The 72,089-nt window shown below is 42.9% G+C and overlaps 1 protein-coding gene across 1 annotated transcript; it reads left to right on the forward strand.

The window, feature by feature from the left end:
• The first annotated feature begins 21,779 nt into the window (after nucleotides 1-21,779).
• Nucleotides 21,780-40,433, forward strand: HAS2 (hyaluronan synthase 2). Its single transcript, XM_075743409.1, has 4 exons — nucleotides 21,780-22,369; nucleotides 31,958-32,584; nucleotides 37,082-37,183; nucleotides 39,327-40,433. The coding sequence occupies exons 2-4, from the start codon at nucleotides 31,958-31,960 to the stop codon at nucleotides 40,254-40,256; spliced, it is 1,659 nt and encodes a 552-aa protein (XP_075599524.1). The 5' UTR covers nucleotides 21,780-22,369; the 3' UTR covers nucleotides 40,257-40,433.
• Nucleotides 40,434-72,089: the final 31,656 nt, after the last annotated feature.

The raw sequence follows: 72,089 nt of genomic DNA on the forward strand, positions 1-72,089 counted from the left end.
ATGTATGGATAATCTAACATTTACTCATTTTAATCAATTACTTCTGACATGCCAGTAACGTAAATAAGGGCTGTTCCTTTCCTTAAAAACAACTATTTTCTCCTTCCCAGATGTGATACTGATGCTGCTATTATGAACAATTAACATGGGAGATTTTAAACAATAAAGATTTATAAAAATGAGGCAGCGAATGGGAAACCAAAAAAACCTTTACAGTACATGTGATTTGATGCCTGAGGAGTGAAAATATATTTATAGTGCTTGAGAATTATCAAGGGAAAATAGTCTGGCTTGTTAACACCTGATCTGAGGGATTCACATTGGACTGATAAAACAAAAAGGGGGGTCTTGTTAGAGCACTGGAAGTTGATGGAGTGTTTTGTTACTGATAGTCTCATTCTCAGCAAAACTAACAGTGTTTGTACAGTCTAATTATAGGGGAAACTGGATACAAAATGTTATCCTGTCTTTAAAAGGGGGACTCAGGATGAGTTAGTGGAAGTTTTAACAGGCTGGGTAGGAAAATGTTGATTAGAGGCACTCACATGACTTGGAAGGTTTGAACTCCTACATTTAGGAAAAGAGAAACTTTAAAAATAATTTAACAAAAGGTGTGTGGCTCCCTGGAGCTGCTATTGCTCCCTTTTCTTTAGCTAGGTTAATGATTGGCCTTGATGATCTTAAAGACCTTTTCCAACCTAAACGATTCTGTGATTGTATGGAAATACTTAGAGAAACGTTGGGCAAGCATGGGCAGAGGAAGCCGCGTGAGCAGACCTAGAGAGCAAGCTAAAGCATTGCCAGCTTTGGTGTCCCAGCCAGACCTTGGAGGATCCACACTGCTGGTTACCCCACCCCCAGGTGCCTTGCTGAGATCCCAGGCACCATTCGGGACATCAGATGTGGAAAGCTCAGCGATGACACTGGTCACTCCCATAGCGAATGCCCAGCTAAAGCCCAGCACCCGCAGAAACGCATACGTTTGGTGATACCTCAGCCATCTGGGTAGTTCAAGGAGACAAGCTTTAGGTGATATTTCACTGAAAGGGAGGGAAAACCACCACAGAGCTGGACCAGTCTCATGAGCACTCATGCAGCAGCATCCAACCAGAGTGAAAGCTTTCAATGTCCCTCAGTCATCCCGCAGCAGTGGTAGTAACATTATTGTTGACTGACAACAGGAACTGTAATCGCTGCGTCAATGTAACACATTTTAGATGAGGTCAGGATATTATGGTGATAAAATCATTTGAGGCTGTGAAAGCATTTTCATATATCTGTGTATATATGTTGATTTCAAAGTCCATTTAAGTCAGTGGAGAGTTTCCTATTCATCACCATTAGCTTTAGCTTGAACCCTCTGAGAATGACATTTAAGGGAGCTGACAACTGGGCAGGGACTCTGGAGACCAGTTTACGCAACTGTTTTTTCCATTTGCCTCTTGATGACCTAAGTCACCTCTCCCTATGACTCAGTTTCCCCATCTGCAAAGGGGGTAGTAAGCCTGACCTTCCTTGGAGAATTATTTCTTTCTGAGGATGAAAATCTATAGACAAAAAAGGTGAGATGAGCTGGGTATTATTTTTCACCTAGAAATGAGGCAAGAAGTTAAAAATACATGAAATAAGATAAGAAACTTAATCCATTTGATTAAATGTTTTTGCTTCTGGTGGGGAAGCTGAGCTCTCAGAATAATTTGTTTGTTATTAGCAGAGAAATTTCTCATCAGCAGCTGCAGAGATTAGTAATCTGCGGTTACCCAGAACTAAAATCTATACTGTCTGCATTCAGAGTGTGTCATTATAAAACTCCTGTTAACTACTCGGTTAGTGCAATAGTGGTAGCTAAAGCCGATTCCCAGCCTCAGACCCTGCCCTCAGTAAACATAAAATGCAAAACTCTCCTTGCCGCTCCTTCAGGAAGCAGCTTGAGACTGGGCTCAGCTAGAAATCAAGCTGGAAAAAGAAGTCTGGGCCCTAATCTAATCAATGGAAACTCTCCTCACCTCTACAAAGCCAGGGTTTAGCCCTGTATCCAAAAATAAATATCAAGGATTTTCCAGTCCGTATCTGTGACTTTTAAGAATGAGCCCCAATGGGTTTCCTCCAAGAAGCAGCAGCCAGCAACGCACTCGTCAGCAACGTTTAAGAGCGTCTCCTTCACCAGAACGTGGTGTGAAATGTGCTTACCAATGCTTGCACCTATCACGCTTGGTAATTATGTCACAGAGCTTCTGACCTCAGAAGTGTATTTAAGAACATTTTTTAGCTATGGCCAAGTTAAGGGTTGCCTGTCTGGAGGGTGTTTTGGAAGATAGCACAGCCGCATACTTTGAATAAGTGAATCAAGTGAATCTCACGTGTTCAATAAAATTTTCATTGGCTTCTACAGCTACTGGGACAGTGCAGGGGAGGATATGAGTTCCAGTCACATAGCTGGAAATATAGAGGAAGACGCAGGATTAAATAATATCTCAGCTCCCCACGATCCAGTAACAGGAGTTCTTTGGCACATGAATCTTCCATTAACCACATTTTTGGAATCAGGCTGATGGTCAGGGAGGGCTTTGTGTTTGCGTGATAGATTTACGATAGGATTTCATTGGCCTTCTGCTCTGTGTTTATCTGGCTCTCATTTCCAGTTAAGCATTCAAAGCAATACCCTTGGGTTCTGACTGCATGAGAACCAAAACTGCTGAACCGAAATGGCTAAAATTTGCACATCTTGCCTAGGAGTCCCTGAATTCTTGGAGATAAGTAAGGAAGTCTTGTCATTAAGCTAGTCTGGACGCTCAGGCTGGCCAAAGCATCAAAGTGAGTCTCCTTGTGCTGCCACCAAATGCTGGAATTTGGGGGGATTTTTCTGTCACGAACAGAAACGCAAAAATATAGCAGTTTGTGTAAATCAGGGCAGACTCTAAAATACCCACGGCCTTCTGTTACTTGCATGGGTAAGGTTCAATGAAGGACACATATCTCACTGCAGTTCAGTGAGCAGAAAATGGAAATGGAAATTAAAAGCATCAGAAGGAAAGTGATAGTAGGGTTCAGGGAGTGTGAGGGGAAGGGTGGGCATCGGAGGTGCAAGTCACCGAGGCTGACCTCAGACCATGAAAGGAAAGATCGTCATGGATGACAGCAAGGAAAGCAGATGGTGATGTGGCGTAACATTGGCTTCCCAATAGTTCATTGACTAATAAGATGACCAATACCACAATGATGCTTTTCACCACAAAAATCTACAAGTGTCTAAAGACTTAAAAGACAGTAAACTCATTTTGCGGATGACAAATATTGATGAATGACTCAATTAAGAGCCCCATAACCCACCACTCAGATTTAGAGCTGCTTGCCTCAAACTACACAATGAATTGCTGTGGTATAATGTGAAACTTCCTCCTTATTTTAATCAGGAGATATTTTCTTCTCCATTTACAGTAGGAATAATAATGGTTTTGTCTTTATGGCAGTGTCAATCACAAATGAAGGAGTACAAAGGAAACATACCCAATGTATGTGAGCAAAAATAATAGTAAAATTTAGCCATTTTGTAAGTATTTATTCTTGAAAGAAATAAAAAAATATGAAAAGATGATGGTTTGATGGGTTTGGTTGGGATTTGTTTGTTTAGGGTTTTTTTTTTATAATACTGTACACTGTTTTTTCTCTTCAAGAAGAAAAGCAATGCTTGTAAAAAAAAAATAGTTTTCTCTGCCTTCTAGCCACAGATGTAAGCCACATTAAAGATTACAAAATTACCTAATGTTGATGCAATTCCCAATCATAGTTGTGTTGGTCATTTTAAGGAACCAGAACCACAACTTTGATTTGGAGTCACTGAATCAGCCAAATCCAAACACAAATTCAGCCTTGGTTGCTTTATGCTGGAAGTGTGGCTCAGGAAGCCACCTCAATAACCTTGCCTATTCATTCATTTGGGTTTTGTGAATGGAGACCAGAAACCTGAGGTATTGATTATAAAGAGTTGGTTTGGTTTTTTATTCTGAACAGAATACTGTTTTTTCTACTACGGATATTTATGTGATTTTATATAGCCTGATGTCATTCAGATTAGGTCAGGGCATCCTGAATTTATCTATAAGCTGACAAAATAAAATTACAGAGAAATTCAAGACCACACTTAGCTATCTTTCCATTTGTATTTTGTACAGATAAGTATCACCTAAGAGAAGGACAACCAGCTTCTACAGAATTTCAGTGTCTAAAATTTTACTAGAAATGGAAGCTGTGATTCTAACAGCCTGACTTACAGAAAATTGTGAAATTGTATGTTATTGTTCAGTTATTTATTTCCCTGTTGTCAGGTATTTTATTTTTTATTGATAACAACTGCAATTGAACCCATATCTGTTTATCAAAAGATGACCTCTTTCTTTCAAGTTGTCTGCTCATGAAAGTTTCACCCCATTTTGCAAGTTATAGTAAATTTCACACAGAAAGTCAAGTTCTATCTGTTTGCAGGAGAAAAAGATCTATTCTGCTATATGAAGGGGCTTATCTAAACAATACAAATATTACCCCCCAACCAGACTGCTGCAAAATGAGTTCTCCTTCACAGCATCTCCTTGTGTATTTGAATACTTCACGCATGATGATCACACAGTCTTGACAGAGGGAGGCATCTTTCAGCTGATCTTCTCTTCCCTTCCTATTGCTCTGACTCAAAACCAGCCAGTGTTCAGCCTGGCCGTTTTCACGTGGGAGACAAGAAACAAATCAGTCTTCGAACTATTGATCTACAGGTCTCAGCTCTCCCGTTACCATTCCTGAACGTCAGAGATGTTATATAACAATTATGCAGCATTTTAGCTATACTGGTCACTCTTAACGAAGCAGATTTTGACTACTGTCCTAACTAGAACAGGCTTTTTCTCACTTAGCTTAGCTGCATAAGAACTAGAGACTTTCTATAAATGCTCACCCAAGGTTCCTCATGAAACACTCATCCAAACAACCTTAGGAAAGGATGAACAGTAATCAGTAATGTCTATATTTCTCTGTTGAATAGTGAGGGAGAGTTTAAGTGATCATCTTAGACTCAACACCTAATACTTAGATATACATAGTTAGAAGAGATGAACTCAAGCATGAGAAGTGTATGACAAAACTACTTAGTAGCTTTTGAAATCAATTATTCAAGTAGCATGAAAAAGCTTCTCCTGGATATAGATTACAATAGCTATCACTCTTCTGTAAATCTACATCTACAAATGTTAGAACTAAACATCTAAGCCAAGATGTTAAAAATAGTTGTGCCAGGTGTATATTTAGACATCTAAAGAAGAGGTAAGAAATTTTTTTAAGTGTGTATATTGAGCAGAGTCATAAGGGCTAGAGGGGAGCTACTAGCATTCAGTGCTTTTGAAATGAAGCTATGTGTTGAAAGCTTTAAACTGATGGAGAAATCTATTTTATGCCGTTACTATTGTTATTATTGATTTTGGCCTAAAGGTTTTTTATCCTCACATATGTCCACAAAAGAAGATCAAATCTTGTTGCCTTGTTTTGTATTAGAATCAAAGGAGAAGATTCAGGTACCCTGAAATCTTGCCTCAGGTGGGAAATAGAGTCAAGCACCTCAGCCCAGGCATTCATGCTTACATTTGGACAGGCAATTCTTCAGCACCATTACACTGCCAAGGAGCCAAAATTCATTGAGCAACACACTTGCACATACTCAGAAACACTCCAGCCTGCAATGACCATACCTTAATTTTGCCTCTGTTTATCTGCATACTCTAAACTGTGCAAGAATCTGCAGGAGCACCTTGTACAAGCTAGTACGCTCTGAACAGCCCTAATAAATGCTAACAGCAAGGGGGGTTGTTAGCTGGAGGGCAGTTGGTGGAAGTGGGAATCGGCCCTATCTCATCCATGCCCTTGAGTAACACTAGAGCTTTCGCTTGAAAATCTCAGAAACCATAATAGATGATTTTCTCCTTCCAACCGATGATGTAGAACAGCCCTCACAAGGAAGATCACAAGACAGGTTAAATGTGTATGCACATGGGCATATATCTGTGGGTGAGAGGTTGCATTTATCGTCTGTGTGGAACTGGACTGAGAGGTGTTTTTCTGGGCTTCCTCATAGGAAACTGGGCAAGAAAAGGATGAAGAAACGTATTCAGTGCTCTTCACCTGCTAAGTGTTTAAAAACAGTAAATCTATCCAGGTAGATGGTAGATGCCTGTCCCAGGAAGTATCACTTAATATCAAAACTGCTTCTTAATGCATGAATCTGGAAATATCTTGAAACATGGAGGCTCCTGGAGAGTGTTTTGATCTTATCGTGTAGGTAGAGATATAAAAAATTGTCTATAGATACAGAGAGCAATACTTTTCTGTTCTTGATACTACCAAAGGCTTGGATCTCTTAAATGATAGCCAGTGACAGAAACCAGGCTAACTTGGACGATAAAACCCTGCACTACAAGAAAAACGCCAAAACAACAAGCACCACATTCTTAGGACCAAAAAATAAAAATAAAATATAAAAGGGTAGATGGGAAGAGATATTTGCCACCTCTTAAGAATATTTTTAAATCAAAGGGGGACACTGTGACTAGATTAAGGTCTCAGAATGACAACTCGGTTTTCTCTTTGAACTCAGAGCAGCTCCCAGGATGAAGTGGTGTTCAAAGACAATTCCTTTGCATGAATAATATGGGGGAGAGTTTAATTACCACCTCCTCCTCTCATTCTTCATCTGCTCTAGCCAGAAAGCTCAGGTTTCAGCAGTTTTGTTTCTCACTGAGACTGTGGCAGACTGGGGGAAGGGAGAGAAGGAAGGAAATACTACAAGGCTGGGAAAAAAGGGCAGCAGCCACTGAGCTGGAGCAAAAAGTACAGAAAATAAAAGAAAAGGGCACTGTCTCCTTCTTATATAAATCAGTTTAAAAAAAAGAAAAAGGAAAGGAAAGGAAAGGAAAGGAAAGGAAAGGAAAGGAAAGGAAAGGAAAGGAAAGGAAAGGAAAGGAAAGGAAAGGAAAGGAAAGGAAAGGAAAGGAAAGGAAAGGAAAGGAAAGGAAAGGAAAGGAAAGGAAAGGAAAGGAAAGGAAAGGAAAGGAAAGGAAAGGAAAGGAAAGGAAAGGAAAGGAAAGGAAAGGAAAGGAAAGGAAAGGAAAGGAAAGGAAAGGAAAGGAAAAGGAAAGGAAAGGAAAAGGAAAGGAAAAGGAAAGGAAAAGGAAAGGAAAAGGAAAGGAAAGGAAGACCTGTCCCACTGATATCATAAACCTCTGAAAGGACAGTGTCACAAAATGCATCTTTTGTGCAAAACAGTCCTATGGCTCAAAACTCATCTCAGTCAGAGGTTTTACACCATAGCTATATGACAGCTATGGTATATACTGATAAGAGCTGCTTCAAACCTGGTTTCACTCTGGCTAAGTCAGCTTAAGCAGAGCTACAACAGATCCAGATCAAGAGTGAGTAAATCCTAATGTTCTCTTGTGTGAATAAAGATCAAATTCATGTTGCCTTTATATTTATGTTGTCACTTATCCCCTTTTTAATGGATATGATATTATGCATTGCTAATGTTATTGGCCAGTAACGCTGAACAAAGAGAGAAGCGTGAGTCTGTTTTTACCAGATTTTGGATCTTTTCAAATACAATTGACTTGAGCTCATGTAATATTCACAGCTTAGAGCAGAGGTAAGAAATGTTCTTAGTGAATATTATTAATAGCTTAACATCAGCTGTGTTACCGCTTGTCTCTGCAGACCTCTAAATATATCTGCAATAAGAGTGCCCTCTCTGGACAAAAAAGTAAGCTCTCCACATGCGCTGGAGAGGCAGGCATCTGGTTGTATTTCCTCACACCGACCAGCTCAAAGCTCCCTCTGTAACAGTGGCACATCGCCTCGTGCCACTCTCTTCCCAGCTCATTTACCAGCTGAGGATCTTTGAAATGCGGTGTTCCCTGCCGTAGGAACCACACGCCCTTCCTGACGTGAACTTTCCCTTGCCAGGACTCTGCCGTGGGTCAGTTGGAACCAATTACTGTGTTGTGCAAAGCTTACGTTAGGCAACAGCAGCTGCGCGATGAAGCAGATTCCACCCAAGTTGCTGTTTCCAGTGGCTTCTGACTAACCTCCCCTCTCTGTGTCAGGCATCGACGGGACACACCACTGGGAGGGAATGGTTTCATTTGCTCTCCTCCAGCATCTGTCTTAGGTGGAGGTGAAAGGGAGCAGAGCTGGCAGTTAGAGTGCTCTTGGTCAGGTCCACCCAATCCAAGGGCACCCAAGGACACCTGAGACCAGGAGAAAAGTATCGTTGAATGCCTGATGGCTGAATTACCAAGTAGAAGCAGCCTAAAGTGTCAAGGGCACTCTCAGGACTTCGTTCTGAGCTCAGATTTCCACATCCCATCTGCTCCTGTGCTAAACAGCAATGGATCCTCCCAGAAAAGCCCTCAGGCAGCTTTGCCTGCTGAGCAGAGGCCATCTGAAGACTCAGCACAGGGACACTGAAGCTTTTGGCCAGGCACAAAGTGCCGGAACCCATCCACACTGTGGGCTAGTGCTCCCCCAAACCTCCAGACTTACCTGGAGAACCACACAGGCCAAGCCAGAAGCAGCCCCACAAGTGCTCAATGGGCAAGAAACATGGGATGAAAGAGAACTGACACTTAAGCCTGGTATCAGGGCTATTTCTACCCTGTAGAGGCAGCCTGTGAGCCCCTTCTGTGGTTTGTACAATAAGGCAAGTCTAAGGAGCTGCTTGGGTGATTATCTGCCCTGCAGGAGGGTGAGGAGGAAATGGGAAATATTCAGTGGAGCTGCTGGTAGAGGAAGACAGAAAGTAAAAAATACAGATGTAAAATCCCTCTTTTATTTCACTTCAATCAAAGATTCCTCTCTGTTTCCGAGAAAGAACCGGAGATGAGCCAGTATAACACATCACCACGAACTAGGTCCACACCTTGGGGGATTTGGTTGTGGATTTGCATTTACCGAAACATTGCCCAGTCGCTGAGGGGTTTGATCAGCCACCCAGAAGATGATGAAACAAATGACACTGGAGGAGATGGAGATTCCCAGTGGCAGGCACAAGATAAGGATTCAGGGCTCTTTGCTGCCCTGCCCTCCCTGCTGCGGCCAGCTCGAGCAGCCCACACAACTGCTGAACTGCTTTGGGGAAGACTGACTCCTGGAAGAGAAAAGAAGATAAAGAAAGAGACATGGACAGATCATCCAAGATTAATGATGGAAAAAAATTGAAAGGACTTGTTAAGAGGAAATTTTCGCTATGCCAGAATCATTATTAATCCCCTGCAACTCCCTATGACTAAGAGCTGTTAAACTTCGTTGGCATTTAAAAATGTAGATATTCCATTGCACAGGCAAAAACCAGCTAAGATATTGAAATATGCAAAAGGGATTAACTGCAGTGGGCATTTTTCATTCATGCTTTAGAGTATTATTTCAAAAGTGTTTATTACCTTGTCTCTTTAACGTCTGGCAAGTAGTTTTTACCTCCTCTATTTTTAACTTTTTTTTTTTCTTTATCTGTCAGTGTTTTTTAACTGTCATGCCAGTTTCTATGAAATTAACCAGAGACATAGACAAGTTTCAAAAATATGAAGGTATTCCAAGCACTGGGTAAATAAATGCCAAAAAAAAAGGCCAAAATAAATTCCTTCATTGAGATAAACATGAACACAACCTTTAGTAGACATCACAGAAGCAAAGCTTGACTGGAAACAAGCCTTGAAGGTTGCAGCATCACTTTTTTAGTACAAACTGATACTTACAGAATTTTAATTTTAACCTTTTTGCAATCTTTTCTCTTCAGGGTTCCCTTCACAGGTAAATCTAATGTAGCATCTTTGTCCCTCATTGCTTTGCACAGCACGCCATTATTTGAGCAACATGAAACTTTGAGTTATCTGTGCAAAGCAAGAATGGCATTCAGGTTTCCAATTTGCTGATCTGTAAATGGAGACCATGGGGACAAGGATCAAAATCTTTGGCCTAACAGGGATGATATGACAGCAGGCACTACCAGGCTGCTTATACACCACATATACTCCAAACTCAGGTATTCCCAGCAGCTCTCAGCTGAAAGATCACCACGCTTTTGAGTGCAGAGCTGGCACTGTGGCTGTATGGCGTTGCCAAAGCACCAGCATGTGGCAAACCCTTTGCAATGTTGGGCTGGTGATGGGCAAAAAGCTGAAGTCCCAGGAGAGGTGAAAGGCTGAAAAGCCCCTCTGAGGCCACAGACACCCATGCATGAGTTACCATCACTCCAAGCCTCCTCAGCTCTTGTGTGCACCTGCAAACTCCCTTTGAACATGTAAAAGTGAGGGGTTCCTATTGCTTTACCACCTCCTAAAAAACAGTATGAAGAACTTTTGGCTGTTTTCCTCTTCTCAGATTATGTATTTTACCAGGTGACACTTTTAACCCCAACTTAACGCCAATTTTTTAAACTCCAGTATCTGCAAATTAATGGCATTAAAATGAATGCAAACTGGAGTACTAAACCAACCAACCAAAAACAACCACCACCAAAAACCCCACAGGAAATCACTTCTGCAGTAACTCCGTTAAAGCAAGCATCCTAATTTAGTCAATGCTATGATGAACTAGCCAAAGAATATGATTTTCTTCACTGAGTACCAAAATTGGATTCAGTCCCAAGATACAGTGGAGATGCAATCTTATCTTCTCATTGCTGGTCCACTGTACTCAGCCTCTTCCTCAGCAGGTGACACAGCCTACGTCATCATAAGAGGCAATACATTGCAGACTATACCACCTCCTATAGGGAACATGCGATACTATCTCCTGAACCTTCAAGCTTACATTAAGCTTACAATGTTTGCTGAAATACGGTTAAGAGGCACAAATCCACCTCTTGGAAAGCAAATGCTGCCAGTTCATTGAAACACATGGCCCTTTACTTCCTCCGTGAGAGGGGATCTAGAGCAGCTAAGCAAACTCAGAGGCAGGATACAATATAAAAGGCAGCTTTTAGAAAAAGTATTTAAGGTTTTGTTTTTCCATTGCTCCATTCTAGAAATAACAATCAAATCTCAGGAATGAGTGAGGTGGCACCCCGTCGTTATGGTCTGTGACTGTTGGTGCACAGATGCTATGGAGATATCCTTAGCTGGGGCCTGGACCTGAGCTCGAGCGGGGAAAGCCCCTCAGGATCGGCTCTGTGCTTCCCAAGGAAGCAGTAAAAATGTTATAGGTGTCTGCAACAACTGGCATTTGCCTGCTTTTACAGATCATCTTTTTACATTCACAGTGATGCCCACATTTCTTGAATGCAGGAAACAAGTAACATCCTTCTTTTTTTCCATTGTTGCAAGGACTTGTAACTAAGGGATAGAGATTAATTCCTTCTGTCCTGGGTACCAGGAGAGAGAAAGCCTCGGTACATGGCTGAGTTGGGGACACCAGAGGGTGACCTAGAGAAAAGCCACCGGCTGTTGTTTCAGAGTACTGGGAGGAGGTAGGCTTCAGATTCGAAGGACCCTGCAGATGAGTCTGGAAGGGAATGTGGGAAAAGAAATGTCTGTTTGTTGCCACTTCCCTTGGACCAGGATGCAAAGGGAATCTGCAAAGGTTTCTCTTGAGAACAGAGATTTATGAGAAGCTCTCCCCTAATCTAGTTCTGCTTTTCCCATGATGTCTCTGCCTCCACTCGGGATGGGTTTCCTTCCAGCAAGGAGTACAACTCACACAGATGAAGAAAACCCCCGATCTTCAAAGGGCTGCAGCACATTGCCATAATGCCATCATAGCATGGCTTAGCCCCATCTATATAGGCAAGATCAAACAGTATCCTGTGGAGTCAGGATGCTATTGCATTACAACATGATTCTTCCCTATGACAGATTTGGCCAAAAGCCAGCCAGAAAAATGGGTCTGGTCAGAGTGAATGGACTTGAAGTCAGAGACAGCAGTTAGAGATTTATGGTGCTGTAGATTCTTGAATCTCCAATGTACTCACATCAGAAATCAAATCAAGACGCTGTCCCGTAGTATTTCAGGCTTACCCAGCCATCTGCAAACCAAGGCTATGAACTTTGTGCCTTGTATGTCATCACTGTAGCTAAATGTCTCACATTTTTCTTTCAAAAATATGTTCATTGATTAAATTAATCATTAAGAATAATTAACATCAGTTAATATTAATATGCAGAAAATGAGTGTGGGAGGAATCCTTTGGGAATATCCCTATGTGAGCATATCAATAAATCATGCTATGCTGGCACTTCTAATGTAACTGCCCATTCAATGATAGCTTGATAGAAAGTGGCATAGACCTTTTTGGTGGCACTTTGCTGCCAAGACGTTTTAATAAAAGGGAATTAGCAGGAGGCAGCAACTTGAAGTACCAAGCAATGCTACAAAATCTGTCCTTCTTCATACATCTGTACCCTTGATTTTGACCTGAAAAATCTTGACCTGCTCAAGTCCCAGCAATCATGTGCCTAATATATTACAAAGTCTGTGACTGTCCCAGGAAATGAAATTAATTAGAGTCTGTCCACTGGTCCTGAAAAGCAATGTTATGGTTTGTGTTCTCACGACCGGGCTGGAGCCTGCAGCTGGTTCTGCCTGATCTGGTACAATAGTCAGAGCCTGACATGCTGTCAGATGAGTGTATTCAAAAGAAGAAAAAAAAAAAAAAAGAAAATAAATTCTTTCTTGAGCTCAGAAAGCTGAGACCTCTGCAGGTGACATTAAGTGTCATGGGAGGACAGTCCTCTCCCCAGTAACTACTTGTTAAGTGTCGTGTCCATCAGGACCCTGAGTTCCAGCTGGATGGCAGATGGAGGGTGGCACTTTTTACCACTGGTCACAAAACATGAGTGTTTGCAGAAACTACTGCTTAAATAACAGTAGCAGAGCATTGTGCTAAATTCTCTGTTTGCCTGCACAGACTATTGTGTGAGATGCAGAGGGTTACTCCAAAAGGTTAATAAAATCAATAGTGTAAGGTATGTTTAACCTCTAGAAACATGCACAGGTGTGTTGGGTTTGTGTGGCAAGGTTTTGGTAGCGGGTGGGGGCTATAGGGGTGGCCTCTGTAAGGAGCTTCCAGAAGCTTCCCCTGTGTCTGATAGAGACAATGCCAGCCAGCTCCAAGACGGACCCGCCGCTGGCCAAGGCCAAGCCAATCAGCACCTCTGTGATAACATATTTAAGAAAGAGAAAAACAGTTAGAGAGCGCTTTTGCAGCCAGAGAGAGGAGTGAGAAGATGTAAGAACATCTGCAGACACCAAGGTCAGTGCAGAAGGAGGGGCAGGAGGTGCTCCAGGCACCGGAGCAGAGATCCCCCTGCAGCCCGTGGAGAAGACCATGGTGAAGCAGGCTGTCCCCCTGCAGCCCATGGAGGGAGGATGAGGGGGTGTAGAGATTCCACCTGCAGCCCGTGGAGGATCCCACGCCGGAGCAGGTGGAGACACCTGAAGGAGGCTGTGACCCTGTGGGAAGCCCATGCTGGAGCAAGCCCCTGGCCAGACCAGTAGACCCGTGGAGAGGGGAGCCCATGCCAGAGCAGGTTTTCTGGCAGGACTTGTGACCCCGTGGGGGACCCACGCTGGAGCAGTTTGCTCCTGAAGGTCTGCACCCCGTGGAAAAGACCACGCTGGAGCAGTTTGTGAAGGACTGTAGCCCGTGGGAGAGACTCCATGTTGGAGCAGGGGAACGTTGAGAGGAGTCCTCCCCCGAGGATGAAGAAGCAGCAGAAACAACGTGTGCTGCACTGACCGCAACCCCCATTCCCCACCCCCCCCGCCCCGTGCTGCTGAGGGGGGAGGAGGTTGAAGCTGGGAGTGAAGTTGAGCCCAGGAAGATGGGAGGGGTGAGGGGAGGTGTTTTAAGAGTTGATGTTATTTTCTCATTGCTCTACTCGGTTTTGTTTAGTAATAAATTAGATTAATCTCCTTTCTAAGTTCGGTCTGTTTTGCTCATGACGATAATTAGTGAGTGATCTCTCCCTGTCCCTATCTCGACCCAAGCCTTTTGTTATACTTCTCCTCCCCATCATGCTGGGGAAGGGGTGAGCGAGCAGCCGCGTGGTACCCTGCTGCTGGCTGGGCCTAAACCACGACAACAGGCCAGGAGCACAGAAAATATTTTAATATCAGGATCACTGTTGTTGCCTCCAGCCACAGTGGGGAAAAGCCACTTACTAAAACACCGAAAGATGTGGTGGGGGGATGTGCCTTTAGCCACGATGCTCTTTTAAGAGTCAAATATAACAGCTCTGAATTACCTTCTGTAGGAAGCTGCTGTCGTCACTGACTATGGAAAGATCTTGGAAAAAACATCCAGCCCTCGCACGTGCTCTCCTCCTGCCTTACCGCGCTGTTCCCGCGCTGTTTCGGGGGATCGGAGATACAGTGACCGCCTGTAGCCTGTGGTGGGGACAGCGGGGTGGCGAGGCTCACAGCTCTCCTTGACAGATGAACATGGAAGTTCATGCTTCTTCTCAAGCCACTGTTTCCACCCCTGTATCTGCCCAGAGTTTTTCCTCTTCCTGTGGCCGGCAATGGAAAGACTTTCCCTCACCGTAGGCCAGACAGCCAATATCACTTCAGACCACAGCAAGCACCGGCAGGAAAAGCTGAACTCTGCATTGGGACACGCTAGCACTGCCAAATCTGTCAGTTCACTGGTAGCTCTGATACGTCACCTACTCTCATGGCTGTGGTCAGGGAAAAGACCCCCTCATTGTCAAGGCTTCGGTCTGACGACAGGCAGCAAAGAGCAGTGTCTTTGAAATCTGCCCTCATAACCAGAACTGAAAACAACATTTTCAGTAAAAGATTAGGAGAGCAAGTTGAATCAGCAGGGTCTGCAGCCTGCCATCACTCACAGGTTTGCTTTGTTATCAGCATGTACCTTCAAACGCGTGTTTGCAAAAGGTCTGTGGCATGGTCGCCCCGTTCAAATTGTGGAGGACAGCAAGAAAATTATTTGGCTTGTGTTTGCCTCTGATGAGGTCTTGCCTTTGTGTGCAAGCTGCTGGTGATCATTAGTACTCTCTGATATTTGTTATTTGTAAGCAACCCAGCTCTGTTCAGGTTCAGTTCCTGCTCCTCAATGCAACACTACTAGACATTTTCACACACTCTGGATGCATTGTGTAACATGGGGCAAAAATCTTCAGCAACTAAATGACCACTTGACCATCCAATAACCCAAACAGCTTGGCTGTCGTACACAGCAACCCAGCTTCCTACCCAGACCGCATGCCAAGAAAATCCATGAAGGACAGAGCTCCACAAAGCAGGACCTGCACCCTTCCCACAGCCTAACAGCACATCCCAGGTGAGAAAAAATATGGGCAAATCCAGGCTCCTGGGGCAGCAATTGATTGTAAGTGTTGTCATGCAAGATGTTGCTGCTCGGCAGCCAGCTGGGGGGTGCACAGCACCCCACAAGTGGTAGGTTCACTCTTGATTTTAGCTGCTTTTGATGGAAAATGAGTCACTAACTCAAACCTACTGCTCTGATGTAGGACTTCCAGAGAGAGGAACAAGAGATACATGTGCCCTTTGATTTCTGGCAAATTTTCATACAACCCAGGCAGAAAATGGACCTCCAAGTTGTATGGGTGCACCTGCATCCTTTAGGGTCTCCTGGGGCAGCTGTACTCAGAGCTGGTGATGGTAGGGAGGGGCTGTCAATTTAACAGTATTCACCTTCCTACCACTGATCTGCAACATGAATTATGTTCTTGGGAAGTGAGTAAAAGACCATGTAGTTATTTAGGTAGAATGGCAAGTTTGGGTGAACTCGTTGGTAAGTACCAGCAACAGACAAATGATCATCCTAGAAATGAATGAAAGGGGTGTCCTGAGCCCCCGCCTAAATCTCATATGCTCTAGGAAAGTCTCACTCAATTTTTATTTCAGTCAATAAAAGTTTTGTTTCATTGAAACTCAATGAAAATTTAAATTTCATGTCAATGATTTTTTAATTATTAATTTTATATATAAGCCCCTTTGAGGGTCCAGATCCCCGTGTCTTCATTCCCATGTGGCAGCTGAGGATGACTGCACTGTCTCATTTGGCAACATGATTGGGAGGACAACGCCAAACACCAAGCTGACAGAGGCCAGGGCAATGCTGCAGGCAGGCTCTGGCCAGTTGCACCACCTCAGTGTCCTGCCTAGGCAGCGGGGTGATTAATAAAGGCAAGTACCTCCGACCAGTTGTGGAGGCTTCTAAAAACCTCTGTGCTGATGGATGTTAAACCCACTATTCTGTCCAGTTTCTACATCTGAAGGCAGCTGGGAATGTACAGGAGTATTTCCCCATCCTGTGAGCAATCCTTTCACAGAATCACAGAGCGGTAGGCTTGGAAGGGACCTCTGGAGACCATCTAGTCCAACCCCCCCTGCTAAAGCAGGATCACCTACAGCAGGTTGCACAGGATCGTGTCCAGGTGGGTTTTGAATATCTCCAGAGAAGGAGACTCCACAACCTCTCTGGGCAGACTGTTCCAGTGCTCGGTCACCCTCAAAGTGAAGACGTTTTTCCTCATATTCAGGTGGAACTTCCTGTGTTTCAGTTTGTGTCCGTTGCCCCTTGTCCTGTTGTCGGGCACCACTGAAAAGAGTCTGGCCCCATCCTCTTGACATCCACCCTTTAGATGTCGGTAAGTATTGATGAGATCCCCTCTCAGTCTTCTCCAGGCTAAACAGCCCCAGCTCTCTCAGCCTTTCCTCATACAAGAGATGCTCCAGTCTCCTCATCATCCTTGTAGCCCTCCGCTGGACTCTCTCGAGTAGTTCCCTGTCTTTCTTGAACTGGGGAGCCCAGAACTGGACACAGGAGTCCAGATGTGGCCTCATCAGGGCAGAGTAGAGGGGGAGGTTAACCTCCCTCGACCTGCTGGCCACACTCTTCTTAATGCACTGCAGGAACTTTGGAGGTGAGAGCCCCGACATCCTCCCAGATGGAAAAGTGGTACTCCTCAGGGATGGTTGGGCTCTCCAGACTGGTCAGGATCAGCTCTGCCAGGAGTTTGGCAGCACTGAAATAGCATGAATGAACACATGCCAACCTAGAGCTGCCTGGCTCTGGTCAGTTTAGTTCACTAGCACGGTCATTGTTTGTAGATATATCTTCCAATTGCATGTGCTCTTTGTTTTATGTGGTGTTATCTATAGATCCTGCACAGAATATAATGCTGCTATTTAAAAATAACATTGAGTCATTCTAAACTGGGCTCTCACTATTGTCGCATTAGACTATAGGCATGCCATTAAGTCATTTCTCTTAAATTAGATTTCACAAAAGAAACCTCCGACTGACCCGCTTTAAATTCTGCTCCATGCTGGTTACACATTAAAACATTATTTCAAACTATCCTGAAGGGCATTTTTGCTGACAACCACAGTCCCTTCTAGCCAAGAGTTCTGGACACATCCGAATGTGCATGACTTGTTTCTGATCTGAACCTGTCTGCTATTAACTTCTAACTGTTGCTTCGAGTTATGACTTTCTCTGCTATATGAAAGAGAAATTGTTGGAAAGTTTCAATTTTGCAAGAGTGATTTAATTTTAAAGACCGGTGGTTTTCTCCAGATCCTGTAAAGCTTCACTTATAAATAATCTTGGATTTAAATGCCCAGAACACTGGCAGCCTCTAAGATGGTTCTGTATATAGTGAAAACAACTACAGAGTTTTAGGTCTGTCTGCACCCATTCTTCGTGAGCCTCAAACCGCCCACGACATTTATATTAAAATCTAGACGTGGATTCTCAGTTGCCATAAAATCATAACTTAGGGCATGATCCTGCTTTCACTTACACCCATATCAGTTTTGGTAACTCTCCCACTTCCAGCAGAATCTGCTGCACGTGGAAATAGGTGTGGAACACACCTGACATGTCAGTCTGGTTGTTCATAGTTTCATGGAATTTAGGGATGGAAGGAACTGCTAGATCGCTTAGTCTGACATCCTTGTTATGGAAATCCATTCAGTTATTCTTGTACTGGGTCCAATAAATTGCACTGAACTAAAATGTAGCTTCCGATAAAGCATCCAGAGGATTTCAAAACATAAGAATCCACCACTCCCCTTCATCATTGATACAACTGTTAAAGAAAGCTCACTATAAAATGTGCCTCCTGTCTGGCTTGAATATGTCTGCCTTCCACTTCTAGCTTTTCACTGTTACATGAAAGAGATCCTTATTATTTCTCATTTTGTTACTGTGAAGACAACTGTGCATTGCAAACAGTTTGCTTCTTCCTTTTCTTTTTTCTAAACTCTGCACAGTAAAAGCGTGTGTAAACCCTTACCTTAGAGAAGATGTGAGTTAAGAGTCCTTCAGCATGGATGGGCTCAGCCACTTCAGCCTCACTGAAGGACCAGAATGTTCATATTTTCCTGGCAGCAGTGCTACTGAGGACACTGTTTAGGGCAGTCCTGCTGCCAGCTACCACCAGCTGCTGAGAACACCCCCTTTCCCCTCACCCTGAGTTCCCTTCACCCTGGACAGCCAATTCATACATGCACATCAGAAATGGCTTTCATGCTTTGCGGCTGTCTTCAGCACAGGTCAGTTCGCTGAAGCAATCAGTTAAGCACTGCAACTCTGCTGGTCCGAGCGAGGGAGCAGACTGATGTGTATGTGTGTGTGGTGTATGTTGGGCAGGACGATTGACACGTTTAAGGGTGACAGGAAAAAGAGGCAGGAAAAGTACACATGGAGCCGTCCCCTCAGGATAAAAGCAAGTACTCAAACAGTTGCTGGAGAGTGGCTAACATGCCATCAATTCATCCCCTATTTTGCTCTGCTGAAACCAATTTATTTATCTATAGTCTATCTCAATCTCCTCCCAAAATATATTTTGTCTGACCTCTGTAAAACAAACCCATTGCCTCACTAGCAAATGAAGTCAGGTTAGTTCATTAAGATTATTCTCCTACTGCTGGTGATCATCAATGCCTGTGGACAGTGATAGCCAAGAACTCCTTTTTCCCCACTAATTCTGATTATAAATCCCAATCAGAAAACAGGATTGTTTGATAATGGTAACCATGTAGACGTAACATAACACAAACGTAGATGTGAGATACTTCCAATGAAACACGTCTACATCTGTTTTCTATAGCACTGCGTGGATTGGCATTAATCATATCCTCCTACTTTTCATTCCCTCCTGGTAGGAGAACCTAGCTTCAGTGACCTACGTTATCCCGCTTGCCCTGACAGCATGATCACGCAACATGAGCTAGGGCTAAGAAGGAAGTAGCTGTGGACATGAGAGACTCACCACTCCCATTATGTCATTTTCTAAAACAAAGTTGCAGTGTGATTTAAGTGCTGCTGTTGCTGTCTCTGTAATACAAAAAGGACAGAAAGATTTGTGCCTCACCAGACTCTGTTTCTTGATCTCTGTTCAAACCTAAAGAGCATGGGATTAAGCCAATGGGACACTGTGTATTTCCGAAGTAATATATAGTCATCAGTAGAGGAGACGTGCAGCCTCCAAATTTAAACTATTAAAAAGTGGAATAAAAAAAAAAAAAAAAAGAAGAAGTAACAGCTCATTTGTAACAAACGCTCATTTGAAATAATTCATTTGTAACATTTGGGTACAAAAAAAAAAAGAAGAAAAAAACCCAAACAAACTCACCCCAAACTTCATTTCAGAAATGATCCTAGATGTGAAGTCCCCTGTGCAGGACATTCATGTCCCTGAATCAAGACAGAACAAACAAGTGCCCGGGGAACCCAAGAAAGGCTGGCAGCAGCAGCTCCCCAAGGCACAGCTTTAGGGGTAGCCATGTTCAAGCACGGACTTGGGACATCTGTGTCACAACTTAACCCTCTCTTGCCTCTGGCAGCACCAGGGAAAGTCTAATGTCAGGAAATCGTGCTTTAGGACCCACACAGATGTCAAGGACTTGGTTACATGTGTGATGGTAGCAAAGCTTACTGATAGCTCCTTGCCTGGCTAAATGACAAATGTTCATTGCATTCTAAGCCTAGTTTACACTGGATATTCAGGTGGTGGGAAGAGCTACTGTGGACAGGGGGTATACTCTAAACCATCATAAACCAGATTGCTGCCAAAAGCAGTTGTCCTGCCTTCTCCCTGCCCAAGTTACTTGTTCTTACTTTTTTGCTGCTCCCTCTCCCTAAACAGCTATTTTTCAAAGCTGGTGAGGAGGCAAGAACAAGGAGACCAAAGCAGGAGGAGAGTGAGACAGCTGCTTTCCCTGGCGCTGCCAGGTTGAAACAGCCACAAAATTCTGGCTTAAACTAGAGGAAGACTTGTTATTTGAGGGAAACCAATTTCTCAAGGAGCTCAGCTTCGATGCACAGTGATAAAATTGCAAATTGCAGTTTCTACTCCTAGCAGGACCAGAGGGCAGAAAGGTGTGAAGAGGGCTACTGAACCCCCTGTCCACACTAGCCCTTCCTACCACCCAAACATCCAGTGTAATGAATGTGATGAACATTTCTCATTTAGCCAGGCAAGGAGCTATCAGCAAGCTCTGCTACCATCACACACGTAACTTTAAAGCCACTCTTCCTCTTGGCAGTGACTGAGCATACCTGAGAATCTGACCACTTCTCCGAGGTACCCCAAAAATCTGCAGTCTAGGCAACCACCGACTTTGAACCATTTATTGCAAATGAGGACACCCCCCCCTCGCCCCCAGAGTGCTGCAAACTTTCCCATGCCAGAAGGTAATGACGGCCATAACGGCGAGGAGTCACCTCCGGGTTTCCCAATGGTGTCTGGACACGGTCGCCTTTGTGGGCTCAACGCCTCCAAGCAGCGACCTTTGTGGTCCTTGAGAAAACAGCACGGGGGGATGAGAAGCTGATCCCCCCTCCCCTCCATCCTCCCCCGGAGGGTCCCGGCCAGGGCACGGCGAGACACAGCACCATCCAGCCGGGCTCCGCGCACCCGCCCGCATCGGCCCCGCTCCGGCAGCGCGGCCCAGCTCTGGGGGTTACCAGGCTCCGTGTTGCTCCTCTCACTTCAACAGTGCCACCTAGTGCCTTTTTTAGATCATTTCAAGCGGAAACGGGCTCGAAGGCCGAGAAATCCACTTTTGAGGCAGAGAGGAGTTACAAAGGGAAGGAGCCCGCCCGTGCGAGTGAGGGCTGCTGGCAGGCGGTGGGGTGTGCTGTTAGCTGCCGATGCCCCCGGCTAACTGCAGACCATCGATAGAGCACAGAGGGAACATTTCTGGTTAAAAACAAATAAACTAAAAAAGCCAACAAACATCACAATTTTCCAGTTATAAAATCGTCTAATATGTTTCCTGGCTTGTTTTAACGCAAGTGGCATGGGTGTGGGAGCTTCCTTAGGTATTTACTACAGCAAATGTTTCCGAGAGTGAATGGGTAAAGCAGGACTGGAAACTGCAAAGTTCATCCATTCATAGAGGCAATTCCCTTATTAATAAAAACCAGCACCAGCAAAAACTGTCCCAGCCGAATAGTGGCTGTGGGAGGGACGAGTCCCACACCCCAAGCCTAGAGATGCAGGGAGCGGGGAAAGTGGGGGTTATCCCCCTAACTGCGGGGAATGAAGACAAAATCAGGTGGTGGCAACATATGTGTATTACATTTCTCTGTAAAATCTGCAATTTAGCTAATCGAATTCCTGCCACTGAACTCCTTGGCTGAGATCATTCCAATGGGCAGGGTTCAGTTGTTCGCCCTCCCCTCGTTCTTCCCATCCTCCGCCTATTAAAACAACTCAAGTCTCACTTGTTAAAAGACCCCATAACGTGGAGGAGGCAGAAAAGCAGCAGCAGCAGCAGCAGGAAAGAAAAAGACGTCTGGAAAATATTACCCGTTCGCTGCTGCTGCTGCTGCGAAACCCCATTGAAACAGTTACTCGGTCAGCAAGGCATCACCAAAGAGACTTTATCTGATGCTGTACATCTCTCAAACTTTCAGACGCTGCCTTGCAACTTGTCCAGGCTCCTGGTTAGCCGGGTTTGAAATAAGAACTTCAGCTTCGACCACGAGAAACTAACTCCTAATTTATTACTTCTTTTTTTTTTAATTATTATTATTATTATTATTATTTGGGGGAAAAAAATCCCACAGCTTTGAGCTAGAAACTGAAGCAGAGAAAGATAAATACATTGTAATTGTGAAAACACGTGGGAGAAAATGAGTAGGACTGAATAGTCTTAAGCGATTTTTTTATTATTATTTTCATTTTTAATTATTTTTTATTTCTGAGCGTCTCAATAAGTCCCTGAAAAGTGCGATTTGATCTTTTACCTCAAACTTGGAAACTGTTCAGCAGGAGCAACGGTACGTGAGACCACACAGCTGGCTGGAGCCCCTCTATGACCAAAGGACAGAAGGACAAACAAGGTAGGTGATTTATGATTACGCTTCTGTCACCTCAAGAGCAGAAGAGCCTCTTCTCCCATCCCCACTATTCAAGGGAGGAAAGCTGAAAGAGATCCCCAAAACAGGAGTGGGGGTGGGGGAGGATCTTACCGGCTCTACGCTACACCTATTTCAGCAATGAATAGGATCGCAGTGAGGATGAATGAGGTTTTCAGCTTCAACCCCTCCTCCGTGTAATCCGTTAAAGATATTGCTGAGCTATAAGATTTGGGGGAGAAAAAAAAAAAAAAAAGAAGAAGAAAAACCAAACAAACCCCCCTCCCCCCAAACACAAACCCAAAGCCCCCAAGGAAACCTAACATGAAAATAAAATCGAGCAGCAGGTTAGGCATCCGCTCCGCTGAGCCCCTAAGGGGGAGGCGAGACCTGCTCACAGCCCAGGCTGGCTTCTCCCCGGGCCGTCCCCTGCCTCTGCATCCAGGGCCGGCAGCGGGGACGTGACAGCAGCGGAGGGAGGGATGGGACTGTAGGAAGGAAGGCGAGGAGGCGGCCGGCGGGAGGAGGGCTGAAGTCCCGCCTCGGAGGGGAGAAACCAAGGCGGTGGAGCTGCCGGGGCGCCGCGCGGAGCGGAGAGGGCGGTTTCCCGAGGGAGGGGGCGGGAGAGGAGGGGTGCGGCGGGGCGGGAGCTGCAGCCTGCCCGCGAACTTCCAGCGCTGCACACCCGAACCCGGCCCCACCCCGTCGGGCTGCCCGCAGCACCGGCCGGCGACGCCCGGGCTGGCGGCGGTCGCTCGGCGGCTGCGGGGTCCGGCTGAAGATGGGTCGCACCGGGGGAGCGGCAGCCGGGGAGTGGGGGGGGGGGGGGGGGTCTGGCGAAGGCAGCTCCGGCGCAGCTTTGACCGCCCCCTGCCCGGCCGCCGTGGGGCGGAGGAGCACACCCCGCCCCGCCCGGCTGCCCGCGGGGGTCCCGGCTGGTCCCGCCAGACCCGGCCGCGGCCAGAGCCGCCGGGCGGAGCAGGATCCGCCCCCCGCCGTGACGTTGCAGCACTGGGGATCCCCCGACGCCCCGCCCACCCGCTGTGACGCAGCCAGCACCGCCCCCATTGGCTGCGGCGCCGGGCCGGGGTTCCCCCGGAGGAGCAGCCCCGCGGCGGCGGGCCCGGGTCACGGCACTGCCCGGCCGCTTGCTCGGTGTTCAGCCCTCGGCGGGCCGTGGGGCCTCGGGGTCTCCTTCCCGGGTGGGCACCCCGTCGGTGGCCGTCCGCAGCCCTCTGTCCGCAGTGGCCCTTCCCTGCACCGGTGCGAGTGCCGGTGCGTGTCTCTTGGACACGGCCGAGACCCAGCTCTTGCGCCTCGCCAGGCTCCGCAGCAATGCTGGCAGAGAGGGAAGACGGGGACCTTAAGCGAGAACTTACCCCATTTCCCTGCCATGAGGGAAGACCCCGGAATACTACAACGCTCCTGGTGGGCGTTGTCAAACCCTTCTTCAGGGTCTGCAGTGACGTCATGTCTCCCAAGGTATAGCCGCTCCTCCACGTTAGCACTCTGCTTCATAGTCTCCTTCCTTGTGGATCATTTTTCCACAGGCAGACACGTGGTTTTTTCTCCAGCACACGTTGCATGTAACGTGGGTGCCGTGGGGCTTGCTTTGGAGAAAGGATAGGTCGTTTCATTTGGGGGTGATGGCAGTGAAACCTGTTCTCCTTCCCTGAAAAACTGCTCAAACTCCAAACCCCGCCAAGGTCAGAGGAGTCAATAAAGCCAGGATTTATTTCATACCGGTAAATCTTTCTTATACTACATGCAAGTGCAGAAAAAACTGGGGAAAGGTTTTCCCGGTTGGAAGAACAGCTCTACTGGATTCAGTGGAGTTTCCCACGCTAGTTCACTAGCAACAAACTCAGCGGCTCATATTTATGGTGTGGAAGCAAAGTTGCTTAATTTGGTTACTATTCAAGATTAGTGTAAAAAGCGGGAAATTACTCTTCCATCCAGTGTAGTGGGAAATGACTGTCAAACAAGATATGACCTGTGCTTTGTAAACAAATTACAAAAATAATAAGCTATGAACACCAAATAAATATCTATTTGCTGGATTAAGGCATGGAGTAATCAGTTTTGTGCCAAAAGCATCCATGGACTTCATAACCAGCAACCAGAAAACATTTCTAAGCTAGATTTTTTGTTTAACCACAATCCAAAATATCCGAGTGCAAATATGATTTACTTCTTGATTTATTTATTAGACCATTTGTCTGGGTTTGGGGTTTTGGTTTTGTTTTTATTTTCCTTTCTTTTGGTTAATGTAGCAACTAGTATATCACTGTCTACATTAGAGACAAATCCTACCAGCGACTGTAGAATTATTCCGTATTGGTTACTCAAACCTGTAAGAGACTAAATTTGGGCAGTTTAGTGGGAAACATACATTGAGCAGAGAGGAGATTCTTGATTTGCTGATCAAAGCCTGTGCATGCAGATACAGTTTGCCATCATTACTAATCCTGTTCTTTAAATTAAACCTAACTCCAGAGTTAATTTTAGTCTTATGTGAGCCCTTTGCAGAAGATCAATGGCATGACAAAATCTGGAAGCGATAAATAACCAAAAGCACCAGATACAGTAACTCTGCTGTAGTAAAGATGTACAGATGTAACAAAACTTTTCAGTTTCCTCTCTGCAGGCTGTAAAATAGAAGAGGGAATCTGGACAGCTATTTTATGCCTGTAATTGATGTATACCTGGAGTCATTTGTACTTCAAAGATAAATGATTTATTTTGCCACCAAAATAAGGCTAACAATGAATATTAATATTGGCTGAAAAACTGTAACCCTCAGATACTGTTTGTCTATACACACAGACTGTATGTGTATAAGGCCACAAACAGTATGTGTCAGCCTGTGTGCACGCACACATGCACTCACACATGCACTCAAGCACACTCATGTCATTGAAGCAGCTGCTCTGTTGAAGCCAATGCTATTATTCTCACAAGTAAGGAGGGTTTTTTTAAGGCTTATTAAAGATGATACTCTTCCTTCGGTTGTGTGCAGAACAGCCCTCAGTAGCTGGATGCACGCACACCCACATGTGTCAGCTCCCTGATCTCGGGCATCCTGCTGAGTGAGAGTTGCATGTTTGCTACAGACCAGCCCCTACTGACTATACCTTCAGGTGAAGATAGGCAAGGAAAATAGGAAGTGGTGTGTTGGTTTTTGTTGGGTTTTTCTGACGAAAAATAGTTATGTGGAACTAGAGAACTGGTGGGTTCATCACACCAGAAAAAGTAACATTACAAATATCAGTAACCTAAGCCTTATGAAGGGTTTTGTAGACTTCCAAGAACCTCTTGCGTGATCATGATTCCCGTTTCACAGGTGAGGACTGAGACAGAGAGAGGTGAATTTGCTTACCTAAGGTCACCCAGGAGGTGAATGGCAGTGCTAGAAATAAAATCCAAATTGTCTGGGTCCTGGTGCACTCTTGGATTCTCTAATGTAAGAAATGCAGTGGTTAAGCAATGACCACATCTGACAACCTTCAAAAGGGAGATTAATCTCTATAATAAATTTGTCAAATATATACATACATTTTTATCATGAGTATCCCAGAAATAGCAGCTTCGCAGAGAAAGATTTTTTTTTTTTTTTAAGCCTGCACGGCAGAACTGCAAGATAAATTATCTACTGATTTCCCTCTTCAGCAAAATACTTAAGTGCACACTTACCTTTAATGACATACTTACATGCTTTGGTGAATCCAAAGCCTCAGCACTAAGGTTCAGAGGACCATGACTAGTAGATATTCAAGAAGTCAGCTTCTATACAGGCATGTACAAATGAGACATTTTCAAAGGTTTTCAGTGCTCAGCATTTCTGGTAGCAACACAGATTTGCAGACAAGTCTGATGTGCAGATCTTGTGTGTGAGGTTGGTTTGTATTATCAATTTATTTTGAATCAGGAGTGTGCTATTGAAGCCAATGCTACTAGTGCCTCCTCTCCAACCAAATTTCTTGGGTTTGTATTGCAAAGTGATCACCGTGCACAAAAACTGGATTCTTCTTGAATAAAACTAATTGCAAGATGTACCCCTGGAGCACACTTTTCAGACCCTAATGGGTTTTCAATCCATGGGTTCTGACTAAACTTAGTTCAGAGCAAAATATGAAAATGTATGGAGGGTGGAGTTAGGCCCTCAGCACCAGGTGTCCCTCTTTGCAGATCTGTTCCTGTAGCATTATCCGGTTTGCTGATGTGGCCATAACCCTACATGTGTAGAGAGAGGCACAGCTCTTTTGAGCCTTTAGGGGTGAAGGGGACAAAGTAAGCGCTTGTGACTGAACCTTTACTGTTCTCTCCTGGACAAATATTGACTTTTGCAGTGTAAGGTTTTTTAAAAATATCTTCAGATGTTTGGAATTAATAAGTGCTAATTCTTTCAAACAGCCTTCCAAATCGTTAGGTTTCATTTACAAACTTCCTGTGTTCCCCCCTCTTGCTTTTTAATCTTCTGGGAAAAAGCTAGCCAGAAGTACTACATGGCAATATGTTTGAGTGTTGTACATGAGAGATGACTTCTGAAATAGATGATGTAGTGAGCTGCATCCCATGTGTTGCAAACAAACCTAACTTCAGTTTGACCTCCCGTCAGTCACTGGTTTCACATCCTGTCGATGCAGGGGACCACCAGATTGCTTCCTTAGTCCTCATAGCAGCTACGCAATGGCTGGTACGAAGCAAGTGAACACACTGCAGATGATAATATTCATGTGTTCAGACACCAACACACATAGGTTTTCCAGATATGTATTTGCCCCTATTCTGTTTATTACTCTCTTGATGTATTGGTAACAAATTAAGCTTTTTTTTTCCCCTTTACCTCCTGACTTTTTGCGAAGAGATGAACTATCTCCAGGTCCTGTTAACTCTCAAGGGTGCATGAAAGCTGATTAATAACCATATGGATGGACTGGGTTATATTATTTTGGAGCAGGGGGAAAAGTGGTGCTTTACCATGGAAGTCAGCAGCGTTCTTCACAGAGTAAAAACCCAGTCCAAATCAGGACATAAGAACATGCTGAATTTTAGTCAAGCGTCTAGGTCTTATTAAAGTTAGATCTATGTGCCATGACTACAGTTAAATTCTACTCTAAATATTTTTCAGAATAGAGAGAACTCAAGCATATTTTGCTATGGTCTTCTAATTTGAGATCTAAGGTCCTATTCAGTCTGAGAAAGGAGTGTGATCTCTAGTGTTAGAGTTAATATCCCAGTCATTATATGTACAATGCAGGAATCGGTCAACTCTTTCTTAACCTGAATTTTTTTATTAAAATAATGTTAGAAGACTACAACTTTTAGTTATGCCAGTTGTTAATAGTAATGTAGAGTAAGTTCTCCTTCATCACAGGTGTAACCAAAAAAAATACTCTTTGTGTGGCTTTATCAGGATGCCAAAAGAGACACAATGCCAAACAGTTCACTAGGTGGACTCTGATGTCAAGTACATGCAAGGGTTCATTTCTTTTCCATAGGAGCCTCCAAAAAGAGGCGCACATTGCCTCCTCCTGTACAGACACTAATGGCACCTACATACTTTGGACTGCTTGGTGAATCAAAATGTGTCACGGAATCAGTGACAGCCTACATAGCATTAGGATTTAGCATATGGCTTTTGTGTTTTGCTTCTACTAGGTGGGCTGGTTAGCACTGACCGGCTCCATCCAGGGAAATAAGCAGCTACAAGGTCATGATAAAAAATTGCTCAGCAGTAGACTTTGAAGCCTCTCTACATACACTCATCGTGTGCGTACCAACCTTAAGCCCGTTTGCTGGAGGCTGTGTAAAACTCGTACTGAGTTCAGCCCTGCGGGGTTAGGTAAAGGTGCCTGTAACACATTTAGGTGCCCAATCTGCAGAGTAGCATTAGCAGTACTGTCTCGGGCTTCCTGTGCAGTACATGGGGGACATAGGTGCCTCCAAAAAAGAGTCTGACACAGCCAGTGCAATCTTATTGCTCCCTGGAAATGTCCTTCAGGGCTTATGAAAAGCAGTAGACCCTCCATCTTCTTTCAGTGCTAAATAGCTTTCACTCTTTTAGAAAAACAATAATAAAGAGGACCATTGCAGGTACTATCTTTCTCTTCCTGCTTTATAGAACTGGTTAAAAACCTGCCCAGAAAGTGCAAGATCTAGGTTTGACTCGAGAGACAGTGAGGTAACCCACCAACTCACCTTCTCACCAGGCGAGGAGCCGTGTCCCTCTCCTCACTACGACACCTGTTCCCATGTAGCAGCAGGTCCATGTGTATGCAGAAGTGACCTGCAATTATCTTTGTTTATCCAGGAATATGGACTGGCTGCAGGTCTTCCGTGTGTTGAGCACCTCATCCCTTACCTAGGTGGGGCTTTTTTTCTTTTTTTAAGTAAGTGCTGCAGTGCCTATTTCCCAGGACAAACTCACCAGGTTAAATCCCTCAAGGAATTAAGGATCTGTTCGTCTGAGGCATAAAGAAAACACTAAATTGCACTGATGACATGAGGTGTGCACAGTTCCCCCCACTAATTAGTCATCTGTTGAGTAGGTCTGTAGTGATGGCAGCTTTGAATATAAGCAGTTACATTTTTGTGAAAGACTATTGCTAGCACTTAGAAATAGTGATTATCAACAAAATGACTGAAGAATAATTGTGGCTTTGAAAGTTAACGTGGGTGCTTGTCTTTCACCAAGCATTTCACACATCTCGACTCAGCATGGCATTATTCTAGGCTTGCACTGTTAAAACACAGCACTGTATGCTGGTTCTCTGATAATGCTTGATTCTAGCTTTGGGTGACAAGGTCGGGAAACTTCAGGAATGGATTTCAACTGATGTCTTACTGAGGATGTCCTTTTACATTTCACTGTGTTAGGCCAGGCTAGATATTCATAAAAGCACTGTCTGACCTTAAAATCTGCTGTGATACAGCTATTCCCTACGCTTGGTGCTCTTATTTGACTCAGCAGATCATTTTTGGTCCCAGACTTCTACAAGCATCATTTTCTTTTAGCTTCTTGGCTCAGTTATTGGAGAAGGGTGGAGAGTTTTTGGCTTCTTTGCCATTGTTTGGGCATGTTCAAGTTGATAAAGATCCGTTCTGCTGGGCAAGTTATCAATAGCTCACGTGCTAAAGCTTGAGAATATTGAGCAACTTTTTCCAGACTTTCCCTGAGATTCAGTCAGTTAAAAGACTATACATAAAAACCTCAATTGCACATACAAAGGGGAAAGTTTCTTTGATGAAAGCCAGGAATTTAGATCAAAACACAGTTTATTTTCCCAAGGTTGACAGTGAAAGGATAGAAAAAAAATGCTGTTTTATTAAGACCAGAAATCCATTTCTTGATCTTAAGAGACTGGGTTTTTTGTGAGGGAGGGAAGCTGTGCTGTAATGACAAGATCAGAGAATTCATTTCAGTTTTTTTTTCCTTTTGTGTGGAAACACTTTATAGGAGAGAAAAGCAATAGCAAATTAATATCAAAGAAGCCTAGTAGTGTATATAGTCAGTCAAATGTAAATGCTCCAGATCTTAATCTAAATCCTGAGAGCTCTACCCATACAAGTGGTCCGTTGATTTCAGCCATATAATTCTTAATGTAAGCAGACTTAAGCCCCTACTCACTAATAGTAATTTTCTATTTCTGGCAAGAGAAGAGAAGTAGTGGACTCCAAATAGGAAAGCAGAGTACAACTGCACCATTAGTGAAAGATTTACCTTGATGTTTGTGACCTTCTGCGTGCTTGAGGGATTAATAAACACACAGGCTATTTGACTTCAAGGTAATCTAGAGTGGATCCATTACTTAATCTGTTTTCTAAAGCGAGTCTATTTTGGGCACTGAGTTTTAATTCACCTATAGCAGTGGTAAGCTTAAGCTATCTTTTATTAGGCTTCTCTATGACCCCCGTTGTGAAAGACTTTCAGACAGGCCAGAGCAGGGACCGTCCCTTGTGCTGGTGGGTGATTACAGCACCTGTCAGAGCCCAGCCGTAAGTATTCAAGGAAGTCCTGGAGATAGGGTCCGATTTCTTTGACAGTGTCTCCAAATATACATTTAAGAGGCTTCCTCCTGTCTTGACACTTAAGACCCTAAATAGCCAGTGGAAAAAAAGCATAGTCTTCGTAACTTCAGACTTTATGCTCGCCTGGTTTATTTTTATTTTGTAAGTGATTCTGTGTTGACTTTTTTTTTTTTTCTAAGCCTGTAACTTTTCAGACAGAAATATAATTTATGACAGCTATGCTGCTGCAGCTTGGTACTATTTTTTCAAGAAAGAGTTAAAGACTTGTATGATGGCAGGAAGTGCTGTTCCAGCTTCAGCTTTGGCCAACAGATGGTGAAACAAACATGATCAGCAGACAAGCGAGATGATAGCAGCAGGGAAAATACGAATAGTAGTAAGAAAACACAAATATTAAGGCCGTTACTCTGAGAGGCCCTAATTCAGCAAAATATTCAAGCATGAGTTTCAGGTTCATTGACTTGCAACGCACTTGCTGGGTTAGCCTTAAACAGACATTATCTGGTTTATGTCCTTAATACCAAACACATCAATTGACATAAACCATGGTCATTAACTTTCCTGCAATTCTGAGAAAGCTGTTTTACATAAAACAGTTAATGTGACTGTCAACAAAAAGCAGTTAGGTAGCACTATATTTGGCCTGTCTGCCTGCCTGCATTTCTTGTCTCAAGAATGCCAGAGCACCCTCCATGCCAGCCAGCTCCTCTATGACCCAGGGCTTAGGATAGAAGATTTTACAGTCAGGTAACCTAAATATGCAGAAATTGTCAGAATCAACTAATGGTCTCACAAATTTCTGAGTCCAGGGTGGAGTCTTGGCTCTGTTAAATTAATGCATACTTGTGCCACAGACTTAATCTCAGTCAGGCTTTAGCCCTATACACATATGCTCACACGTGCATGTATCTATGTACACAAATGTATGAATAATACATTTTTGCAATGGTATTGAGAAGACCTTTTAAAGCAGATGTCTGATTATATAAATATAAATTATAAATATAGTCAGACATCTGTTTAAAAATTATAAATACATTCAGACATCTGTTTAAGTATGTCTTTCCAATATTTTTGCAAACTTAACTAAGCGACAGAAGCGATTCAGAGTGAGATGCAGTCATGACATGGGTGGGGGATGAGAAGGGGCTGCCCAGACATTCAGCTGTTCCACTTGCCCATATGAAGCAAGTGGTGGCCCGAAGCCCCTTCTCCAACCCCCCGGGGTAATATGACAGAGCGTCTCATTCAGCAAGCCCAGGCTGCCAGCATAAGACACTGACACAGGCAGCACCTTCTGTAGGGACATTACAAATAGCAGAAAACATCCCTGGTATATTAAGTGTATTTGAATCTTACTCTACACTGAGCAACTATTGCTAAGAGAAGTTGAGTAAGGTGATGCAGTAAGTCTGTGGCACAGCCAGAAGCACAGGGTGTTTCTGTTGATGCTGAGCTCTATGTTGTAGCCATGCACATCCCTTAGGAGGTCTTACATCAGTGAGTGGTGGCTCTGCTAATGGTTTCCGTGCTTCTTTGCAGATGTATTGTGAGAGGTTTATATGTATCCTGAGAATACTTGGAACCACACTTTTCGGGGTGTCCCTCCTGCTGGGAATCACCGCTGCTTACATTGTGGGCTACCAGTTCATCCAAACAGACAACTACTACTTCTCCTTTGGACTCTATGGTGCTATCCTGGCATCACATCTCATCATCCAAAGCCTGTTTGCCTTCCTAGAGCACAGGAAAATGAAGCGGTCGCTAGAGACTCCAATCAAGCTGAACAAAACAGTTGCCCTTTGTATTGCTGCCTATCAAGAGGATCCTGACTACTTACGAAAATGTTTACTTTCTGTGAAAAGATTGACCTACCCTGGAATTAAAGTTGTTATGGTCATTGATGGGAACTCAGAAGACGACGTTTACATGATGGACATTTTTACTGAAATCATGGGTAGGGACAAATCTGCCACTTATATCTGGAGTAATAACTTCCACGACAAAGGTCCGGGTGAGACGGAGGAGTCTCACAGAGAGAGCATGCAACACGTATCTCAGCTGGTCCTGTCCAACAAAAGTGTTTGCATCATGCAGAAATGGGGTGGAAAAAGAGAAGTAATGTACACAGCATTCAAAGCACTGGGGAGAAGCGTGGATTATGTACAGGTAGGTATTAGAGCACCAGGTCAGTGCCAATTCAAACACATTGGAAAGAAAGCAGCTTTTGTATATTTTGTGCAGCATGTTAGAGGCCATCCTAGTCCCTGATGAACACAGTGCTCCTTTCAGTCTGTTTGGAAACAGCTTGACCGTTAAAAGCGTATTTTGCTACCTTTTAAAAGGGTCAACCTATCTGTGAATATGTTAAATCTGTGCACCAGCTACTGGAGAAATCTGAAATCCTTCCTCAGACTTCAGTACTGCCCCTCATCCAAATGGTTTTGCTTCAGATAAAGCCAGTTGCCTCCTGAAGACCCCTTCTCTGCTCCTGTAGGTCAGGATCTTGGTAAGGTTTTATTTTGTGAGGTTGTTAGCAGCCCCACATGCAAGCAGACAGACAGGTATTTGGTGGCACTAGGGAATACCTCAGAGCAGCAGTGGAGTCTGTAAAAAAGATGGGGCTATTTTAAAGGCTTTGAAGGCTGTGCAGAGTATTCGATAAAAGGGTCAATGTGCAGCCTTGAAAGAAAGATTTCTTCAGCTAAAGCCTGAAGGAGCTTTTGCTTCATCACTTACAGCTGCATTACCTCAGTCACCGCGACTTGGCCTTTAAAGCCCTTATGACACTATTCACTTAAAAATGAATTAGGCTGGGTCCTCTCTCCCGGTTTCCAAAGCAGCAGAGACACATTTCTTTCCAGCTGCCTTGGATCCCGTGAAAGATTTTCTATGTTTTTGCCTTACACATGGAAGCACTCCTCACTCCTGCAAACAGCCCTGCTGGCTGCGGGAAGGGGAAGAGGTCGTGTGAGGAGGAAGGCGGGTGGGATCAGGGGCTCTGGCTGAGGACCGTTCCTTATCGATCATGGCCAGCAAGGCTCATTTGACTAATCCCACTGAATATGAGATGATTTTCCTAATTAACCACCCTCAGCCCTTCCCACCTTCTCCTGACCTCAGAGCATCCAGCTGCCTCCTCCGGTGGAGCAGCAGCTCCCCGCAAGATGCTGGCTGCGCGGCTGAGCCATGTGTTTCTGGGGTCCACACCCAGCCGTGTGCAGGTGTGTGTGTGCACGCTCCGCACGACACAGCGTCCACGTCCAAGGGATGTGGAGAGGCTGCCGGTAGCTGAGGTGAGAGCAGGGAGTCGTCCAAACACAGGAGGCGTAGAAAACGAAGAGTGATGGGAACAGCTCTGTTATTGGAGCTGGAAGAGCAAGGCAAAGATTTAAAACCCATCCACAACCGCTTCCAAAATCAAAACTGATTTATTCTCTGAAAACAATGGGCTCAAGCTCTCCATTGTCTGCACTTTGGTTTTATGCTGTGAGGGACTATAATGGGATAAAAATGCTGGTTTGCTTTATTAGCATGGTTTTGTAATCACTTCACACAGAAGTATCAGATTGCAGAGAGAGAAGGAAACAGATTCATTGCAACTTTCCTCCCTCAGTCCAGCTCTTGCGTTTGTTCAGGGAACTTGGAAAAAGTGTTTCTACTTCATAGTAGAAATAGTCATAGCATAAACCGAGAAAATGGAAGAGATATTTCTGGTCTTTCAGTGAATTAACACTCTTGACCCAGCTCAGAAGTCCTGATGAATGTGTTAGGGACTGTAATGCTGCTGTAAGCAGTCACCAAAGGTTGCGGTAATGATTGATGCCACAGTCGCATCTATATTAGAAATGCAGCACCTTGGTGACCCTGGCTACTACACAGTCAAGATGCAATGCAGCTAAAGTGTGACTCTGTTTTATGAATGAATGACGGTTGAGATATTTCAAATGGTTCTTTGGGGGTACCCATGGTAAATTACTTTAAACAGGCCCAATATTTTAAGGGCTGAGCAGTCTGCATCAATGATCAAGCACTTTTTTAAAAGTGGACCAGTCAGCACCATTGCCCACCCCTGAAAGTGTGGGCCTCATGGTTCTTAGAAGACACCTGAGGGTTATGGACAGACAATCATAAGCAGTCAGACCAATGCAGATAACAATCTGTTGCTCATTAGTGGTGTCTCATTAAATACCTGAAACTGCTGTGAAGGCTTATTTCCATCCTGGAGGAGGTTAGGAGAGAGCAAGCAATCAGATAGAGGAGTTAAACTGTCAGATATCATCAGCCAGGGTCCAATTCATCTTGGCTTGATGGACATACTCATGTGGATGGTCCAGCACAGCCTGAACTTCTCAGAACAGCTTGGATAAACCACCATTGGTTATGACAAGTATCTGAACAGCTCGCTTAAGGTCGAGTGTCGCTTTCATGCAACTCTATGACCCAAGACAGTAATTTCTAGGTCACTCAGCCCTTATGTAAAGATGGCAAATTGACTCTTGGGCTGCGCTGGGCCACTCCTGGCTTGGCAGACCTAGGTGTTTTATTTGGGTTCCTAAATGTCTGCCTTTCTCTGGGCATGTCCTCTTTTCACCTGCAAAAAACCTCATCTAGATGGAAAATGATGGCTTGTCAGGTTTGCTCCAGAAACCCAGACATGTCCACTGTGCTGACATGCTCAGGACACATGCTGGTAGTTTGTAATAAATCCAGTGTTTTCAGGATTCCTCATCTCATATTAGCAGTGTTGCTTATGGGCAGGTCTTTCTGCTACGGATAAATGCATCTGATGGGGTGGGGGCTGCTCAGCCGCATCAAGTGGCAGGCCCCAGAGGGAAAGCAGGGGGCTGGGGAGGGAGCTGATCCCAGCCCACCGCTCATGGTCACAAGAAATGGATTGAGCCTGAGCTCTGGGTACGCAGCGAAGAACAGATTCCCTCTGCAAAGAGCTCGGCAACAGGTGTGTCCAGAAAGCCACAGATGATAGAAATATAGGCATCCTTTCCCCTTTGCTCCCTTTCTATCACCAAGTACTGTCACTGATGACAGCTTTCCACCAAAGCTGGAGGCACACCTTGGCCAGGTTACAAAGGTGCTCCTCGGGATGAGTCCTTTGAGGAGAGGAGCTGGATGCATGAAGTTAGTGGGAGCTGGAGACGCTTGTGGTTTTTCTCCTCATGGAAATAGGAGAGCTTTCATCAGCTTTCTCTTCTCGGCCCCCTCCAAGTGAGCGTGGAGGGGAGCATGTTGGCAGACACTCAGCTGCGTCCCAAGCTAATGCAGCCCAACTATTCCGGGTTATCTCCCTGCTTGAGTCCGGTCCATAGCAGAGCCCCAAAACGCTCTCTTCCCCCTTCACAGACCAGACGTGAAGACTTCTGCTCCCCTGGAGTGAGCAGGCTTAGGCTGAGTTGAAAGTTTGGATGAAAGGACACCAAAATTAGGATACCCAATATGAAGCCTCACCAGAATCTGACTTAATAGGTTATTCATGCAGAGCCACCGAGTTTTACCCCTACTGTCCCCATCTGAAATCACAGGAATGCAACATGAGGATAAACTGGAAGCAGTATGAGAATTTGTAAGGCAGGATCCAGCCGGATAGAGGGGTGTTTCTGGGAACAGCCCTCTCTGCTCCAGTTTCTGGGTGTCTGCGAAATGAGTTTACACATGATGGGGGCACTGCCTTCAGCAGCAGCTGCAATGAGGAGACACCCGCTTGTTTTAAACAGGCTGCAGCCCATGTCATTCGCCTCTGAGCAAACGAAAGCAATGCCAGCTGCCTCGCAGACCGGCCAGCCTGTCTGAGCCCTCCTCCTACTCTCCGGGGGAGAGCCAATTCCTAATGTACACAGTGTTTAGTTGACTAGGAGTGTTCGTGTGGCTGAAACTCCTTGTGTGTGTCATCTATTTCTACCCTGGTCTCGTGGACTACTGCACTTTGGGACTCGCTCCTTCTGGCGTACATATTTTTTATAAGAACACCAGAGGAAAATAGCAAATAATTTCTATATATCAAATGTCAAATCCCTGCACTACTAATATCACACCATGCATCTAAAATTAAAAATCAGTTTGTTCTGGAATCCAAAATACATATCTTACACAAATTGCTAAAGCCTTCTGTGAGTGAAAGAACTATTAGGTTTCTTCCCAGACTCGTAGCTGACTTTTTTCCTTTTTCTTTTTTATAACGAGTGTCTGGAATTTAACTCCTCGCTCCTTCCTTCATATGGCAGTGGGAAACATTTGACCAGGGTGCTCAAACCACGCAGCCAATGCAGGGAAACCCTGTGTCAGGGCTCAGCAGGAATCTGCCACACACCCACAAATATTGTCTTGCTCTGCAGTGCCCCATCTCTGAGAGCGTATCTCTTATTCAAAGCCAGCCCAGTGTGCCAGTAAAACAAATAGAGCTGATACACAAGAGAGGATTGTTTGCGTGCACAGTGCTAATGAGCACTCTGTTTCGTTCAGCACCGCTCCTTGCTGCCTGGTATAAATGTCCTTTAACAGAAGTATCAATGCAGACAGACTCCAAAGTGAGATTTAATTGCATTCAGGAGAATATGCATACAGAGTTACTACAATCGGTCACATGACTTTTATGTTCTTCTCTAGTGCACTCCTTAACCCATTTTTGTTCATGTTTTGTCTTACTTGTAGGTCTGTGATTCAGATACCATGCTTGATCCAGCCTCATCAGTGGAGATGGTAAAGGTTTTGGAAGAAGATCCAATGGTTGGAGGAGTTGGCGGTGATGTGCAGGTGAGTATCATGATTTTCAGATTAACAGAGGGGTTTCAGCAGCCGTTTGCACTGTAACAGATTTGCCTGACTGGAATAGCTTTGAATATACTCTGATACCATTATAGAGGCTATCATGAGACCTCAACCTTTCTGTCTGTTGAACAGAAACCCTTATTCTGAGATATGACCGCTGCATGGTTTTAACACCCATAGACAGCAAACAAATATTATTCTTCCCCATGTACGTGAAAAGAGTGGCACTGGCATTGTCAGGATAGTTGTGGCATCTGAGTCTCTGCGTATAGCTGCTTGGTCAGAGTACCAAAGAAAAGCTGTAAGGGAGTAGGGAATTGAGGACAGCTCTCCCAAAGCCAAGTCCAGCATCCCAAGCACTTCAATTATGTTACCACTGGCAGCCAAGATGATTGTTAGGAATGAAAGCCTTTTTGAAATGCAGTGCACTATGCACGCTGTATTGTTGGGTTTCCTCTGCGTCTCTGTTGGGCAGGACAATGGAAAGTCCCCAAGTCAGCCCAGCTCCACTTCTGTTAGGACTTCCAGCACTGCTGAGTTTGGCTAACTACAGCAAAAGGCTGTTCATTCCTTTTGATACAATTGCTTCTGCTGCAATTTATAAAGAAAAATGCATATGAATATTTCAGTTGGCCTTGGGATCAGTCCCCCGTACTCAGCTGGGCTTTTATGTGAGACCAAGGAGAAAGGGCCATCTCTGTGGGCAAGCACTTGCTAATGAACGCCCCAGGAGTCAGAAGTATTTCAGGCATGTGGCTCTTTTAACTCCAGAAATTCAGATTCCCACAGAAGCCTGAATATCTTTGTGGCTCTGGACTGACCACGAACCAGGCATCACACTCACCCTACACATGTGAGATGCCAGGCATGTGTGAGCACATCTGGAAGGAGACAGTATGGGCTCAGCTATGACAGTGAAGGTTCATAAGTATCTGCAGAGAGAGGGAAGGATGTGTGTCCTCTGGGAGGAAAGGTGGCAGTATGAAGGCTCTGGGCTTTTTTTTGTTTCCTAATTCACTTTCCAGCATACACCAAATACGTTTGAGCCACACTTGAGCCTATCCCTGGGCCCTACTGTTTCTAAGATGTTCTGGAATGAAGCTGAAACAGAGACAAGTCGGGCCCTTGGCCTTCAAACCTGACAGGAATTAAGGCTAATGGAGCAAAACGCTATTTTTTTTCTAGTTGCAGAATACTGCTTTCTAGTTGTAGAAGGCCACAAGTTCCCCTGAAAATCCTCACACTGAGAAAATACCGGTGCAGAACTGGCACAGCCACCCTGCTACACACTTCCTTGCCACATTCACCAGCGCAGAGTGTGTGCTGAGAACACAGGTGTGAAGACATGAACTTGGGTGTCTGCATGTGCTCATGCCTCCATGGAGTGTTCAGACTCCTAGACTCCTACTTGTATTTTAAGTGTAGGCTTGAGCTTCAGGTGAGCTTTGGGGCACACAGAAGAGAAAGACTGGGACCTTTATGCAGGCCAAAGCATGACTCTGCTGGAGTATCACAATATGTCTTGGGGCAACATAACATGGCTAGTACTGCAGAGACAGAACAGATTGTTCTTCAGAGGGTTTAATGTCAGATATAGGGACATTGTCCAGGGTCAAACCTCTAGGGTAAGCCTTATGATACCAAAAATGTAGGCTTAAGACCATGTGCTCACCCTTTCTCATGCACTGGAATAGCTTTACAAGGGCTAGAAGAAGTCCTATGAGTCCCAAAGATGTGGTCAAGGGAGACAAAGAAGCAGAAGGTCACACCTGGGATTCCACCATCTCCTCTCAGGAGAGGCTGGGACCAGTAGGTCCTTAACTGAGGTGGAAGGGAAAGGAAGAAAGAGCTAGAAAATAAGTTTCTTGGTGGAGAAGAGGAAAGGTTGTGAAGAAAAGGACAATATTTTGGTGGAACAGACTTTTAGAAGGTTTCCTCTCACCTTTCCTGTCAATGTTCTGGACTGTACAGGTAACTCCTGGATTTGTCATGAGTTGGACACAGGAGCAAGGTTCCCCGTATATTTTGGCTAATGGTGCTCTAGTGTCTGCAAATTCCTTATTTATCCAATGTGTGCATTTTCTTTCTCAAGAGCTCATCTAGAATGAAAAATGTTTGTATTTTGCAGATTTTGAACAAATATGATTCCTGGATATCCTTTCTGAGCAGCGTGAGATATTGGATGGCATTTAACATAGAAAGAGCCTGTCAGTCCTATTTCGGCTGTGTACAGTGCATCAGCGGACCTCTGGGAATGTACAGAAACTCTTTACTCCATGAATTCGTGGAAGATTGGTACAATCAAGAATTTATGGGCTCCCAGTGCAGCTTTGGAGATGACAGGCATCTAACTAACAGAGTGCTAAGTCTGGGCTATGCAACAAAATACACAGCTAGATCCAAGTGCCTTACTGAAACACCGATAGAGTATCTCAGGTGGCTGAATCAGCAGACCCGCTGGAGTAAATCGTACTTTAGAGAGTGGCTTTATAATGCAATGTGGTTCCACAAGCACCATTTGTGGATGACCTATGAAGCTGTAATCACTGGATTCTTTCCTTTCTTCCTTATCGCCACAGTCATTCAGCTGTTCTACAGGGGAAAAATCTGGAACATCCTCCTCTTCCTCTTGACAGTTCAGTTAGTGGGCCTGATAAAGTCTTCCTTTGCCAGCTTCCTTAGGGGCAACATTGTCATGGTTTTCATGTCACTCTACTCAGTGTTGTACATGTCAAGTTTACTGCCAGCAAAGATGTTTGCAATTGCCACGATAAACAAAGCAGGGTGGGGTACGTCAGGAAGAAAAACCATTGTAGTTAATTTTATAGGACTCATTCCAGTCTCCATTTGGTTTACAATCCTCCTAGGTGGTGTAGTTTTCACTATCTACAAGGAATCAAAAAAGCCATTTTCTGAGTCAAAACAGACAGTTCTCATCATTGGCACAATACTCTATGCATGTTACTGGGTTATGCTGTTGACTTTGTACTTGGTTCTTATCAACAAATGTGGCAGGCGGAAGAAAGAGCAACACTATGACATGGTGCTAGACGTATGATGTTTCCGTGGGAAGTTACCCAGAGAGTTGTAAAGCACCCCAACGACCTTGTAGTATCTGTGGCATCAGACAAATGTTGCCAAGGGAAATGGATCATTGCTGCTGGGAATAGGACATTTATATTCCTCTGGGTTCATTTTCATCCTGCCAAAGTAAGAAAAAAAAAGAAATAAAAAATGATTTTTTTTTTCCAAGGGGGAGAAAACACAAACCACACATTTTCGACCTGTTCGCAAGAAAATGGGAGAACTTCTATGTTTATGCACTTTTTTATTGTGCATATGCCTGACAGTGTTACGTTCTATATACCTCACTGGTCATGCTTATGTGTGTGGACAGGAAGGAAAGGACTTTGAAGAATCAAGAAAAGGATGTTACAACCCCTTGCAACCTAATTTATGAACTTCTCTTTTTTATAGTTCTGTTTATAGGAAGGGTCTTTTGTGTTAGGCTGCCAAATGTAATGCCAAAGGTAAATTTTAAGAGGCCATTGGCTGAGCTGTATTTTTATATTATTGTATTATGTGTGTGTGTGTATTTTTAAGCCAACTTTTTTTTTTAAATCACATATTTTATATTTTACTATCTGCCAAAAAAAGCTGCCTCCCCAACAGTTTGTTCTTTAGCCTTTTTAAATACATTAAGGAAAAAAAAAATCATACTTCCTCCCCTAAAATTTGTGCTGAATTGATTTTGTTCACAACAGAAAGAATAAAAAGTCTCTCTGCATTTTTGCAACTGATGAATGGTTATTTCTGTGAAGAAGCATTTATATGTGCTCTTTGAAGACATTTATTAGGAAAGGCCCAACATTGTCGGTTTTTGAATACAAGCATATTTGTGTGTAAAAAAAGGCCAAAGGGGTAGATATGTGCAATTTGGGGTTTTGTTTTGGATAACATTGTAAAAGGGAAATTTGCTCCTCTGCTGAGAGCATAATGTCCCTGGCATGCATCATAGCCATAAGGCAAGGCAGGCCTCCATGCCATTGGAGAAGATATCGCCATAGGAAAACTCCCACTGATTTTACATGGGACCTGAGGAGTCAAAACCTTCTGATCTGGAGAAATATTGGACACCCAAAACTACTATTGACTTCACTGATGGTCGTAGTTGTTTGTAATCTGCTGGTATCAAGTAAATAGTTCAGATTTTTTATTTTAAAAAATACATGGAAGGAAAATTTATCAACACTTTCCAAATGTGGGTGTCTTACTATAAAACTTCTGCAATTCCCTTCACAAAGTTTACAGAAAATACAAACATCAGCTTCTCTGACATCCAGTATAATACAGACCCCAGTACTGAGCCCAATAATTTGTGTTTGAATAAAGCATATCTACCACAAAATAAGCCAATTTTTTATCAGAAAACATCAAGTCTTAGAAAATCCATCACTTCCTTGGTGCGTAATAATCAGTCTTAGACATTTATTTTGGACCATGGTTTCGAGAAATAATATTCAGGACTAAATTCTGCAATCCTTCACCAGCCAAAGGAATGTGGCATTGAGCCCTAATATGCTTTATAAAGAGCAACAGAAAGCCAGCTGCATACAGATACATGCCCTTTTTAGATTCTGGTATTAAAAGCACTGTGGTAAAGCAGAAATCAGCATATGATGCTTAAAGAATTTAGAAGCATTTTCAGCTTCTCTTTTTTATGCAGACATGAATAGATTCTGCTGTAGAATGAACTGCACACACACTACCTTATTTCTCTGATTATCTTGAGGTACATGATTGCTTGAAAGTCATACTAATATTATGTTAATGATTGGAGAGTTGATTCATGTTGATTACAAAATAGAACAGTATTAAAAAAAGCAAAAGAAACAGTAAAAGTAAAAAAAAAACTTGACTATGCTTTTTAACTATTTATGATGTAAGTTAAAGCTTGGGTTAACATTCAAATGTCAAATAAATCCTCTCATTCTATAAAAAGATTGAATTAATTGCCTGTATTTATTCTAGCAATTATTCAATGTACTTCCAGTATAGGTTGTATAGTATAATTGTTACTTTCATAAATAAAATATTTTTGATAAGATTATGACTAATTTATGGTATTTCTGATCAGCACTTCTGCTTTGAAGCCATAATTCTGCATGGTTTGAAGGATGTCATTACAGTGCTGCCAGCCTGATGTCCAAGTAGGAGCTTGCCATCGCGTAGCAGAGCACCGGGGAGCCTGTGCCTGGAGGAGGAGGGGGCTGGTCCCTGCTCTGAGAGGCAGCGCAGGAATTGGGAACCACAGGTCCCCCCTGCACTGGTACCTGGCACTCCGGTGGCACAATATGTGGGTAGCGCTTGGTGTCTCTGCCTGCCTCTGCCAGTAGCTGCTGGGTAATTCAGTCAAAACGCTTCCTTCCCTTTTTTCCTCAGCTTCTGGATTTGTAAAACAGGAATAGCAATCCAGCCTCCTTTTGGGAAGTGCTTTGAAGTACTTTAGATGAGAGCTGATATTTTCCAGCCCTTGTGTCCACTGGAAGGTACTGCCCTCCATAGCTGGGGAAGCAGAGGAGAACATGTACCTGGCCTTCTCCGGCTCCTCGTTACTGCTATTTCTCAAGCTCCCTTTGCCCTGGCACAGATGAAGTGCATGTATGTATTTCCCACTGCTGAGGGTTACAGACAGCAGCCGCTGGCAGAGGGACAGTGACCAGGGACCAAAGCTACATCTCACACATCTCTCACACCATGACAGGTCTATTACTTAGGAGACAGCTTCTCAGCACTCAGCGCTTGTCTGATATGAGATATGATATATATCCTATGTCTGGATACTGCGCCCGCTTTTGGGTCCCCCAGTACAAGGAAGTAATTGATAAACTGGGGTGAGTTCAGCGCAGGGCCAGCGTGATGGTTTGGGCTGGAGCAGAGGGGCAGAGAGAGCTGGGCTGGTTTAGCTGGAGAAAGGATGGCTTTGGTGGGAGGACACCTAAGGTCCTCTCCAATACCCATAGGGAGGTCGTAAGAAGATGGAGCCAGGCTCTTCACACTGCTGCCTGGTGGGAAGATGAAAGACTCCCGGTTTTAGCTGAAAGGGGAGAAGCTTAGACTAGGTATAAATAAGGACTTCTTCCTCACAAGGACAGCCAGACATCACAGCAGGTTGCCAGGACAGACTGCAGCCTCCATTGTGGGAGTTTGAAGCCTAGACTAGATAAAGTCCTGAGATGCCTGGTCCGACCTCAGAGCTGCCCCTGCTTTGAGCAGGAGGTTAGGCTAGAGACCTCCGAGGCCCCTTCCAACATGAATTCTCCTGTCATCCTTTCTGAAGCAGGTGCTGACAGTCTGCTTCCTAATGACAGCTCCCACCCCCACGGAAGCTCATTCCCATCCTTGTTCCCCACACATCCGCCCTGACCCCGGGCACAAATAGCTCGTCAGCAGCTGGTACTGACTACCCAGAAAAATCAGAGCCCTTCCTGTCACTCTGCATCCCCACCGTGTTTACGGCTGTGTAAAAAAAAAAAAAAGGTTTCAGCGGAAAACAAGACTACAAAACAGTTCTTAATGAAAATGTTCTTAGACAAATTAAATTCTTCAATAACATTTCCTCTGCTCATTTTCATGTCAAAATTATTTATTTGTATTTCCAACAAATTTTAGTTCTTGGAAAACAATAAAATGTGTTTTTCATTAATAGCAAATATAATTGTGAGATCTCTGTCAAAAGAACAAAACATATTAAAAGAAAAATTCGTGCTTTGTTTTGAACTTTTTAAAAAACACAGATATTTTTCAGCCATCTCTGATAGACAGATGGTGCTGAAAACTGTAAGAAACTCCCACAAACTAGAAATTCTACAGAAAAGTTAAAAGACAATCTTTCAACCCCCTCCCCCTCCCCCACCCAAAAAAAAAAAAGGCAATGAACTGCCAATATCTCAGATTATAACCTATTTCCAGAGTGGAGTAACTTGGGTTTGAGAGTGTCTGTTTGCAGAGACCAGGTGTGAAGCAAAACCTGTGGCAATCAGAGGTGCGGCAGAGAGGAAGGAGCCCTCCTGTTCTGTCTGCTAACAAGCTTTGGTTTGGCCCAGAATCAGGTTTCTTTCAATAGGAAATGCATTAATATTTAGCAGAACTTTTCCAGGAGGCGGAAAAAATCCTGTCAGACATGTACTGCCAAACATGTCCCGATGCACAAGCTGTTGCGAATCTGTCTGTTAAAAAATTTTGTCTGAATGTTATTCTTAGCAAGTGATAAGATGGTAAAGAGGAGACAAGATATATTGAAAGCTGTTGATGAGGTTTGGTACTACCGAGGCTTTGTTGGAAATGCCACTTCTCTTCGGAGTTAACACAATTAACTTAAACTTAGTGCAATTTTTTTCCCGACTTTCACTTGGCCGAAGTATGCTGCTTCAGTTTCAGATCGGATCGACGGATGAGTGCCCCAAATTGTTGCTGCTTCTTCCAGCATTTTGTATAATAAGGGATTCTGTCTTTCCCAAACAAAACCAACTTGAGTTTTCTTCTAGAATAGCCCTAAAATGTCTGTAAGTTACCATGACTGCACAGAGGAAAATGGTCCTGTAGTTACATTTACACTACATAAATGAGACACCTAGGCCATGTATCCTAGCTTTGGTACATGATAATACTCTGTACCGTTCAAGTATAAGCATGGTCCGTGGCATGTTTCTGCCATGGGCCAGATAGTGCTGCCCCAAACAATGTTGGACACAGGTAGAAGAAATGCATGGAGTGGGAACCAGACTGGTTTGGGGGATTGTAGTGATCTCTGTCATCAGCTGGTCTCAAGATTGAAGAACAGTCCTGGCTTTTTTTTTAAATATAAGCTATCAATACCTCACTGAGGAGAACAAGACATGGTCAGCTCGGTCTTTACGGGATATCATGCACACAGGATCTTAGTCTCAAGAAATCAGTAGATGTTATTAGTTCTGCAGCTCTTGAAAACAACTTCTTTATTTTTCTTTTTTTTTTTTTTCCCTTTTTTTTGTTTTTTTTTTTTTTCCCAGTTAAGAATCCCCACATGTTTTTTAATTCCTTTGGTCATATGCAGGAAGCAAGAACCAGCACCACCCAGGAATCAAACGTTACTGTAGTCACAGCGCCCAGGGTCCACGACCCGTGGCATTACTACTTCCATTGCTGCTTTGACAGCACTCCTGCTGGGCTGCCTTTCTCCTGGTAGCAATCTACTTCCGTTTGCTCCAGGTACAACACACCTTGTAGAAATTAAATGGTTATGAGGCAAACTTTTTTGGCTGCTTCTCACAAGGTTTACTAAGAAGACGGAGCATGAAGGGCTTGCTTGTGATCAGTGCTGCTTTATACTACTCAAGAGAATGATGTCTGGAATTTAACATTATCAGTCACATTATTAGGCATTAGAAAACCCACACAAAGAGTATGCAAGTCACAAGAGTGACAGCTAGCAAGTGAATCACAGGAAATTATATTTTGTAAGTTCCTCAGCCCATATAATTATTTATTTTACAGTTTCCAGGAGGGAAATCATCACTTTTAACTATGCCTCTACCCTACAACACTTTGGAGACACATAAAACACAGTAGCCATGAAGAAGTGAGGTGAATGTGACTAAAAACAGTTTAAATGGGCAGCTTGTTCTTAATTAATTACAAGATTGTGGCCTGTATCTGCTCCTCAGAAGTGCTCTTAACTTTTCCATGCTGATTCTTTTTAATGAATGTAGTTTATGGGCTGAATCCATCCAGTGCTGAGAACCACAAGTGACTTCTGTCTGCTCTCAGTCTTCATTATCTTCCACAGAAATTGTACACCATCTTACCAGCATGAGTTGGTGCTGGGCTGGTTCCTGCCAACATCCGTGATATCTGGATAACCATGACAGCACTGTGAGATGTATTGGAAAATACCTCAGTGTCAAAAGAGAAAGTCTGTGAAGACCACAGGAGAGGGCTCCTCCAGGAAAAATGAGCCACTTGATAATAAAGATAAAATATCAGCTTTTCACAGCACACAAAATTCTATCTCGACTGATAAGTTGTGAGAGAAGGCATGACCCATGAGACTACAAAAAGAAGAGAAAAGCAGAAACAGTAAATGGGGGAAAATCAAGATACAGAAAAAAGGTAAACTGTTTTTATTTATAGGGAGAGCTTATCTAATGTGGAAGCTTAACTTGCATTCAGACTGCAAAAGACATCCTCAAACACAGACTGGGATTAATTTCAGTGACTTTAGATGCCTACAGCAGATACTGCTACCTCTATAGGTGTTAGCGAGTTTCTTTTGTAGTCAATGGAGAGAAAGAGCCCTGACTGGGACAGCTCGCCTGACAACGGCTATTTCACACTTACACTGTAGAGTGATAGACCTCCTTCCCGACAAGTGCCTGTTTCTCTTTGCTGACTGTGGAGGGAGGCTCAGTGATCAGCTCAGATCATCGGCTCATAGTGTAATTCAGATTAGAGAGACCTCAGGAGATCTTCTAGTCCAACCTCCTGCTCAAAGCAGGGACAGCTATGAAGTGAATACAGCCTGAGAGAAGACACAATCACAGTGTAAGCACAGCCTTTCCTAAATGCTGACTTTTGCAGATGCTCACACTTGCTCAGACGAGTCCCTCCTCAGCTGTCTGCAGGCAAGGAACACCAGCTTGCTCCAGAGGGTGAGCCCAGCACCCCATGATACACCCTGTGCTTTGGCAATGGTGGACCAACACCCTGGTGTTGGGGCAAGAATCCTTACAAGAGTTGTAGCTGCTCCCGTGCCATTTCTCCCAGCCATCAGCTCAACATCTTTCACACAGCACTTCTTTCCTCAGTTCTCTACCGTACATGGGTTCATATACATATATCTGTATCTATATCTATATCTAGCTATATTCCTTCCTAGGTCTGAGGACTGTAATAGTCCATTTCTCATAGCAAGCCGAAATCCTGATGGATAGGATAATTTCACGTGTTGAACCTGCGCGCTGCAGCAAAGTTGCAGGCTTTTTCGTTGCTATTTTTATGAACAGGTCTGTGTATACTTGATCTCATCTTCTTTAAAACGACCACCAAGGAGACTTGCTGGCAACTTTTCCTGGAGATAGGGGGAGGAGGGGGAAGTGGATAGTTAGTGCTCTGACCTGCCTTCTGCCTGAGCATGTCATGTAAGGAGATTGAATGTCCGGGTGCAAAATTTGTGGTGCTTGATTCCAGCCAAGAGAAAGTTCAAACAAAACCACCTAAAAGGGGTATCCATGTAATTCTCACCAAGGATATGCCCCGGGAGTTTAATGCAAACCAGGTATGAGATTGGAATTCAATCACATTTTTTTGAAAAACCTATCCATTTGAATCACTGTAGAGTTCTCTTTGGACACTTTTATGCGTTAAAATCTCTCTCAAAGATAAAAGTTAAGCAGATACAAGCCAGGTTTACATTAATGTAAAAACATAGGCACTGTAAAAGCCTTGTCTACACAAGAAAGTTTATCTGACGTAATCAAAATCTTTGTGATTTTACTTATTGTAGTATAAGTGTTATTTTATTTGGTTTGTTTTGATTTATGTTTCTTAGGAAATTATGCCCACAATTGTAAAATTGGAACTTCTGTTTACTAGTTTGAACAAAGAATTTGTTATGCTTAAATTATGATAATAAATTGGTTTAATCAAACTGGCAGAGAAACATGACACTTTTATGTCGATCTATGCCAGATACATTTTAGTTCAGTCTTGCATGATTTACCTTAAGATAAGCCAAGATGTGAATTTACAGCACTTCAGACAGTCCATAAGGACTGGGCAAATCCTTGCTCTGCAGTGAGCGTGGGGGAGCTTAGCCTGCAGCATCAGAGTCATTAGTTACATTGCATTTGCCACAGGGTAAGAGAGGAAACATGGACAGATAATGTATGATGACTAAGGCAGTGTAAACTCATGCCCTAGGCTGCTCAAAGAAGCTTTTAAATGTATCTGTACCTTAAAGTGATCAAGACTGCCTTCTAGGTAAACCAGGGGCATGTGTACACAAAGACACTCAGGAGAATTGAAGTGAATTACCAAGATTTCAAGCTGGTTATTTAAACTGTGGGAAGCCTCCATTAAGAATGCTTTTTCAGAATAAAAGCAACTTTGCTTCAATTCAGTAGACCCCTGGTTTTTAGATAGGACTTAAATGCAGTTTACCTCTTGCACATTAAAAGCGTGACCAAGATGTGCTCACAGGATCACAAGAGTACCGTAAGAAGTTACTCTCCTGCAAGCACTGGAAGAAGATACTGTGCTCATATCATCTACTGCAAAGCAAATTAAACTGGGATAGTTCTAGGTGTGCCCTTGGACACACATCGTCTCTGACTTGCACAGGACTTTGCACAGGCCAGACCCAAAATACCTGCCTCACGCTGCCAGCACCCACTTTCCTTGGGCTGTTCGTAGCTGAACAAGGACCAGGCTACTGGCTGAACGACCGCATATGCCCCTGTGAAGCAACTCCAGTGCCTGACAGATGCATAGGTTGCCTATATGGCGTACCCAAGTGGTGAAACAGAACATGCTGTACGTGCAGCAAACCCGTATTTGCCAGGAAGCACAGGAGTTGGGTGTGCAAGCGAGACATCGGGTCCTGGCAGAAGTGGAAGGAGAAGAAGAGGTTTCATCACTAAAAGCAACAGAAGCAAGCTGTAAATATGCTATCTCACTGCATGGCACATCTCTTTGCGGTCAGATGAGCATCGCTCCAGCTGCTTTGCCTGGAGGCATGGCACATCAGCCTGTTAACCCAGGGAAAAAGAGTACGGACCTATAGTGCATTATGCCGGGTGCAATTGCCAACGGTGCACGCTCTTGCCTCTTGGCCCGCTGGAAGCAGTTTACTCCTCTTTTGCTGACAGACCAGCTGCTTTACACATACTGAAACATGAAAGCATGCTCAGAGGCAGCTGCTAGATCCATTAATTACAATTTTTACAATTATTAGGTTTTAATTCTAGTAATTAATTAATTGATGGCCATTTGGCTCAATTTAGTTCCAGGACAAAAACACAAGATGTAATCAGTTGGATAGCAGTATTCTTTGCAAGTGTGATTAAAATACTTCCACAGAGAATGAATCACCCGCGTGCCCGAGGCAGAGCGTGCTCCCCAGGCAGCACGAAAATCTCACACGTGTACGTATACCTGTTGGGTAACGCGTGTTGTCCACAGCTGCCAGCTCGGCCTCTCTCTTACTTTATAGCTGATCTGATTGCTCCTTATGTTCTTAATTAAATTAAACGGGTGTGAGGTCTGGCCAAGTTAATCATGGCTGGGAATCAACGTTCATATTCCTCTTGCAGCTTTGAAGTCTGTCTAATCTATCCTGTTATCACTATAATATCTGAGATGTGATGAGGGCTTTGTAAGTACACAGATTAGACAGATTGCAAAGTTAATGGGGACATATGGGTGCTGTTTCTCAGCCATTATTCTTTCTGTAATTGTGGTGGAAAGAATCTGTCAGCAGAAACGCACTCTTCAGTAATACATTGCTGCAGCATGTTGGTAAATGTTGGGGAGAGTGCTGGTCTGCGAGAGTGTGTTCAGCACACATGATTCAATCACTCCATACCTTTCACTTGTTTTTCTTATTTTTTTAAACACCTAACCAGTGATGGAGTCATTTGGAAATATATCTGGCATTGACTTCAGGTTCCTGAGCACTGTATGCAGTTTTCTGATCAACCCAATGTTGAAACAAAACATAAAGCTTATTATCTTTCTGGTTTTCTTCCTGTGACTTTTGGATGTTACACTATGTGCTAATAAGCAAAGCCTCAGGAAACTCAGTATCATTGCATGGGACACCTGCATCCTTTTGTTTTCCAGCCACTTCCTCAGATCTAATTTGTTACATCTCTGTTTAAATCAGCACGGCCAGGCAGGTATAAAACTAAAGTCTTAACCACCCATAGCAATTACACCTTATGTTTCATAAGATTAGGCAGGAAGCATTCCATAAATTCCAGTAGTTAACACTCGTTTTAATTGAATTGCCCCCGAAATTTGAATGGAGCCGGTATTCCTCTGCCCTGAACAGTTGCGTTTCCTGAAACACGACTGCATAACAACAAACAGATGTTTTCCACGCAGACAAGGCCACATTTCTAGTGATGGTAAAGTGATGCCTCTGTTTTGTACTTTTGTCAAGTACTTCTGCATCTAAAATAATTGGGAAAAAACTTCCTTTTGGCTCAGTTACATTGAATCCATTGGATAAGCAGAAGTTTGAAAAGATCTAGCAAGTATTTGGAGTTTAATAGGCTGTAGAACATACTGTATACATTGCTATAGGATTGTATCATAGCAGAGCTGTGTTTACTTGTTTATATGAGGCAAACTGCTAAAATAACTTGCCTAGGACAATACTGTGTTCCAGAAGACTAGCATCTAGACTGTCTTTACATGTCAGATACTTCAGATCAATTTAGAAATAGCTGAGGCATGCAAGATGCTCCCACTGTTATACCTGCAGCCATAAGAAATTCTATGCTTTGCATCCTCACCTGCTTCAGCACCAGATTGGCCAGGTTAACGCAAACCATGCTCATCAAGGGCAACTTCAGATAAAATATTTGAGTAACAGTATTCAGGCAAATAGCACTCTCAGTCCCTGCTATGACCCCGGTTGTGGAGGCAACAACAGCAGCCAACAGCCAGGGATATTTACTTCTTTGAGAGTTACAGCTACATCAGGAAGACACTGTCTGTCTTTGCCCTGATACATGTAGATTGTAATCCAGCTGGCATCGTCCTTTGCTGCGGCTGCCAAACCTCTGAAAGGGAGGGGCTGCATATTTTAAAGCCTTGTCTGCACATGTCAGTTTATTTAGTATATGCTAAGTCGTTTATTTTAATCAATTAGATCAATGAAACTCCTGGGAGTTTACTCAGGCACACCTGTTTTGGTTTTCTCTTTTAAGCCTATGTTATTTGGAATCAAAGCCAAAAAAAGCCATTCTTACGCCACAGTAAGTCTATCCAAGAGTAGAAGAGGCCTCCCCCATGGATCGTCCTATATTTTTATGTCCATACAAACAGTAAAATTCAGACAAGCCACAACTCATTACAAACAGGAACATACAAACACTAAAATGCTAGAAGGAGCAGTCTTACGTTACTCACACAGGAGCAGAATACTCTAGAAAAGTAGTTTCCAACCCACGACTCTGACAGCCCTCAAAAACTGGTTGTGGTCAGAAGAAATAAGTTGAAGATGAGACCAGCAGGCAGAGACGAGCTTGTAACTTCTGCAGTTTTGCTTGTAACTTCCACCCATGAGCTAACTACAGGTTGAAGAGCACTGAAGAGGTTTTTTCCATCTCTAATGGCACCATTGAATTTCTTCTTCTCAAATTCACCTCTAATTATGCATGAGTGTTTAGCAGAAAGAGAAGAAACTCTCCGTTTAAGAAACCCTGAAGCCCTGTGAAATGCATTACCATTTAACACACTTCTGGTAAGAATTAGACTCCTCAGAAATTGTTTTCCACTTAAAAATCTGAGGATGTTTGGCAACTCCATAAATACAGATTCTATGCATATAAATGCTCCGTGAAATCAAATTTCCTCCAAAGGAATTCTAAGATTTTAGGAACATTTTATAAAACTGGGTGAAATGTTTCAAAGATGAGTCAACGAGCATCAGCCATGCTGAATGATGGCCAGTTTGGATTTAAATTCTATGGCACCATTACGATGTCCTAGAGTTTGAATAAAATTTCAACCACCGTTTTACTGATTGCCAAATGCCACAAATATAAAATGGATTCCAGACAGACTTTTAATTTGTCCCTGCTGAGACACCCACTTTGAAATGCAACCTGTTTTTTCAACTAGCTGTCATATAATTGTTGTCTATATATTTTCACCAACCATATGCCTTGCAATGCTTCACGTGAACCCTTCCTTTGGATCGTAGGTCCTTAGTTTGCTCAAGACATTGTTCTGTGAAATGTCTTGAAAGTCTCATCAAAATGAGAAATAGCATGTCTACAGCTTCCCCGTCTGCTGCTCTCACATAAAAGTAGGCTGTTGAATAGTTTGACAGAATTTGTTCACAGTAAAGACATATTAGCTAATTTTATCACTTACTATTTTCTACCTTCCTTGCTTTTCTCCTACCTTCCTTTTTATGATGTTATTTCTTTGCCTGTCTCCAATCCACTTGAGCCTCCCATGTCGCAGAGAGTCCCTGGTGGTCCGCAGAAAGTTTCGGCTTAGCTCGATGAACTCTCAGGGCTATGCTAACTTGCATACATAGCTTTTTCAGCACAGTCCTTCCTTCTTGAGTCAGACTGTAGACATTGGGTAGGAGGTAACAGAAGGCACATCAGCTGGGTACCTCCATTCCTATCATCAGCCATGCCCTCTGCTCCTTCCCCTGAGCTTTGACTAGCTCCCGAGCAATAGTCCAGAACCACCCTCCAAATTCAGGCAAATGCAAGCACCACAGCCATGTCCAAAAAGATGGAGGTGAATAATGATTTTGAGGCTTTCTCCATCTGTTCTCACACATCCCAACCAATCTTAACCTTTCCCTCCACATTTACTGTGGCAATTGAATCTTTAATTTCACTTCTTCTCCCTGACAAGACTATTTTATTTCAGCTGTCTGAGCTACCAGAGCTGAAAGCAGGTAGTAGCTACAGCATGGCTTGGGGTGATTCAGAGCACTTTACATCCTCTGTCTGAATTGTGCAGCAATGAGAAACTGAGTCTGTGCTGTTGTTAAACCTTGAATCAGTTCTATCTGTAAGCTAGAAGAGAAGATGATTCCCTTCATGTTCCCTCCTAGAACAACATGGGACTCAATGAATTCAAGATGTGTATATTCCAAGTCAGCAGGGACACTAGGATAATGGGAATTACCTAATTGACACATACCACCACCCACACACTTCATAAGATCCAGTCTCAAATTGACCAGCATTACATTCAGAAGTAGGCTGTTCCCAGTGTAACTACATGTAAAACTACTACAAGTTTCTGGCCCAGTATTACATAGGTATGGGTCTAGTCTTGTGAGGTACTAAGCACATACACCTACTAACAGAGGAGGCACAGAACTCATCTACGGGTCTAAATTCAATGTGCATTTTGCCAGAGGAAAGACTAATTATTTATTTTTTATGTATTACTTGTTTTAATAAAAACTTCTTGAAGTGCTAATTATTCTCCTGCAGCAAGTTTTCTTGTTGGTATACGGAGAATGTACTGCTTCATGATATTTGTATCTTATCTATTTACTATTTTCTAGTGAGTGGCTTACTATGAGCAATTCATTCCTTCGTTTGCTCTTTTACCTTCCTGTACCAACATTTGAGCTCAGGGTGGAAACTTCCACTTCTCTGCTGGAAGAGATCAGACAGTTAAAAGAATTTTTGCCAAGGTACGCAGAATTTATACAGGGGGATTTTTCTGCCTACTTGCCTGTTTGTAGCCTACTTGGTCCTTTTATACTTTCAGTCAAGATACAATCGGTACTTGCAGAAAGGGTGCGGTTTTTTTAGATTTGGTGTTGAGACCAGATTTCACAAAACCCCACAAATTCTGTTAGCTGAGCTGCACGCCAGAGTGCAACATATTTCAGAAACTGTCTTTTATGCACTTCACTAAGTGTAAAAGTAACAAGCATCTCAGTGTTCTCCATAATGAAAGGATTCTTTGAGAGTTAAATACTCCTCTAGTTGTTTTTAATCAAGCTTAATATGTGTGAAATTTGTGGGAACGACAGTCCCATAGACTAACAGCAACAACAGGTACAGCCAGAAATCCTGACTTGCATAATATATCCATAACATGCCATCAGTTTTCTTTGCTTTTGGCCTACTCAGAAGACCTCGTTGGTCAGTTTTGTTCTCATGGCTGTTCAGTTGGAGTTATCCCTGCTGTCTTTCAGCAAGGATATCCACTGGTGGCTTTTTGACATGGGAACTTAGGGAGAAGATGTAACATACCACCTCATTTCCTTATGCAATTTATCTCACTGTGGTACCCTGTCTACGCTTTCACAGCTGGCGAAATGGGCAAGACCATTTCACAGTCGGACAGTGCCGTGTTAGTGACCTGCAATTATTTTGGGGGGCTACACTGTCAGTTAGATAATTAGATTTCAGTAAAAACATTGCAGCTATGGATATCTCGAAGCAAAGACACAGAGCAAGTGGGACAGGTTTATATATTTTGTTTCAAATTCACTTTATACAATAGGCTTGAGTTGTTATTTGCCCTGTTCATTTCAAAAGGTTGTAACTAGATGCCCAGTGCTGATAAATGTCATCACGCTACGTTCTTTTTACAGTATGTTCCAGATCAAAACCCTGGACTGGTGCACATGTACCCTTCTTGTGTTGCCTGCTTACAGAGCAATTAAGTCCTGGACACATTTTAGCCACAGTAGAGCGAGGCAAAATCATCTTAAGCTGCCTATCCCAAGTGAACTTGTTTCAGCTCAACTTGGGAGCACCCAAAGAGCATGGCAAAGGTGAGGAAAGGAAGAGGTGGGGAGTCCTGGGAAACTCCAGCAAAGAGGAATACAAGCAGGAGTGTCCAGCAGTCTTTTCCAGTGACACGTCCCAGGCAGAGTATTCACCTCTCAACGGGCTGCACTCAGCTGTGCAGCAGAATCAGTATTGTACAGTAAAGCAAGTTATATTTACAGCCCATTCAGTGTTACAGCTGGTCTTGTAAATCTGGCTGCTGACATAATAGGCTGACAAATGTATTCCAAAGACTGTACAACAATACACCTTGAAATGAATCATGATTGCCATGTAAATCAGATGCAAAATCCATTTTAATGCTCCGAACTGTATTTCCTCTCTTTTTTTAATCCTTTCCCGTTCCATCTGTCCTTTGGACTCTCTCTCCCTATTGCCAGAGCAGTCTCCCAGACACAGGGCCATCTTCTGTTGTTTACTCACTCGGCAGCTGTGAAACATTTTCAGATAACTCCTTCCTTGGTAATAGTTTAAAATGAGGGAACATGGGTGTAGAAATTGTTGGTTAGTTTAAAAACACATAACAACATATAGTTTATATATATTTGTAGTGAATTTGTATATATGTTTTAAAGTAAAAGGAAGAATAGGTATCACTTTTCCAGCCATAAATCAATAATGATCTCAACATCAACAGCTTTTAAAACTTGAAATGAACTAAACTCTGCAACTTTTAGGTTTTCTGGTCATGCCCTATCTCATCCATCCCAGAGATCTCCACACTCTCCCATCACTGTGTTCTTTCCCTTGACAGCTCTAGACCTGTCCACTCCCTCTCTCAACCACATAGATGCTCTAGTAAAGCTCATTTGTTCTCACACACTTGGTAAACTTTTGCTTAGATTTTTAAAAACAAAAGAAAAAAAAAAGTTCAGTAAGCTGCTTTCACTCCCAAATTCCCTAAATGGAAGGAGTGGGAAAGACATATGTTCTTAGTAAAACCACACAACCCTGAGGGACATGGCCTGGACCCCTGGAATAGCCTTTAGCTCTCAGCAAGATGGATCTGCTCTTTCATATCTACTCCACTGTAAAGGAGAAGCTGAAGTGAATTGCAACGTATCAGTGGAAAAGCAATGTGAAACAGCAAAGCCATATCGTATTCTTTCCCTCTGATTTCCAACCCATTTGAGCAAAATGTAACCATCAAGCCTCACTGAGTCGGAGCCCTTCTCTTTTGTTCCTCGACTCCAGCTTGAATGATCCCAGATTTTCCCCAGATCTTCAAACACATCCCCTGCCACTCCCTAGCCTGTACAGAAAAAGGAAAGCTGGCAACTTCAAGAGCACCGGCCACTCCTCCCTGCTCAGAGGCCGCTGCACATCTCCGCTTTGATGTGGCTGACCTCCTCTGAACTGGAGAAGACTGTTGCTTCTCAACTCAGATTTCCCCCTGAGGCAATGAATTATCCTGACAACTGACTACTGACAACTGACACCTCCCTAAAGGGCTCCGTCCTACTGTGGGAACCAATACTTCAATGGGAAGCTTGGATGTATATCCCAGGCTGGAAGCGGGGCACTTGGTGCTTAATGAATGTTTCTATTTTGCTGGGAGACATCCACAGGCTGGAGGGTTTGAGCTGGAATCCGAAAGTTTGAAAGTGTTTCGATGAGAGGGCTTGGCCGGTCTCATGACAAACCAGAAGCCACTTGTGAAATCTAGAAACATTCCCAAATTTCCCCAGTTTCTAAATGGACATTGAGATCAATTTGATGTGTAACTTCAACATCAAGTCTCCATGGATCATCGGTTTGTGCCTCCCTTTACTTTCTCTTTTGTGCCATCCTTCCCATGCACATCTGCTCCACATTCCACTTTAAGAAAATAAGAGTTTATGAAATTATTATTCTTTTTTACCAGGCTCAGTCAGCAAAACTTTTGCAAAAATTAAAAGTGTTGAAACAAACAATGTTCTTAGTTATTTTTAGATTAACTATTTTTTATATATATATTTGTCCTGGGGAATAAAGAAATCAAACTACATAAGGAAAATCTGAAATCTTAAATTATTTTTTAAGTTTTACATGCTAAATCCACCGACATCCTGTCCCAGCTGCGAATATACAAGTGCACAACACAGTAACATGTTCAAAAGACCATTCACAATGTGTGATTTAGGGCTGGTTCATTCTGTGGACTAGGGTTTTAGGTTAAGAATATTTTACTAGGAAACATGTAACTGAAGAAACCCACCTGGATTATTCAGTTTATCCCATAATTATAAGTAATTCTGTATAACGCAGATTGCTTGACAGACCAATCAGTCCACCACAGCCATAAAATACTTCCCTGGAATGAAAAGGAGAATTAAAAGACATCACTAGTGTCCTGGATTAGTTTGGTTCAAAGCACAAGATGTTCCTTAGACACTGAGCACCAATACATAAAGCCAAAATGCCTCCTTATCTGCCATGGACATAGCTCCTTCTAGCCCCAGATTTAGTGGTGAGCATAACCTTGAGCATGTGAAGTAGACCAAAACATCTGAGAGTAGAAATATTTTGGAGTGCCATCAGGAACAGCCTATCTATCAGGTATACTGGGACTAATTCATCAACTTCAGACATTTTTTTCATCAATGAATGCAAAGAATTATTAACTAAGACACATCAGAGCTAAATCCTCAGTTTGTATAAATCAGCCTTGTTCAGCAGATTTATGCTGATTTACACAAATTAAACACATACTGAGTTTTGGATTGCATTCTACAAAATATTCACATAAATTCAGAAAACTTACTGTATTTTTAACAATGCTTTTTTTCCAGTAAAACAAATGGGCTTGAGCTCTGCTTTAAAAAATAAATAAAAAAAAAAAATAAAAAAAAAATAAAAAATTCTTCTGTATGTCTCAACTTTGAGAGTGTCCCCTTCTTCAGTGTCACTGATGGGCAGCAAGTGATTGCAGCTGATGGTATCTGCTAGCCAGAGGATACAAATGTGCTAATCTTACTTCCAACATAAACAACAGTTGGGGCAACTTTTTGCAATGTAAATGGTTTGTTGGGTGCATTTTATGACACAGCTTGTGCCTTCACAAGCACTGGTCATTGTTTGCTTTTCTTTAAAATGAAGTTAAAGTATTTCACAGCCTTGTTTGGCACCAAACAAATTAAGTGCCTTTGTGTAAGGTGTAGGTGCAAGTGTGCACGTAGGCATTTGTGCTCAGTTTTTAAAGAGGATGCAGTTTTTAAGAATTCAGAAGACATCAACTGATGTAAGGACTTACAGGTTTTTCTTAACACTGAAGAGAATTAAATAGAAAGAAAAACTATGTAGGGCTTTTTTTTTTTCTTGCTCTTCAGTTTTTGAGACATGAACTAACATTGTATTTTCAGGCTTTTCTTTGAGCCAAGGAAAAATGGACATTTACCCTGGTTGGTTACTGTTAGCTTGAAAATGGAACTTCTTTTATGCAGGTGAATTTGAGACTATCGAGCTGCCTAGAAGAACCCCAAAACCTTCAAGCCAGAAAGACTGGATTTGAGTCTGTTTGTTTATCCATAGTAATTTTAAAAGACATTAAAAAACTGCCATTAACTGAAGTGAACTTCATATTTCCAGTCACTGAGCTCACTTGGAGATGAAAGGCTCCTCCTGGCCATTGCTCAGCACTTTCCCTTCACGTTGCTCTGTCCCACCACGGAGGTTATTAACTTTTTACAAGCACTGCTCACATCCTCCCTTTGATGGATAGTGCTAAGCTTGTATTTAGATTACAGGATTTCCCAGCAAGGCTGTTTTGTTACTGGGGGGAGGGAATTTTAACATGAGATGTTTTTTCATATCAACCACTCGATTTTCCCCGTAAAAATTGCCATGGGGAATCTGCTTCAAGGCGTTTTGTACCATACCACCCCGAGGTCTTAATGCAAGGTCATGGGTGCCCCAAGCACAGGCTGTAGTGGTAGGTTTTGGACTAGTCCTCCCCTGCTTTTTGTGTCCAACTGCGAGGTGCAAGGGGGCTTTTCCCCATGGCTTTCAACCCCGCTCTCTTGCAGCTCCCACCAGGATGTGGGAAACCTGGCGTGACCTGTGGGAAGCCTAAGGGAGAACAGAGAGGAAAGGGCAAGAAAGATAGGGGGAAAAAGCACTCTTTTCCCTCTCTGTAAACCCTCATCTTCTTTCAAAGTGGGGAAAAAAAAAAAAAAGAAAAGAAAAAAGAAGGTGGAGAGGGAGGCCAGAGGGGAAGAAATTTCCCTGCCACCTCATTACTCTATGCTCACTGTAAACTCCCAGTTGTGGCCAGCCTGGCTCCCGCCCTTCTCTCCCCTCTGGCCTCTGCACCTAAATTTCTCACAACCTTCTTCTCAGCTGGAAATGTAAATCAAGACACATTCAGGATTTAAAAAAAAAAAAGAATGGGTAAGAATGCCCCATTCTCCTTTATGGATTACGTAGGAATGAATGTTGTTTGGTTTCACCATCTCTAACTTCTGTGATTTCTAGCTGAATTTTCATTACTCATGAACTTACTCTTCTGGCTAAAGAACTTACTGGCTTTATTTTTTTTTCCTCAGCGGAAAAAAGTTGACACCAGATGTTTCTTTAGACCATTCCCTGTCCTGAGTAAGTAAACACCAGGGACAAACAGGCTGTTCTGTCATCTTGCCTCTCATCAGAATACCAACACTTTTATCCCTTAGTTAAGAAAAAAAAAGCATTTAAACTGCTAACTGCATTTCCAGCTAAAGATATGTAAGTCCTTACTCTTAAAATTAAATAAAAGTGTTTATGCATGAATAATATGACTGTTTATGAGCACTGTGGTGTGATGCACGGATACAATAAAGCTCTTGTGCTGCCCGAGCCCTCAGCTCCGACGAGTGTGTCTCCTGGCGCAGGAAAGCAACGGCCCTTTCTAACAGCCGCCCGTCAGTATTTTTAAACCTCCTCTCCTAAAATAACATGTGAATGTTTGCCTATCTGAACTTACAGGAAGGCTGAATGAAAATTTGTAGGCACACCACCGTAAATGGATTTTGTCACGGTTTTTATGATGTCATGAGACTATTTATCGTGCTGTGCTGAGAAAGTGAGTGAGAATTGCACTTCTCCCTGCAGCCCCCTCACCTCTGAAGGGATTTTTGAACTCTTTAACACCTCTGAAAGTGGGGGGTTGAAATTGTTGACAGCAAACTATCCCTCCTGAGGTGAAGGTGAGCATGTTGGATCTGTTCCGCCAGTCGGTATTCAAGCTTGCCGTGTTGCTTACAAATATATCCCAAAGTGAACCATAAAAAAATCACCACACAGACAATTTTAATTCCTTCCCTGTCAGTAATGCCACTACATTTGTTTAGCAGCTGAGTGTGGCACTGTGGCGCTAGCTGATATTTTATCTTGTGCTACTGGTAAAAATATACATATTTTGTATCAAGACATTTGAGAGAGAGGGAAGAGTAGACAAGCTCTTAGGTCCCAAGATGTTTTTGTACTGAGACCACTACATCTGCAAGTTGCTGGTCTTTTAAACTTTTTTCAATTATGCACACATAAAATATTAGATCACTGCATGATTAGTTAATATTATTGTAATATCACCTTTCATGTAGAAAAATGTTGGTTCCTTCCAACTTGGTCTTTGCCTAACAAGTAATTCAGAGAACAAATGTTGGGTGTAGCAGTTTTCTCACCTTACCATAATTGTTTAAAATTAGGTCTTGCTCTAGCCTCCTTCTGTAGTTAGAGGACAGAATTCTGTACCTTCTGGGAGCTATTCATCAATTCAAAAATGGATGCCTAGTTTTACATCAACACTGAAACACAGGTAGACTCCTTTCTATCAGGATCCTGGGGTGCCCCAGGGCAAGACCTAATCGTGCAAGTGAGTGTTTTTGATTATAGGCCATAAACCACATTTATGCATATGTGCATTTTGCAGCATGAAGTGCACCCAGCTGTTTGCATCAGAATTTCCAGAGTGGTGCCTTCACTGCACAACCCCAGGGGTTTCGGTTGTAGCACTGGGGCGGGTGGTGTGTGTTTGCAGATAGTGGGGAGGGATTTCAGGGTGCAGAGCCCTCTGATACAGGTCTGGGGGACATATGGGAGGGAGGACAGCGCTGTCTCATCTATATTGCCAGTGGGAAGCAGCCCCTGGGGTAAAACCTCCCAGAACTGTAGCTGGATTATGCCTCAAGGGAAACCAGTCGTTTCGTGTTAAAATCCAGATTGAGAACTAATGCAAATGCACAGTGGGTGATGGGGGACAAGGGGGCTGGGACAAGGGAGGGAGCAGAGCAACTAAAATAAACGGGAAGTCTGTCTGGAAACTGTTGTTTCAGAGGTGCCAAGATCATTAACTTAATCTTAAATCTGATTTCTCCATTGGTCCCAGCAGCCTGTGCAATGCAGTTCATCCTGTGGAAACCACGTACCTGAGTGCATCTCATAGTGTGCTAAAATAACATGCAGAAGGAAGGGGCAAGCATAGGGAGAAGGACAGTTTCTTGGACAAAGATTAACGTTAAGACAGAACATGAGAGTCTTCTGGGCTACAGCAAGGCTGGGTTTTTGTGGCGAGGTGTCAAAAGCTGTTCCTGGTATTGTTTTGGTTTCTTTCTGAGCTTGCAGAGTCGCTCCACTTCCTTCAATACAGCAAGCCATCCAGATGGATCAGGGTGATAAGTGGTGAGAAATTGCTTTGCAATTTAGTCACATATGGAAAACACGCTTTGGAAAATTTATTCATTTGTCTTCTTAAAGGTAAATGTAGAGATTTTCTAGTCTCAGGCATATTTCTGAGTCTTTAGTTCAATTTCCCAGTATAGATCTACGTCTTGATTCCATTAGAGTTACATTTAAGAATATATTTGTTTTGCAGTCAGGAAAAATATGTTTTATCCCTGCTTGTTTGTCATGGTTTAACCTGTCAGGCAGCTAAAACTACCAAACAGCCCCTTGCTCACCACCCCTACCTCCAGTGGGATGGGGGAGAGATTTGAAAATAAAAAGGTAAAACTTGTAGCTTGAGATAAAGACAGTTTAGTAGGACAGAAAAGAAAGATGATTATGATGGTGATGATGATAATAATAATAGAATAATACACAAAACAAGTGATGCACAGCACAATTTCACACCACCTGGAGCCGATGCCCAGCTAGTTCCTGAGCCGCCCCACCTCACAGCCAACTCCCCCAGTTATATACTGAGCATGATGTCACATGGTATGGAATATCCCTTTGGCCAGTTTAGGTCAGCTGTCCTGGCTGTGTCCCTTCCCAGCTTCCTGTGCACCCCTCACCTTCTTGTTGGCAGGCCAGTATGAGAAGCTGAAAAGTCCTTGACTGCTTGGCAACAACTAAAATATTAGTGTGTTATCAACATTATTCTCATCCTAAAACTAAAACATAGCACAATGCTAGCTGCTAGGAAGAAAATTAACTCTGTCCCAGCCAAAATGAGGACATTGTTTCACATTTCTGCACCATCCATTTCCAGCAGATGTGGTAAGGAGGTGACTGTTGTCCTCTTCCAGTCAGGACTTTATAACAATGGCAGACTGAGAAGTGAAGACTAATTCCTGTCCACTTAGACAGGATGAGCCACACCTATGCTCCAACATACACATCCAGACCACCTTATTGCAGCCAACTGGCACTGAATTACCTATTGCTCTTACTTTACTGCAGAAGGAACAAGGGTCTTCCACACTGAAACAAAGGATAGTTGATGTGTTTCTCAAGAAACAAATACACTGAAGAGCATTCAGGATAAAATTACTTGTCTTCAGCTTTATCAGTTTCAATGTTGGTAGTTTCTAGAACTGATTTAGTTTAAAAATGCAAAGTTAGAGACTATAAATCAACTTTATGATATTTATATATTTTCCTTGTGAGGTTGATAATGTCTGTATGGTTCTTACTTCATCTTGCCTTCTCTCAATTATCCTTAATTTTCCAGATGCAGTTGACACCACAGTTAATTAGAGTACTTCAGATTTCTGCCATGAAGACACCATGTTACAGAACTTCTGACTGCTAGGTTTTAGATCTGGGAGGATATTAGAAATACAGTCCACACATGCAATGTTTTCTCTCAAGATGTCCAAGGTTACATTAATTAATCAAGCATCTAGGATAGGAAGCATTAATCATCTGTCTCTGCACATTGCTGGGATTATTCCAAAACCTCCTTCCTTTTCTCTGTCAATATAAATAAAATAAAGAAAGAAGAAGAAAGTTTAACATATGGTCAGAGATAGAGCGCATGTCCTTTTCTCCAGGAGCATACATCAAAGATTTGCAGAGATAGGGCTGATTCATTAGCAATGCTCTTAGGCCACTATAGAGTCAAGGATGTGAGTCAGTCACAAGCAATGTGACTTTAAACCTCCACAAACAATTTTTAAAGATGATACAATAAATTTATATTTTCCTTGCTCTGCTCCCCCATGCAATATTCTGCTATAAATTACTCCCTTTACAGCAATTCCTTTTGCCCTTATCTCCCAGACACTAGGAACAGCCGTGGATACAAAAACCTGAAAATCTCCATTCTTCAGCAGAGTCCTGGAATCAAACCCAAAAAGTCATATCATGAACCAGGTTGGAACCAGGTGTCTTGTCAAATCAGTCTCCTGATGGTTTGTGTTCATGGTGTTGGTGATAAAGGGAATTGATAATGTTATGATGTTCTTGACACGCATTGCCTGTTTATGTCAGGCACAGATGACATTTTCCAGAAGAAATACAACAAGCGAAGGATAAGTTTGGCAGTTCCTAGAAAGATCAAGCTGAATGCCAGCTGCATGGAGCATTTTTCATCTAAAATTGATGGAGTAATACTCTGTTCTCAGCCAGGTGAGAGAAGCCCAGGTAAACCAGTAGAGTTGCTCTAAACTGTTAGTGTTGTAGAGGTACTTGATTTCCAGAAAAGTGGTGGAAGCCTTCTAATTTCATTCCTCATTTTTCTCTTCATATTCTCTATTTCCAACTAATTCTTAGTTTACCCTTTCAAGCTGTATGCAGCAATTTTGGTTTTCCATGCTTTAGGGGGTTTACAATACCATGACAAAGAATCTAAGCTATTTGATCTTCTTTTCTTAAATCTGAATGACACCATCAGTGTGAGTTTTCTTTCTGTTGTACTGTTCTGAAGAGCTAAGCTATCCTGGAATTATCTTGGTCTCAAAAATTGCATGGTCAAAATTTATCATAGGCCAGAAGAAAGATCAGTTAAGGCCACAGTGGAGACGTGCAACGTATGTAAACAGTGATAAGTCAATTCTATAGCTTTCTTATAGTAAGCAAAATTTCGTATCAAGCTTCTCTCCCAGAAATGCACAGAAAGAAGAATAACAGAAACAAGTTAGGGACAAAAGATTCTCTCCTGCTCTCTTTGGGACTACAAGGAATTAGAAGACTAAATATTGGATAATTAAAAGGAGCAACAGGCTTTGAAGGAACAGAGAGTCCTATGATCAAAAGGCTGCATCATATCCAAAGCTAAAGAGTTTTTCTGTTTGTACTTTTTAAGTTAAGCCACTTGGATTTGCTTTTGTAAATGATGCCCTATGGCTGTGAAGGATAAAACCATGTGGGGAAAGACTAATTGCCTGAGACTTTTGCCCTCCTACGGAATTGCTGCTCCCTTGTGCAAGAAAGTCAACCATTCCTCATGCATGTAGCATAATCATTGGGCCACTCACTTTCAGCTGTCCCCCAAGGTAGCCAGCCTGATCAGCAGTCAGTTTACTTTGCAAATGAAAAAAAAGAGGGTGATTCCATTAGTCAAGACCCAAAATACGTACTACAGTGATAACATGCTTAAGTGCACAGATGCAGTGAATGTATGCATAGTTTCAGTATTGCTTCAGAAAAATATCATGTAGCTCATTACCTATCTTTCCCACAAGAGAAACAGCATTGAAAAATAGAAAACAAACACATGGCTTTAAACAGAACTGCTAGGTTTTATGTTACTTATAAGTAAACAGCCAGATCACATGGACAACATGGATTTTTCTTAATTTGATTCACAAATCTACAGGAGAAGGGAAGTGTTTATTACCTCCCATTAGAAATATTGAGCATTCAGCATAAAATACAAATCTCCATTTAAATCTTTTGTGCCTAGTGAATTCTTTTCAGTATGACACACAGATAGAGAGGAAATTTTAGTTAGTATTGGTTTGGAACAAAAAAATTAGCCATTTTTTTAGTAAGTAATTTTGGAAACAACCCCAGCTTTGCAGAAATCTCTGTCCTGCCTCATCCTGTTTTACAGAGTTCCCCTTCTGTGCAGATCCTGGCAGAAGTCAGCTTGTTAATTCCCAGTGACAAGAATTAGTCAGATAATGGTTTTTATGGAATTGCTAAAAGATTTGACTCCATCGATTGGCCAAGAATATGTTTATACTTAACCAAATGGCCTGCTTAGAAAATTCCCAAGGAATAACCTATGCATTCAAACAACTTTTGCAAGAGAGACAGCCTCTTTTTGCCTCAGTTTCAGGAAGCTTCATGTAAAGGCAGTGCGTACATGTGTGTGCCTGCATGCATGCTTGAGATCTAGAGGACCACATCAACAGATGGACGTGCTTTAAGGGAGGAGGCAGAATTGAGATGCCCAAGCCTAAAACTACAATCCACAAAACCTTGCCTAGCCCTGCAAGGGATAAAAAGGGCCACAACCACTGATCTTTTCCCCAGTAAAGTTCACTAGCTTGATCTGCTGCCATCCCTCCAGAGATGAACATTTGGGTGCTTTTTCTCATGCCTGCAGCCCTTTGGAACTTGCAAAATGGACACTCCTCCACCCATGTCCCCAGAGATCCAGTCTAGTAGGTGTCTTCTGGAAAAGCTGGATGTGTATTGGCAGCACTGATTTCCACAGGAAGCACAGCAGACCCTTGGATAAAGTGCTGCATCTGGAAGGGAAGAAGAACTGTTGCTTTTAGCTAAGAATTTAAAGGTTTAAAGCATTGACCTAGGAAGCTGAAGCTCAAGGGTTTTCCCCTCCTCAGCCAAAGGCAGTTCCAGCTCAGATCTGGAACCTCCCATAGGAACACAGGGAAGAAATACCCTCCCCTTGTTCTGTCAAAACTGGTGTGGTTGAGAAAGCCAGAGTCAACGGGGCAGGAAGGGAGTAAGCCACAAATAGCATGATGTTGTCCCTGTGCCTAGGAAGCATGCACTTCAGGCTCCCCTCCTGTACCGCACACTAAAGATCTCAAAGAATTTTAATACTTTTAAATTAGAACCCCAGTGAGGGACATTACCCCCAGCATCTACCTACTGTCTTTCTGCCGTCTTAACTCCTTATCAACACCATACATTTTAGACAAAGGACTCAAGATAAGCACTTCTCAGTTTGCAGGACACTTGTGAGAATTTGAGTTAGCAAATAAAAAAAAACTTCCTGGAAAGAATTCATTTTCTCTTGAGCTCGAGGAAACAAAAAGAAAATAACTGAACAGAGTGTAAACCAGGCAGCTTTACATCTTCTTGTCTTTAAACTCAGGTATTTATCAGTTCTTTTCTTATTTATTCAAAATTTATTAAAATAAGGGTTACACTTGAGCATCTTAAAGAATGAAGTGACTGAATTCCACCTTCCCATATGGATAGAAATGAATTCTTTTATGTACAAAAGAAAGCAAAAATGTATATCCACAAATTGTTTTTCATAGTAAGTGCTTCAGTTGATGGTTTCTAAATTACTGATTCTACTTGTAAACAAATTTTCTCCCTTCCATTATAATGGAAAGAGATTAGTTATTAAAATTTGGTTTGTATTAATAGAAAGCATTTCCGTGGTGTTTTCCAAATTAAATTGAATATACATTTGATGTTGTATGTAGAGTTGAAAGACTGTTTCAATGTGTCCATTTCTCTAACAGACTGATAAAGACATTAAAACATCAGTAGCAGTCATAAGGTAAGGGAATAGTGACAGGCAGTAGTGAAGATTCTATATCTCTTTTTAATCAATGGAAGAATTACGTAAAAGACAGCCAGACTTTAAAAATGAACCAAAGTGCGTCTGTAGGAAGATTTTCAAGAGGAAATAGCATTTTTGGCACCTCAGCTGAGTTTGAAAGGTAATTTCAATTTGATCGCTTTGCAGTTTTGGAAATCTTTTTCTACTTTTCACTCATCTATTCCAGTTAAATAGCTAACTTGACCAGAAGAAGTAAAAGGAAAACTAGCCCTTTCTATGAAGTCTCATTCTGTAGCCAGAAGCAGTTAGAGCAGTGATTTTCTCACAAAAAGATGTTTTTACTTCACAGGGAAATGGATTTCTGCTAATGACCTTTATGAGGAAAAGAGTAACTCCAAAATCCCAAAGGACCCTACTGCATGTGGGGTTTTTTTGAAGAAGGAAGTTCATAAATCATTCTTCCATATTACATAAAACATCTAGACGTGTGGATTTAATTATCTGTTTTTTAAAGCTTAGATCAAGTACTATAGTACTTAGTCCTACCATACCCAGCCTGTAAAATTATTTTAAAAATTAATACTTAGAAAATAAATAATATGGATTTTCATCTCTGAAATATAATTCATACATGGAAATTACAGGTAATCTGTGGAAAAATTACAACATTCAGAAACTGAATAATGTCGTAGCAGATCCAATTACGAAATAAACTTTTCCTTGAAACTAGAAGATCTTAACTATGCATTTGATAAAAACTTAAATCATATTCTCTGGAGAGGAAAACAGAGGGAAAAGAAGCATATGGAGGTCAGTCTGGGTGTGACATCCATTACCACATCTGTCTAAGCCCCATTAGTCATTGCAATGTACAGTTCTTTTACTTATAACATATTGTCACTTTGAGAGCATGGGTTCATTGTGGGAAAAGAAAGGGAAGGGGAAGGGGAAGGGGAAGGGGAAGGGGAAGGGGAAGGGGAAGGGGAAGGGGAAGGGGAAGGGGAAGGGGAGGGAGAGGAGAGGAGAGGAGAGGAGAGGAGAGGAGAGGAGAGGAGAGGAGAGGAGAGGAGAGGAGAGGAGAGGAGAGGAGAGGAGAGGAGAGGAGAGGAGAGGAGAGGAAAGGAAAGGAAAGGAAAGGAAAGGAAAGGAAAGGAAAGGAAAGGAAAGGAAAGGAAAGGAAAGGAAAGGAAAGGAAAGGAAAGGAAAGGAAAGGAAAGGAAAGGAAAGGAAAGGAAAGGAAAGGAAAGGAAAGGAAAGGAAAGGAAAGGAAAGGAAAGGAAAGGAAAGGAAAGGAAAGGAAAGGAAAGGAAAGGAAAGGAAAGGAAAGGAAAGGAAAGGAAAGGAAAGGAAAAGGCTGTAGAAATACATATCATCTCTGGGAAGATGGCAAGATGGAGGAATAGGATACATCATGCATATAAGCCGTTCACAATTCATGGGCCCTCAAAGGCCCATGCTGTTAACTTGTTTGCTGTCAGGGATCCTGAGCTTACACAGCATCATTGGCTATTTTTAAATGTAATTTTTATACTTCTAATATGATAACTAAGTGGTGTCCATCTCTTATTCACAGTTTTTCCCCATTCTCCCCATAGAAAGGAGCAGCCCATTCCCAACCTGGACAGAGAAAGGATGACTTCATTGAAAGATTTTCTAAGCGTCCATGAAGAGAAGGTATCTGCTTTGCATGACAGCTCAGGGAAGCTGCTCAAGGGACAAGAAAAACAGAAGAAAGCAGTGATGTGGCACTGGTATGCTGGCTCTGGAATGGGTGATGATATGGGGGAGAGGGAACCCACCAGAATCATCTGCAGTGGTGCACAACCTGGAACAAAAAGAGTTGTTTTTTTGTTACGCTTACCAGGGAGCATGTTTGCACCTCTGCCTTCATCCATTAATCAACAACAAGAACCTTTTGTAGCTGTTGTGGTTTAACCGGGCAGGCAGCTAAACACTGCAAAGCCGTTCGCTCACTCCTCCCCAGTGCCATGGGGGAGAGAATTGGAAAAAAAGCTAAAACTCATTGGTTGAGATACAGATAATTTAACAGGACAGAAAATTATTATTATTATTATTATTATTATTATTATTATTATTATTAACAACAACAACAATAATAATAATAGAATATATAAAACAAGTAATGCACAGCACAACTTCTCACCACCCAGTGACCGATGCTCCGTTAGTCCCTGTGCCATGGCCGCTGCTGTCCAGGCAACTCCCTCTAGTTTTTTTGTTCACCATGACATCATATGGTATGGAATATCCCTTCGGTCAGTTTGGGTCAGCTGTCCTGGCTGTGTCCCCTCCCAGATTCTTGTGCACCCCCACCTTCCTCGCTGGCAGAGCAGTATGAGAAGCTGAAAAATCCTTGACTTAATGTAAGCACTGCTCAACAACAACTAAAACATCAGTGTGTTATCAATACTATTCTCATCTCAAATCCAAAATACAGCACTATACCAGCTACCATGAAGAAAATTAACTCTATCCTAGCCAAAACCAGGACAGTAGTGGAATGCTACCTTCTTCCTACACCTTCATGCAACATTAAGCAACTGTAATATTAATAATAATAATCCTATATGGGAAGGGGTAGACTGCTGTCAGCAAGTGACTCTTCCAGAACAGCCACATCGTTCAGATTTGGGGTGGCATGAGCACTCTTCTGGTTTTCATGAAAGGGGTGATTAAGCAACTTCTGTAGAGGCAAAACTAGGAAACAAGCCACTGCCCATGGCAACTGGGCCAATGTGCCAAAGCTGGAGCAAAGTGTGCACAGTGTATTAATTGTGCTTCCCAAAAGGAAGGCAGCAGAGTGTGGGTATGGGTTTGTGGGGATCATAGAGCCATGAGAAGCAGCTGTGGGGGGTACCCTGGTCAAAAGGACAGGCAGAACTTTACTTCTGCCTTCTCTGAGGTGGTATTTTGGGGATTTCTGAGCAAGGAATTACTGATACTTCTCAGTTCCCCTGGGGGAAACAAGTTCTTGTGCCCACTTATTGGAAGTAACCTAGATGACAGCAAAGACGACACCTTGTTTCAGATATCAGTTTCCTCCTAAAGAGCAGAAAGCAAAAAGAGTGAAAGGTCCTGAATATTAATCAGCTATTCATGACACAACAGGAGGAAAGGCTCTGAGGGGGCTGTAGGAATTAATGGATTAATTTGTGAATGCTTTGAGATCTGGCTGTAATGCTTGGGGGGAAGCACAGAACGCTTGCTCTGTACATATTTACAGCTCCCTAAATAAAGATTACAGTGCCAGGGCTTGAATTTCACACATTAATCCACAGGGACCTTCAAGCCAGACACATGGCTCTGAGGCAGCAAGGAAAATAGTTCTTTGCTGTTTTTCAAATCTATCTGATTAGGTGGATTTCTACCATAAGAGCAACCTTACAGCAAAAGAACAGTTGCTTCTTTAGAAAGCAGCAACAAGCACAGCTTAGAGAAACTCTTAGAAAAAAGGCAGTGTGTGTCTGCGATCACCAAGTGGACTAAATCTGTGCTGATTTGGGTTCTGTTTCCCACAGTGGAAGAGTGGGAAAGTGATCTTCCCTTGCTCTTGGGATAGAAATGGTATCAGATGAATCAGCCTCTTACAAGAGCTTTTTGGACAGAATGCAGGAAAATTTTCGTATGATTTGAATTTTGTTAACTCGCAAGTGTTATTGTTTTACGTTGTTGGCAAACATAGTATCATTAATAATAGGATCTGCCAAATGCTACTACTTTATGGGACTTATGACAGTTTAATCTATGCATCAATAGCTTACAGCCTCACACCTGTTAGCAGGACTCGTCCTGCCCGGCAGCAGGGACCTTGCCCATGAGTGCAGAGCAACATCAGCTTCCCCACCAGCCAAGCCAGGCCTATGGGTCTCAGCACTTTGCAGGACTGATTCTTATATTTCTGTCCTTTCCTGCAGAACCCTGGCCTATTGAAAAGAGCTAATAAACAAAACAAAAGAAAAATCAACAAGAAAAAAGCCCAGTATTTGCTGAAAATGCTGAGCAACATCTGCATCAATTCTGGTAATGTCCTCCTGAAATTCCCTGCATGTCCTACTGTGAAAATGCCAAAAGACAATGGCTTTATTTCTCCAAATATTAGGGAATATTTTCTTTGGCTTTGCACCATACGCATCATCATTCCTCACACCCTCTGTTTCAGAGCAGGGTTTGAAAAGGATATGCCTGGGGAACATGTCACTTACTCTGAGATTTGAGTTTGTGCCAGATACTAACGATCAGGTGAATTTAGGAGAGTGTTTCCATTTTCTCTGTGAACACTGTGTGTAACATTGCTTACTGATTGTTGGCTGTTGTGAGCATCCTTACTCTTACCTAATGGGGCTGTACAAGAGGGTCATGTGAAATTGTTTTTCCCAGGCTTCGGGAGGGCTTTGGGGTTATGACACAGTGTCTTGAATTTCAACCTACGAATTGCAATCACAGCATCAGGTGGGGCTGAGAGCTGCTGGGCTCAGTAAGCTGTGATCCATCCCAACTGCAAGCCCTCTCCACTATCAAGAGATTGAATGTACAGACCCCATTTATGGGCAGCAAATGAAGTTGTTCCAGCACTCAACTAGCAAAACCAACACACTACCATGCTGCTTGTGCCATGCAAGCTGCTGCTGTTGTAAGTCTTATTTTAAATTTGTTGTTCTTGGCTATCAGCAAAAGAACAGGAGTGAAGCATATAGAACAGAATAAACTCTGTGAATGCAAGTTCTGGGCAAATCTGCTTCAGTATGTATTAAAAAATGTAAGAAGTACTATAGTCAGTCAAATCAAAGGCCTGTCTAGCCAAGTATCCTGTCTCTGACAGTGATTATTAGCAGATACTGAAACAAAAGTATGAGAATTAAGGCATATAGAGTCCTTTTACTGCTTCCCAGCCTCCAAAAATCAACAGCTTAGAGATTTCCTGAGACTGAAATTACATCCAGAGCATAGTATCAAATAGTCAACAAAGCACCCATCCTCCATTAATGTGTCAGTCCCTTTTGGAATTTATTTATTTAATTTATTTGGCCGCAGTGTAACTACAGGCCACACAAAAAACTTTTCCTTTTTTGTCTATTTTAAACTGTGCTGCCTGACAATTTTATTGGGTGCCCCCTAAGATTTTATGTTCTGAGAGACTGTAAATTATCAGTCTCTGTTTGTTTTCCCTGTACCACCCTGGTTTTACAGAACTGTGGAGTATTCTCCCTCCATTATCATTTTTCCAAACTGAAAACCCCTACGATTTAATTAGCAGAACAGAGAGACACATTACAGAGGAAAAGACATTTGTGGTAGGACCATTTGTGGAGGAGGGAGGAGGTTCTGGAAGCAAGTCTTACTCCGGACATCTTCTCATCCTGTGAAGTTGACCTGTGAAGTTGAAGAATAGATACTGTGTCCTCATAGCAAGCGAGCGTCAGGCTCTGGT

This window comes from Balearica regulorum, chromosome 2 (assembly GCF_011004875.1).
Source record: "Balearica regulorum gibbericeps isolate bBalReg1 chromosome 2, bBalReg1.pri, whole genome shotgun sequence".
Classification (NCBI taxonomy): Eukaryota; Metazoa; Chordata; class Aves; order Gruiformes; family Gruidae; genus Balearica; species Balearica regulorum.

What these genes read in the sequence shown, in the direction of transcription:
- HAS2 (XM_075743409.1), top strand. Translation starts at nt 31,958, where the DNA reads ATGTATTGTGAGAGGTTTATATGTATCCTGAGAATACTTGGAACCACA. An exon ending in GAAGCGTGGATTATGTACAG is followed by an intron (nt 32,585 to 37,081) that starts GTAGGTATTAGA and finishes TCTTACTTGTAG; the next exon opens with GTCTGTGATTCAGATACCAT. An exon ending in GAGTTGGCGGTGATGTGCAG is followed by an intron (nt 37,184 to 39,326) that starts GTGAGTATCATG and finishes TGTATTTTGCAG; the next exon opens with ATTTTGAACAAATATGATTC.